This window comes from Gossypium arboreum, chromosome 3 (genome assembly GCF_025698485.1).
Source record: "Gossypium arboreum isolate Shixiya-1 chromosome 3, ASM2569848v2, whole genome shotgun sequence".
In the NCBI taxonomy this organism is placed as follows: domain Eukaryota; kingdom Viridiplantae; phylum Streptophyta; class Magnoliopsida; order Malvales; family Malvaceae; genus Gossypium; species Gossypium arboreum.
The window spans coordinates 79424870-79496958 of record NC_069072.1 but is presented as its reverse complement, the minus strand read 5'-3'; the positions used below and the strand labels follow the sequence as shown (position 1 = coordinate 79496958).

The 72089-nt window shown below is 36.6% G+C and overlaps 1 protein-coding gene and 1 long non-coding RNA gene across 5 annotated transcripts; both read right to left on the bottom strand.

The window, feature by feature from the left end:
* Positions 1 to 35874: 35874 nt before the first annotated feature.
* Positions 35875 to 43522, bottom strand: LOC128290511 (uncharacterized). Its single transcript, XR_008280374.1, has 5 exons — positions 43419 to 43522; positions 42863 to 42953; positions 38503 to 41123; positions 36834 to 36917; positions 35875 to 36130 (listed from the first exon to the last, which is right to left on the bottom strand). It is a non-coding gene; the product is annotated as an uncharacterized LOC128290511 (long non-coding RNA).
* Positions 43523 to 44089: 567 nt separating this feature from the next.
* On the bottom strand, positions 44090 to 49268 carry LOC108454058 (vacuolar-sorting receptor 1-like). Of its 4 annotated transcripts, none has more exons than XM_017752365.2 (12): positions 48384 to 49247; positions 47438 to 48130; positions 46841 to 46929; positions 46662 to 46731; positions 46496 to 46579; positions 46061 to 46137; positions 45900 to 45981; positions 45657 to 45739; positions 45511 to 45577; positions 44704 to 44832; positions 44497 to 44603; positions 44090 to 44394 (listed from the first exon to the last, which is right to left on the bottom strand). In XM_017752365.2, the coding sequence occupies exons 1-12, from the start codon at positions 48676 to 48678 to the stop codon at positions 44305 to 44307; spliced, it is 1866 nt and encodes a 621-aa protein (XP_017607854.1). In that variant the 5' UTR covers positions 48679 to 49247; the 3' UTR covers positions 44090 to 44304. The 4 variants fall into 4 exon arrangements, 2 of the variants coding, with proteins under 2 accessions (XP_017607854.1, XP_017607853.1); XM_017752364.2 differs by having other exon boundaries at positions 44497 to 44609; positions 48384 to 49244; XR_001866666.2 differs by lacking the exon at positions 45511 to 45577 and having other exon boundaries at positions 48384 to 49268.
* Positions 49269 to 72089: the final 22821 nt, after the last annotated feature.

Genomic DNA, 72089 nt, shown 5'->3' with positions numbered 1-72089 from the left:
CAAAATTAAGTCATCATTGCCAATGGAAAAACATCAAAACAATTTGTAAAAATTTTGAATAAAAATTAGATTAAGGAGGAATAAACTCTTGATGATTTCGACAGTTCTTCGAAAAGTGGTCATGGTGGCTTCCTCTGATTCTTATGCTTGCAATATTCTCCTCAAGGTGGCTGGCCAAGAGTGGTTTTCCTCAAGGGAAAATTCTAGCTAAAGGAGACGGGGAAATGGTAAGGTTTATGCATGGAAGAGAGGGAAGAAAAGATTTTGGGAATGTGAATTGAGAGATGAATGAGTGATGATGGTGTAACAACCCATTTCTCTAAAGTGTCAGAACAATGGTTTCGGGGCCACAATCTGACATGTGAGCCCATAAATATTATTATTTAATATGTATGAATATTATATGGTGTAATGATAAATTTTGATTTATTGATTTTTGGTTAAATGGAAGAACAATTAAGTTTGAGTGGTATGACCCTAACATCATGTGGTTTTAGAAAATGAGGTATCAGAACCTCTTTTCTATAAACCGAGTCGTAAATTTTTTATAAATATTCAAAAAATATAATTAAGGTTGTATTAAAGTTTAGTTAAGAAATTTTAATGTTTAGATAGTTAATTAATTGAAAATGACTAAATTGTAAAAGCTACAAAAGTTGAATTTTATTGACAAATTAGTCAAATAGATTTATTGAAGGGATTTAAATGGATATTATTTCATGTTCTATTATGTTGGACGATGAATGCGTATTTTAGTGATTTAAATTAAAAGTTTCTAATTAAATTAATATTAATAATAAATTAAACATAAAATAAGTAAAGAAAAATATATCATTTCTCCTCTCCCACCGAATAAGCCACCATGGATGGAAAACTTGAAAGCTTCAAGTACTTTTGACATTCAGCCTTCTTGCAAGCTTGGAATCCTAAACCCGTTTTTAGTAATTTTTATGCTTTTGAGATCATTGTTGTAACAGCCAGATTTTGGGCCTAGTCAGAACAATGGTTTCGGGAACACAAATCCAACATAGAAAATTTTTTTATTATATTTTCAATGTCTATAGTTTAGCGGAATGATTTCTTGAAAATTTCGTTCGAAAATTTTGATCTTTGACCGCTCAATTTAGCAAAAAGGACTAAATTGTAAAAAGTGTAAAAGTTGAGTTCTACATGCTAGAGGTGTCAAATTGTTATGAAATTTTAAATTGAAGGTCCTTAGATGGTAATTAGACCATTTTACTTTAAGTTGGTCAAAAATAGACATGAGGTAAGAGAATTTTAGTGTTTTTAGAAAAGGGCATTTTGGTCATTTGGTAATTAAATGAATTAAAAACCAAAAATCAAGCCAAAATTTAGTCCATCTTCTTCATGCTTGGCTAAAATTTGCAAGGGAGACATAGCTAGGGTTTTCCACTTTTCAAGCTTGATTGTAAGTCCGTTCTAGCCCTATTTTTAATGATTTTTATATTTTTGAAATCCTTGTAACCTAATCTACCTATGTCTACCATTAATTTGAGAGATGATTGAGGTCTAGGGTTTGACCCATGTTAGATATTTGTGTATTTTGATGTCTAATGGTAGATTATGCAAGTTTAATGTTAGATAAACAACTTTTACTAGGTTATTTTTGATGAAAATGTCAAAAGGACCAATTTGTAAAAAGATTTCAAAATGTGTATAAAAGTGTAATTAAATGGGAAATGTGAGCTGTTATAAGCATAAAAGAGGGTCAGCTAGGCTTGGGTCTGGATGAAATTGAATAGATTTCATTTTACGAGCCTGGAGACTAAATGTAAATATGTCAAAGTTTAGGGGCAAAAATGTAATTTTTCCATAATGTAAATTTTGGACTAAATTGAGTAATGTGATTAATAAATGAGTTAAATTTTCCATTATAGATCAAGAGAAATGAGGTTCGGGTCTAGATCGAGGGAAAAACAAAGTACTTAACGATTAAGTCCATTTCTTACTATGTTTTGTATCGAGGTAAGTTCTTATGTAAATAATGCATTATTTTAATTATGTTTTGTATCCTTTACTATTGTATGAATTATGATTGACCATTGAGCATGTTCGACAAAGTTACGACAATCTTGAAATCCCGATTAAACCTTAGGAATAGATAGGATACAAATGTTATTGCATTAGGGTTACCGAGACTATGTGTAAGACCATATCTGGGATATGGCATCATTACGAGACTTCGTGTAAGACCATATTTGGGATATGGCATGGATATGACGTTTCGTGTAAGACCATAGATGGGCTATCGGCATCGATACGAGATCCCATGTAAGACTATATCTGGGATATGGAATTAGTGTAGTACTATGTGTGAAAGATACCCGAGTATCCTTTTGTAACACCCCAAACCCGTGACCGTCACCGGATTTTGACCACGAGGTGTTACCGGGCTTACTTCCCTTATTTCTCTCTTGGAAATTATGAATTTCTGTTCCAGGCAGGCTAGCTAACTGCGTCACTGTTACCTTAAAAATCATATCTCGAGTTCCCGAACTCGAAAACCAGTTCCGTAAATTTTCCCTGAAACTAGACTCATAATTCCATCCACACATTTTTTTCTATAATTTTTGGTCGGGCCAATTGGTACAGTTTATTAGTTAAAGTCACCCCTGTTTCAGGGTTCGACTACACTGTCCTTTGTGCATTACGACCTGGATATCATCTCGTACAGAGCTCCAATTCTCATATTGTTTGTTTATAATGAAACTAGACTCAAAGGGGAATCTATGCATATAAGGCATGACTTCTAATTGTTTCTGGATAATTTATGGTAAATTTTCAAAGTCGGAGCAGGGGATCCAGAAACCGTTCTGGCCCTGTTTCACGAAAACCTGAATATCTCTTAAAATCTGACTCATATGACCGTTTCGTTTCTTCCATATGAAAGTAGATTCATCAAGGTTCAATTTCATAATTTATTCACTATTTAATTCTACTTCTACTATTTTAGTGATTTTTCAATCTCACCTCACTGCTGCTGGCAGCATCTGTTACTAAAGCAAACAATGACTATTTCATAATTCTTCCATGGCCAACCATAATTCATCATACATAATACAAGCTATGGCCACCTTATCAAAATTAAGGTTTCTAAGACTTGTGACTATAGGTTTTAGAATCACACTCAACCGACCACATAGGCCATTTTCGCATGGCTTAAAGTTTACAATCCAAAATTCAACAAAACAAAATAGCCTATACATGCCAAATGTTCTCCTAGATCGACTAAGGAGACAATACCAAAAGATTGTTCGCGGTGTGATGACTTGACGACAGTCGAAAGTACACAAGAGATGAGTCCAAGAGACCTAAAATGGATGACAAGAAAACACCGAGTGAGTTTATAACTCAGTAAGCCATAAGCATTCCACAACCATCCATTAACAAAATTATTACAACATGAAATAATGAACGAGGCTAAGTACTCCATCCATATCGAACTATATCATAGTTCCTTGGACCTTTCGGTTCAATCTCATACCAAGTCATACATCCACATTTCATATTCTATACAATAAGATATTTGAGGCATTTTTACACACCAACTCATTTTCACCACAATCATACAATTGCAATCATCACATAGATTTAAAGCTTACCAAGCTCAACCCCGAGCATGAACATATTGCCTATTCGTCATGAGCTCAAGGTACTTACCCGATCCGCTGTCCATACTCAACTCGATGGAGACACACCCTCCATATAATTGTTCGATTGGAGATATTTATATATATATATAGAGTACGCACACACAGTGCTTAATACTCAATTTCGCACACTTAGTGCCATGCGATTTAAGCCCGCACACATAGTGCCATACCTTTCGAGCTCGCACACTTAGTGCCATATATTTCCAGCATGCACACTTGTGCCAATCTAAATCACCGTACACACGTATTGCCAAGACACTTAGTGCCGAAAGCAAACTTTCTACACATTTCACTATTTCTTTTACATTCAACAATTGTCATCACTCCATACACATACAATTTCATTTATATATATATAGCATCCCATTAAACACAATTGCATAGATTTTACAATCATTTAAGCAATATCAAACATATGTGCTTAATGACTTACCTTGTGTTGGGCAAATAATTCTAAGTCGGCTACTCGTTGACCTTCGATTTCCCTTGTTGGACGCCTCTCCTTTAGGATCTTGAGCTTAAACAAACAAATTAACTCATTCAATCGCTTTGGTACATATGTTGGTATCCACATTCTAATGATCATATAACATACGGAATGACATGGTAAAATTTTATCTTGCTACCTTATGTTCTTGGCTATTCGCCAATAGCCTTATGCAATTTACTATTCTATCAATAATCCAATCACACATACACATATACATATTCAGTATATTAAATAGCCACCCTCACTAACCACCCATTTTAGTTGATTTTATACAATCAAAGGCAATATCATGATTGGGTATACCTAAATAGCCGAATGTGCTAAAATTGATCTAACATCACCTATACCCTTGATTGAATGGCGAATACTTATACTATCAATTATAGTATCGATTTTATTCTTTCAAACACATAGTCCCCATTCGCCCTAACCATTTACTTAACGTATGTGTACAAATTCCATCTCAAAATTTGGAGTTGCAACTACAACTAGGTTACCACAATGCTCATCAATGACCGAATGCCTAAGCACAACTCTACTAAAATTTATCCAACATCATTAACTTTGCCCTTCACTATTTTTTTTTCTAAACATCATATACAAAGTAACTTACATGTATATATAAAACCAACCTTGCTAGCACAATATCCCTTAACCGAATATCATAAACCCAAGCCACATATATAGTTCATCAAGGCCTTTCATTGGCCACATTCGCACCCTCCCTTATGAACAAACCAATTTCAACTTTCATGAAAAATATATGTACCAAGAGCTTCAACTACTTGGCCAAATACCAAACCTCCAAACAACCAAATTTGATCCATGGAATGAATAGAACTTGAACTAATCACCTCATTTACATCTAAATTTCCAAGGGTTTCAAAGTGCTTACCTCTTCCTAAGCATCAACCAAGCCAAATCATGCACAAAAGAATTCCCTTCTTCTTCCTCCTTCAAGCCACGGCAATGGAGAATAGAATGAGCATTTTCCTTCTTTTTTTTTTTTGTTTTATTCTCTCTAGTTACGGCACAATGGGGGGGGCATCCATGCTCATTTTTTTGTTCATTTCTTTAATGCTAGCTATTATTTTATGGCTTCCTACATACACCACTAGCATAACATGTTGGAAACATGTTCCTTGCCCATAATTTTGTCATGGCGGCCACTAACCTTGTCAAATGGGTTATTTGACATGCAACTCCATTTATTTTACTTCATTCCTTTATTAACCTCTTAAAATTAGCCACATATAATTAAATCCTTTCACATGAGTCCTTTTTCTTTCAATTCACCTTCAAATTAACTAAATCAAAGAATTAAAAAAAATTCACACATGCATTTTCACATATTTAGACAGTAACTATCATACTCAAATAATTTAGTGACTCGGTTTAGCGGTCCCGAAACCGCTTTCCGACTAGGGTCACTTTAGGGATGTCACACCTTTAGTATTCCAAGTGGTTCAACGGGAAATGAAACGAGAATGCCAAAGTTGTGAAAGACTATGGTATGTTATAAATTGGTACAGGTATGTACATGAAACTCATGCTAAATGAGCTTGATATGTGATGAGTCCCTCGGTAAGGTTATAATTGAGTAAGTTGGATTGTGAGATTTATAATGACATTTATGTTAATTTACTTCAAGTTAATTGTATGTTAAATGTTAGTTTATAATGCTTATTATTTGCATGGGCACTTACTAAGCTTTAAAGCTTACTCCTCTTTCTTTTCCCTTGTCTCATAATGTCACCAAGCTAACTCAGGGATTGGAGATTGTCAGAGGTCCAGTCATACTATCAACTTAACATTTTGGGTACCAGTGATTTCAATATTTTGAGTTATGGCATGTATAGGGACTTGGTTATTTTGTTATGTGTCATAATTGATCTGGCCTAATGTGTTGGCCTATATTGGTTGATAATTCATTTTGTAAATAGCCATATGGTATTGGCTAATATTGGTTTAAGTATATATACATATGATGATGTTTCCATGGAGTGGAAGTATGCATGATTGAAGTTGATAAGCATGTGATGTTGTTTGTGTGAAATGGTAACATGTAAATGATGTGTGGATATCTTGATTTTGGCTGAATTGGCTGAATGTAAGTACTTGGAATGGTGATATGTTTTGTTGTGTAGGTTTGTGCATGGAAGGGTGACAATATGGCTTGGAAAATAACCTTAGTTTTGTCCACACGGATAGACACACAGACGTGTGTCTAGGCTGTGTGTGACACACGGCTTGCCCCATGGGCATGTGTTCTGGTCGTGGGTCCTCTAGACCTTAATTGTTGCAAAACATAATGCTCGATATTAAGCACACGAGTAGAGACACGGGTGTGTGTCTCAGCCATGTGGACAGCACGGCCTCAGGCACGGGCGTGTGCCTTGGGCGTGTGAAGTCTGCACCTATTTTATGAAAAATTATGAAAATTAAATGGACCACATGGCCTAAGCACACGGGCGTGTGCCTTGGCCATGTGACTTCAATTTGTTCATGGATGACAAACAGAGGGTTACTCGGGTTAGGGACACGGGCGTGTGTGACAACACGGCCTGCCCACATGGGCATGTCCCAAGCCACACAGGCATGTCCCAAGCCACACGGGAGTGTCCCAAGCCACGCGGGCGTGTGGCTCTTAAAACATGAAAAATTTTCTAAAGTGTTATGAAATTTTCCAAAGTTCTTGGTTTAGTCCCGAACAGCTTCCAATGCATGTTTTGGGCCTCGTAGCCTCGTTTTAGGGGATATTTGAAGGTATATGAAAAGTTTTAAATTTGGATGGAAATTTACGTCTCGATTTTTTATATTTGCTTATGTTTAAGTCCGGTAATGCCTCGTACCCTATTCCTGCGTCGAATACGAGTAAGGGGTGTTACAGTTGCAATTATGTCCAGCTAACCCTACCTTCGTTTTCGAAACTGTTAAAGATTTTGAATTTTACCATTGATGAGTCTTGTGATTTTAGATGTTAAATGATGAATTTGAGGTATTAGTTGTTATTTATAAGTATTTTGTTAAGTGATTTTGATGAATTTATCGATTAGGGACTAAATTGTTGAAATAATAGAAGTATAAGGATTTGATGTGAAATTTATATAAGTATGGGCTATAATAGAAGCTATTCACATTTTACTGGTATGTATTTTTAATAAAATTGGTTTATTTGCATGATTAGGACATAAGGACTAAATTGAATAAAAATAAAAAGTTGAAGGTAATTTTGTAAAAATGTTAAAAATGACTAAATTTTATAAAATGAATTGTTTTTACTATCTAAATTAATGAATTGAATGAAAATGTTAATTTAGATCAAGTACGGGTGAAAAATTGAGGAGAAGAGAAAATAACCAAATAGCCCCTGTACTTAATGATTGTTGCAATTTAGCCGGGTAAGTTCGTAACTTGATTAAATTAATTTGTTGTGGTTTTGATTGTTTAATACCTAATTGCTTATATATGCATTGAGTTTGTTGGCTTGAAGGAAATGATTAAGACCACAGTTGAAAGACACTATGGCACTATACCAAAAATAAATAAGACCACAGTTGAAAGACACTATGGCACTATACCAAAAATAAATAAGACCATAGTTGAAAGACACTATGGCACCATACCAGAAACAAGTAAGACCATGGCTAAAAGATGTTATGGCATCATGATTCTATCGAGTAAGACCATAGCTGAAAGACACTATGGCATCACGAATCAAAGAAATAAGACCATAGTTAAAAGACACTATGGCAACACGACAGAAAATAAATAAGACCATGGTTGAAAGACAGTATGGCGTCAAGATGAGAATAAATAAGACCATGGTTGAAAGACACCATGGCACTCTCCAATCATTTGCTATTCAATTAACACGTTTCAAGTGAGGTATGTATCGTAAGTATGAATACGAGTTGAATATTTGATTAGTATAGTTTGATAATGAATGCTAATGCCTTGGTGTGATTATATATACTTTATAAAAACATTAAATCATGATGTTGTGGTGTGTTTAGAGAATTAAATGGTTACATGAGTATTTTCCTAGTATTCGATGTTATTTCATTTAATTCAACAGGTATAAAAAGGAAGGGATCAGTAAGTATTCAAAAGACTTATGTCATGAATCTATGAAAAGGAATGAAGAGGTAATGATCAATGAAAGTATATTTATGTTCATGAAATTGATGATTTTAAATGATGTTGTTCATGTATATGACTTACTTTATATTGTTTCAAGTGATTTATGAGTTGATGCACTAATATGTGTTGTGGATGATGCTTAGGCTTGTGCTAAGCTTATGATTGGATTACATTATGCTTAAATCTTAATGATATACGTTGAAATGGTAAGTGTCCAAATAGATATATGCTTATGTTCATGAAAATGTGGTATGAATCAAAACATGTATTTTCTTATGAAATGGTTTATCATGTGGTTGACCCCAAAAGAGTTATATACATAAATTCACTAACTTGTGTATTGATGATGTTGATTAGGCTCATGTCAGCCTTGTGCTTATTGTTGGTGTTTATGCTTATGTCTTGTATTATGCAAATGAAATGAGCAAGAAAGGGTAATGAAATGGTAAGTTCATAATTAAGATGTAATATGATGATATAAAAGGATTGATGAGTTAAATGACGTATTTATGTTAAGAAATTCACTTATGCTATGAATTTACCTATGATATGAACAAATACACTAATTTGTGAATTAATAATGCTATTTAATCTTATCCTAAGTAAAAATAATGGAAAGTAAGTAAATGGAGTGGTTCATAGTCTTATGTAAAAGTTAATGATTGTATAATATGTCTTATAATCCTCTTATGTTAAGAATGAAAAGTATAAGTGATGTTGATGGTTATATAGTTTGATAAATGTTGTTGCAATGGTATAGCTTTATATGTGTCATATAAAGTTCATATTTGAAATGGAATATTATGTTTAAAATTTATACGAGCTTACTAAGAATTCGTTGCTTATGTTGTTATCTTTCTCTTACTTTACAGATTATCAAAAGCTCGATCAGTTTGAAAGCTCGTTGGAGATCTATCACACTATCCAACAATCATATTGGTAGTATTGATGTGTTGGTCAAGATTATAATGGCATGTATAGGTGGACTTATGTTTAATGTTTGGTTGAATGCTTAGATATTGATTTTCATATGTATATCTATATGTTGGTTGTTTGGTACCATTTTGGTAATGGCTGAATTATGTCATTTAAGTGTTTGAGACGCATGAGAGCAATGGTTCAAATGGTAAGTTATATTGACATGGTATAAGTCAAGTATGGTATGTTTTGAAATGGTAGACCAAATATGCATATGTGTAGTTAAGCTAAATGCTTGCTTTTGAGGTGCCTCATATGGCATATTGGTCATTTGAATTGGTCTTGTTATGTATGTTTTGGTATGTTTATGATGCTTAGGTCATATTTGCAAAATGTTTTAGGTACAAGCTTGAAAAGGGTGATGGAAATAGCTTGATTTTGGCCAATTTCATATGTCTTGGTCATATTTGCAAAATGTGTCTTAGTCGTGTGTGACACATAGCCATGCGACACGGTTGCGTGTCCCCTGTAGGTTTTAAGGCATTCAAGTTGGGCAGTTATATGGCCTAGTACACGGGCGTGTGGCTTGGCCGTGTGACCCAACTCAGAGAGTTACACGAGAACGGACACAGGCTGGGACACAGCATGTGTCCCTATTTCGATTGTTACACGGCCCAAGAACGGGCGTGCGTCTCAGCCGTGTAAGTTACACAGCCTGGCCACACGGCCGTGTCACCCCAGCAGTTCAAATTTTCTAACTTTTCCTAAATTTTTTGATTGCTTCCAATTTGGTCCCGAATTATTTCTAATGTATTTCTAGGGCCTCGAGGGCTCAGTTAAGGGTGTATATGCATGTAATAAATGAGTTATGTTATGATGATGTTAAAGTATGAGATGTATGTTTTAAAGTTACGTTTTTATGGTAATACTTTGTAACCCTAATCCAATGATGGATACGGGTTAGGAGTGTTACATTTGGTATTTATAGTAGAGGGATGGTATTTATAGTAGAGGGATGGAATAGGAGTTTGCTAAAAATAGCTTAAGGATCCCTTGGTTCTCTCCTTTGCTTTGTCGGCCTTGAACTGTGGAAAGGGAGGTTGATGGTTGTTTGATTCATGCTTGATTTCATGCATGAATCGTGCAAGGGGTTGGACGGTTTCTTGGGTATTAGTTGGGAGCTGATTTCTAAATTTTTCACAAGTACAAGGACCTCCAAGTTAATTTTCCCAAAGCTGATTTGGGCTACTCTTGATAGCTTTACTGAATTTGGGCCATTCTACCCCTTGTTGGATGGTTTTGACAACCCAATTGAGAGTAGGCTTAAGTCTTTTTAGCAATTATCTTTCAAATTGGGTTGAATTGGATTTGTGAGTCCAATTGAATAAACTTGTTGTCCATATGGAGTAAAAATTAACTAGTGTCCATGCGATATTAGCTATAACCTATACTTGTTAATTCAATGGTTCATTTGCTACAATTTGTGCACATATATTAGCATATAGAATAAGATAGTTAAATTATGCAAAATTAATACATAAATTCATAAAATTGCATACTTTACTAAAATTATGTCCATTGTCTCAATATGACAAAAATCACCCAATTAAATATCCAAATACTTAGTATTAATATAAATTCTAAGTAAAAAGGTGACATAAACAGATATAAAAAAATCTATATAATTTAGAGTTTACACATGGAATGTGAACCAATGTGATTTTTGCCAAAAAAGGGTGACGTCACAAACGTCAAGAATTTTGAATTCGCAACGTCACTCACTAACTAAGATGTTGCAATGTGAAAGTCATGATGTCACAACTCACAGATTTTGAAAAGTTTTCAATTAAGTATTAATCAAACTCGAGTTAGAAAAAGATCTTTCGTAAGCTCGTATATGACACGGAAATGAAAAGTTTTTTATACTAATTAGCATGTTGGAATGATTGAATTGTATTGAATTTTTTTATAGTTGCTCTAGCAATGAATGTGGCATCATGAAAGCCAAATCCGGTAGTTGAGTCGAGCAAGGGGTGTTACATATGTAAATAGTGCTCAAATGATTTATAATTAAGTTCTAGCTATTCATATATTAATTATAAACTCATTTAATCACAAATTCATTCCACTATAGTATTGTGACTAAGCTCTCCCTAATTACATACCGTTACGAAAGCTACTTGATCAGTGCTTGTCCAATGACCTTATCATAAGCGTGTTACCCTCATAAGATATCCATAAACTCTTTCGAATAAATCTTTTCTCCCAGTATGATCCTATTTATCTCATGGTAACCATTACGTCTTCCTTCATGAAATGTCAATTACTATGAAATAGTAATCGACTCATTTATCACAAAGATAAATGACCCGTAGCCACGTTTAGTTTTCATCTATTTTGTAATACTAATAAGAGGATATCAATTACTCATGTCTTGGGCCAAGAATTTCACTATTTTGAATTATGCTACATACTGCAAAAGTCGTATACCCAATGCATCAGCTTTCGATTCCTTATCTATTTGAACTCAAGTTTTTACTTGCATTAAAGTATACGAGTCATGCATGCATAGTCCATCATCCACTTAAGATTAAGGTATGTCACACTATGAACATCAAAAGTGAATAAATCCATAAATGGATTCAAGATCTATTCTATTCGAATCCTATTTGATGTACTATCAGTCCAATCAATCACATCATGTCTCTATCTTCTAGGAGTCATTTGCTCTGATCCTCAAGACAAAACATCTCCCTAATTGGACTTGATAGATGACATATTAGTCTTTCAATCAGTTTTCTTAGGACATGTTTAGGTTCATCTACTAATACAAGTTGTCTTATTGTATTATGATTCTATCACATAATATCGTTTAGTATTAGTCAAACATTAGAAAACCAATGAGCTAATATTTTCTTTCATTTTGTTTTGCGTATGCCCTACTGGTAGAGATAACTTCCTAATCAACTTAGCATTTATAAAATTGTGAGTGTTGCATGAATCCACCAAAATGACTACCCATGTAGTCCCAATCTGAGTTGCAATCTTCTTGGTATTATGGCCTTGAAATCCCTATATAGCATGCAAAAACATTATTGGTAGTTTAATTGTATCCTCCTCCTATTCAGTGTTCTCTAACTGCTCCTAGCATTCTTGAAACTCATCCCCTTCACCATCAAAATAGGGATCCAATAAAAGCTGGTGTAGTTCTTATTCCTTGCACTTATGGCTAGGATTGTATTTAGCTACACACTAGAAGCAGAAACCCTTCTCTTTTTTCCTCCATATTAACTTGAGACAGAAACTTGTTAACAACCTTAGCACTACTTACATTAGAGTGAAATCCATTAGAGGGCTGAGTGGAATTTAAAGTAGGAGCAATTTTGGTCATGGTGGAAGCTGTGGGAAACAAGGTAAGAGGTCGTGAATGGACACCAATACCAGCTTGAAAATTTCTTTTTTGAAAGCTGGGTAGAATTCCATCAACTTGTCTACTAACCAGGGAACCTTCTACTGAGGACTTAGGTTTAAATAATTGTAGGTATTGACCAACCTCCAATTTTGGATTGCGCATAGGCATAAGCTTTAGATAGTTGCAGCTGGTTAAGGAGACTTACAAATTCATTATGAAACTGGTTAACTGAATCACACTGCTTCAGGGAAACTAACTTAGCCATAGGATATCGAAATGAGCTAAAGCTAAACTGTTCCTTCAAGCTGTGAGCATAGAAATCCCCAGTTAGCAAATAAATTTCTCCATGTTTTTTAGTGTAAAAAATGGCTTCAATCTAGTGCTCTTCCCTCTAGGTGAAGCGTCGCTATTCTGACCTTGGCATTGTTAGCAACACCATCTGCCTCAAAATATTGTTCTAACTTGGAGCACAATCCTCGAAAGTTAGTCCTATTAAACTTGGGGCATTGAAGTGTACTAGAGTGAGGATTCCCATCCAAACTTCTCAAATGGAAAGGAGGACACATGTGTCCCAAGTCTATCATCGGAGGAGAAACCAAGGGATCTCTAGAAGGAAAACCAGGTGGAGCCCTACCCAAAATTCCCTTCCCTTTGTCATGTGAAATCATGCAGTTGAATGCAAAAGTTGGATTGCATAAATACTACTCGCCTGGAACTTAGACTTCAACTCACCATAAAAATCATCTTTAAGTTCCTTCAAACAAATGTCCAGCTTGGCATCCAATTGAGATAATTAAATTGGAGGTTGGCTACCTCCTATTGAAGGTGGCCAACATCTTTCTAAAGGCGAGTGGTAACCCCATCACTAGCCATGGAGAATTGGTTGCCTCTAATACCTTTTGGTGCGAAGTGTTTCAAAAAAGAGAAAAGAATGGAGAAGAGAGAAGAGAACGAAGTAAAGAAGAGAGCATTTTCAATCAACATTATTGCACAATTCCTTAACTTCCTATCCCATCTTAAATTGCATAATATATTTCTTACGAAACTCAGTCTGAAAGAATTCCCAGGTCACCCGCTCTTTCGGAACCACTGATATTAGGGCATTCCACCAGTGATATGTTGTGTCTCAAAGCAAAGATATGGCACACTTCAAGCATTCATCTGGGGTACAGGACAGCTCATCAAACACACAGATAGTATTATCAAGCCAGAACTCAGCCCGCACAGCATCATCATCATCCGTAGCTTTAAACTCTTCAGCCCCATGTTTTCTGATTTTATCAACAGGTGCCTTATACAATCTCAACGGATCACTTACTTGAGGTACCACAGGCATCGAGGATGGATCAATCGGGAGTGGAAGTTGTTGTGCAGCCGGATTAGTCCGAATATATTGAGTAAACTAGTCATTCATCATTTAATAAAAGGATTGTTTAGCCTCACTTTCTTGATTACTCAGAATCCGTTGAGAATCAACCGGCGCTGTCCCTTGCGCTGGAGCTGGCACTACACTCTCGACATCATCAGCTACAACTCTGTCAGGATCCATTTACTATATGAAAACACATTTTAAAAGTCATAAGTCATCACACTATCATAGTATATAATTACGGCAAGTATAGCTAAACTCACACACGCTACGTTAGTCCTAGAACCGACTAAATCGTAACTCTGATACCAATAAAATGTAACACCCCTAACCCACATCTGTCGTCGGAATAGGGTTATGAGGTATTACCGATCAAAATATAACTCAGATTAAATTCCATTATTAATTATCTAATAAAAATTGGTAAAAACAAAATTTATCATACTTCAATTCAATATTACAAATGATTCCAGAATTTTATATACAACAATGCCAACAAGAACATATGAACATTAGACGTTAAACTTCTAATCAAGTATATATTTCGATTCATTAACTTATCAAAAATGTATATCTTAACTTATATTACTTTTGAACAATGCTAATGTAAAATATTATATATCCATGCAAATGTTATGTGCATACCTTATGCAACCAAATATACGTCATTTCGTTTCATATAATAAAATATTGCATATTAGTATTTGTTCACCAATTTACAATATTTATAATTCATGAGTATATATATTTTTATAAAACCTCTAGCTCAACAATTAATCTACGCAAGTAAAACAACCGAAATGTTAAAATAATGTACCCTTAAAGACCTATACAAAATCATATTCACCTTTCTTCTATTCGGTTAACACAGTTTACCTTTACAACCGTGGGCTTAGATTAAACACAATGTACATATATATATAGCATCCACAAAGCTAACTAGGCTACACACTTTTCATCTCAAAATATAATCATCTTTTATCTTTACCGAATTACAAATTTAAGACCATAATACATATATATATATTTCCTAGGATCACATACATGCATATTTCAAAATCACATTATACTAGAATATTAATAAGGACAAGTCTAAACCACAAGTCAAGTCAATTTATTATGCACTTATATAGCTATTTAAACATATATAGTTGGTCATAACCTTCTCATTTATACTTACTCAAAACATGAATCTTACATACAAAGTAATAACATATCAAAGCATATTTATCTCATATTCGAATATGACTATTTGATCTTTAATGTTAAACTACATAATTATACCTTATTAAAGCACACCAACCAAATGATCATATACTTTAACTTAATAGGAATCATATTCAAAACATTTGAATATACCTAGGTAAATATGTTACAGTCAATATGTTCATACCACATCCAAGTCATTAATCAACTTTAATACACAACCAAGCACATATCACAAATAACATTCATTTATAGGATAAAATACCTTAGCTAAAATAAACTCAAACCATAAGCAAACATAACCGATTCCAAGCAAGATAGTTAAGCCATTTTCGCATGGCTAATATATATATTCATTTCTAAGATAACTAACCCCAAACTAGCCTATACATGCCATAATTTAAGTTTAGCTTAAAGGTACCAAAATAGTAGATAATGTGATGAGTTTGGCTGACAGTCCCCGAGCTTGTAGCTTGACTTCAAAATCTATAAAACAAAGTAACATAATACATAGAGTAAGCTACAACAGCTTAGTAAGTCATAAACAAATAAACAACTCAATATCACAATTGACTCATATTAACTAAATGAAATGCATTAACATTTCCCTGCTTGACCTCAAACTTACAAATTCTATAAATAATACATTTTTCATAGACTATTATCCACCTAAGCTGAATATATATATAATCATTTAACACACTATAAATCAACTTCCAAACCAAATTGTCATAATAAACCACACATCCGTATACTCTTTTATGCAACTTGAGAATCATCAAATGACATCTCATGCATAATAATACCTAAGTGGCCGAATATACAAATATATACACATATTAAGTAACATTTCAATGTTACACAAATTATGCATTCACAAGCCGAATACACATACCAAATACACATGAAATCTTATTTTGCATTGTACATGATTTACAACACATATCCATAGTACTTTCTTACCTTATCTCAAGTAGATATCAAGTTAATTCATACTTGGCCATTTAGCTCGTATTACACAACCGTACACAATTTACCTTTGCCTGATTAACAATTCAAAATTAGATAGGCCACTCGGATCATAACATAAATCGTACAATGCCAATGTCCCAGACGTGGTCTTACATGTAGCCACAAATCGATGCCACTGTCCCAGACAGGGTCTTACTCGTAAACACATATTGGAATCAAAAATCGATGCCATGGTCTTACTCGCACACATATATTGGAATCCTATGTCATGACATATGTATCCCAGCTATTCCTAAGGTTTATACGGGGCTTTCGGACATCGTATCTCAGTCGAATCGTATTCATAAACATAATTCCCAACCATTTTCACATTCTGCTATTATTTATACAAACTCATAAAATTCAAATCAGCATTATACATTCTCATATATTTAAAATTTATGACATTTATTTACTTATAGACTTACCTCAGACGTCGTAAAACGGGACGGGGCTGCTAGTCAACAACTTTCGTTTTTCCCTAGTCCAAATGTGATTTTGTTGGTTCTTGATCTAAACATATCCCAATTAAGCTCATTCAAACATAATTTCATTCAATTTAGTCCACAAACACATAAATGGGAAAATTACCATTTTACGCCTGACATTTACAATTTTTACAATTTAGTCCCTATTGCACAAAACACAAAATACACAAAATTTCAAAGCACTCATATTAGGCCGAATGGTACCCATACCTATACAAGCTCATATATTTTATTAATTTCACATTTTAGTCCCTCAACTTATTATTTTTTCAATTTAGTCCTAATTACTCAAAATCATCAAAAACTCCAATACAAAACATGTTAATCTAAAACATATCTTTCATCTTTCATTATCAAATAAAAAAAATCACAAACTATCAACAATGGCACAATTCAAAATATTCATCAAAATAAAAAATTAAAGCTTGGGTTTTGTAGTACTCGAAGCAACGATCTCAAAAACGTAAAAATTATCAAAAATCGACTAAGAACAAACCTTGAATCAAGACAAGAAAAATAGCCGAACCTAGCTCTTGTTCTTTCTTTTTCTTTTTTGTTTATAATCGGTGCAAGAACAAAGAAAAATAATGTGATTATAGCTTATCTTTTTATGATATATTAACATATATATTAACTTATTACTATTTTACTTAACTACCCCTAATGAAATAAAAATAATATTATATAGCATATGTCCATTACCGTCCAACATCATGTTAATGGAATAATTTCATCACAAAGACTCCAAATTAGAAAACCATTAGTAATTCGGCCCTTATACAAGTTACCGCTTAATTTTTATTTTACGCGATTAAGTCCTTTTATTTAATCGGACACCTAAATGATAAAATTAAATCACGAAAATTTCACAGATATAAATTCACACAAAAAAAAACACAAAAAATAATTTTTAAATATTTTTTTGACTCAAATTCGTGGTCACGAAACTACCGTTCCGATTAGGGTCTAAATCGGGTTGTTACAACTCTCTCCCTTAGGGATTTTCGTCCTCGAAAATCTTACTGGTGAATAGGTTCGAATAGCGTTGTCTCATTGCATCTTCTGTTTCCACGTTGCTTCCTCAACACTGTGCTTATGCCACAATACTTTAACTAACAGAATCTTCTTATTCCGCAACTCTTGAATCTCACGAGCCAAAATGCGAATCGGTTCTTCCTGGTATGTCATATCAGGCTTAATCTTGATCTCAGACGGACTAATCACATGTGAAGGATCGAGTCAATATCTTTGATGCATTGAAACATGGAATACATTGTGGATCTTTTCTAGCTCAGATGGCAACAATAGTCTGTAAGCAACCAGCCCGATACACTCTATAACCTCATACGGCCCAATAAACCTCAGAATCAATTTACCTTTACGACCAAACCTGAGTATTTTCTTCCACGGTGAGACTTTCAAGAAGACCTTATCTCCAATCTGAAACTCTACATCTTTACGTTTCAAGTCAGTATAAGATTTTTGACGATCGACGCTGCTTTCAAACTTTCACAGATTACCTTCACTTTCTGTTTAGTTTCTCTAATCAAGTCAACCCCGTGTATCTTATTTTCACTGAGCTCAGTCTAGTACAATGGCGTACGACATTTGCGACCATACAAAGCCTCATAAGGTGCCATTTTGATACTCGATTGGTAGCTATTATTATATGCAAATTTAATCAGAGATAAGTATCATTCCCGCGTACCTGTAAACTCGAGAATGCAACATATCAACATATCCTAAAGTATCTAAATAATTCACTCAGACTGGCCATCTGTTTGCGGATGGGAAGCAGTACTGAAATGTAAATTTGTACCTATTGTATCTTGCAGTTTCTTTCAAAACTGCGATGTAAACCTCGAATCTCTATCCGAAACAATAGATATAGGCACACCATGTAATCTCACAATCTGAGAAACATACAATTTAGCCAGCTTATCCAGCGAGTAGTCCGTACGTATCGGAACAAAATGATCCAATTTAGTCAATCTATCCACAACAACCCAAATTGCATCCTTCTTGTTCGGTGTCAACGAAAAACCAGATACAAAATCCATCGTGACTCTATCCCATTTCCACTCAGGTATCATGATAGGCTGTAGTAATCCTGAAGGCACCTGATGTTCAGCTTTTACTTGTTGACAGACTAAACATCTTGCAACAAAGTCAAAAATGTCTCGTTTCATACCATGCCACCAATAAAGTTGTTTCAGATCAGTATACATCTTTGTACTACATGGGTGAACCGATAACCGACTGCTATGAGCTTCATTCAAAATCATCTGAATCAACTCTGAATTCCTCGAAACGCATATTCGGTTTCTAAATCTCAAACAGTCATCAGCATCAACTCTGAATTCTGAATCAGCATCTATCTCACATTGAGCTCGTTTTGCTATCAAATCATTATCAACCTTCTGGGCATCACAAATTTGTTGAATAAATAATGGTCTTGCTTTCAATTTAGCTACTATAGAACCATCATCAGACATAGCTATATGTGCATTTATTGTACGTAAAGTAAATAGTGATTTTCGGCTTAAAGCATTAGCAACAACATTAGCCTTTCCCGGGTGATAATCAATCACAAGCTCATAATCTTTTAGCAATTCTAACCATCGACGTTGTCTTAAATTCAGGTCTTCCTGAGTCATCAAGTATTTCAATCTTTTATGATCAGAATAAACATGACATTTCTCACCGAACAAATAATGATGCCAAATTTTTAGTGCGAACACAATGGCTGCCAATTCTAGGTCGTGTGCCAGATAGTTCTTTTCACGTGACTTCAACTGTCTCGAGGCATAAGCTATAACTTTACCTTCCTGCATCAAAACAGAACCCAAACCATTTAAATATGCATCACTATAAATAACAAATTTTTTACCCGATTCTGGCTGAACTAGCACTGGAGCTTCAGCCAAAAGGGCTTTCAACTGATCAAAGCTTTTCTGGCACTTTTCTAACCACTCGAATTTGACATCCTTCTATAATAGCTTTGTTATCAGAACTGCAATCATAGAGAAACCTTTCACGAACTGTCTATAATAACCAGCAAGTCTTAAGAAACTTCGTGTGATAGCCTTAGTTTGACCCTAGTCGGAAGTGGTTTCGGGACCACAAAACCGAGTCACAAAATTATTTAAATGCTCTTTTCTATGTTTATTATATGTGAAGTATCATGTGTGAAAGTATCATGTCTTAATTTTGTCATTTTGATGTGAAATTATTAAAAAGAACTTATGTGTGAAACTTTGAAAATGTGATAGGTTAAATTGTAATGGTTAAATAATGCATGGTTTAAAAAAATGTGGACTTGCATGTCAAATTCCCCACTTTTGAGATAGTGGCCGGCCATGATGATATTTGGTACAAAATATATGTATTTTATATTAGTATTATAATAACTAAATGGTTTTATAATATAAAATAAAGATAAGTAAAATAGCTAAAGGGTGAGAAAAACAAAGTGCTCATCTTTGTTTCTTCTTAGCCGAATTTAAAGAAAGAAAAGGGAGCTAAGCCATTCGGTCACCTTTAAGCTTGAATTAAGGTAAGTAATTCATGTTAGTACTTGAAATTTTAGCATATTTTAAGCTAGTTACTAAGTCCCTTACTTAGCCCATGTCAAAATTTTGAATTTGTGGTGATATGAGCAATCGGCCATGGAAGAATTTGAAGGGAATGGTTTTTTTCTTTATGTTTTAATGAGTAATTGTTGATGGGTGAAGTTTGAGCTAGTTAAATGTTTATATAGGTGGATTAGATGATAAGGGGAAATCGGCTTGTGTGTATGTGTAGTTGCCGAATGTGAATTTAGATAGCATTTGAGTAATGTTTGCGTTTTAAAATGATGGAATGGAGATTTAAGCTAAATAAAATTTTTTTAAGAATGAATGAAAGAAATATGTGTATTCGGCTATGGATGATTGGATAATAAATTGGTGTGGATGCTTTGAATGAGATACACAATTATAAGTTGAATTTAAGGTTTGTTAAATTTGTCCTTATCATTTCCGAATGAGTTTAATGGTTAAAGAAAGTTGTTAAGTGCTTAGTTAATGTGCATTCGTTCATTTAGGATGAGTATACATTTGATAATGTTTTGATGCTTTGAAATGGAATTTAATTATTAAATGAGCTCTAAGCTTGTTGAATTTTGAGATGTGATTGGGAGCAAATTTGACATGAGCATATTTTGCTAATGACATGTTGATAAATGTTGAGTTATAGTACCATGATATTAACTTAGTTATCAAGTTGCCGAATGTGCTTATAAGTAAGTGAAGTTATGTTATAATTGAGCTAAGTGTGGCTAGTAAAGCCTATTTAGTTTTCTTGCTATATTTGACCATAAATATGTTTGAGTGATTTCGATTATAGCTTAACGTTTAGTTAAGCATGATTGATGCTTTTAATTATATAGTTGTATAACTGAATTTGTTTTGGTTGAGTGTTATTTTGTTAAAGGATTGCTATTATTAAGCTTAAAGGCATTCAGTCATGAGATGGATTAAGGTGAATAAATGTTTATTTGTTTGCTTGAATTAAGCTCAAGAGCAAAGGGAACCAAATTTGGATAGGGGGAAAGAAAAAGTAGTTGATTAGTCAACCCGTAATTGTTCAATGACATTCAAGGTAAGTTCTTAAGTGTTTAAGCTTGATTCTTTTTATATGCCTAAGAGTTAAATTAATATGGCAAAGAGAATGTTAATTTTATTTAGTTAATGTGCCAAATATATAATGATTTAAGGATATAAGCCAATAATGGCTATTATGCTTAAGTTGAACTGGATTTGGAAATTTGATGCACTAAATGAGTGTTACAATGAATAAACTATGCCGTATATGTGCTGGAAGAGATATTGCGATTTGTGATTATTGAATATCTAAAGGAAACCATGATGTGTATAAAATTATTATTAGTCATATGTGGTAGCTGAATGTGGCTTGGTACTAAAGTGATTAAATGTGAACTTTGATGAGGTAAATGTTAGTGATCGATGATATAAGTTATACATTATAATATATATTCAGGTTTCAAACCTAGCAGGCCTTGTACCGGTGATGAATTTCGGGCTTTGAGCCTAGCAGGCGTAATGCCGGTGAAATGATATCAGACTTAAAGGTCTAGCAAGCTTTAAGCTGGTGAATATTATGGGGCTCCGAGCCTAGCAGGCGTAATGTCGATGAAATGATATCGGACTTAAAGGTCTAGCAAGCTTTAAGCTAGTGAATATTATCGGGCTCCGAGCCTAGCAGGCGAAATGCCGGTGAAATGATATCGGACTTAAAGGTCTAGTAGGCTTATTGCCAGTGATGAAATCAGGTTATTACCTAGCAGGCAAATTGCCAGTGAACTATTAAAAGTGTGGTGCTATAAGACTATGGGCTAATACGATATGTGGATTCGTTCCGTAAAGTAAATTATTCAGGTACGAACAACCTAATTATGTACATGTGAATTAAATGAATTTGATGATTGATGTGAATCGAACATATGAGAAATGGTTTCATGTTTATGTTCAACTATGAGACCTTGTGTTAGATCGGCAATTGAATTTGTGTAATACATTAAGTTGACCAAGTATATGTTATATACCTATATATGTTAGATTGATCGGAATTGAATCATGGATGTGAAATGAGAAGTATATGTGAAGATGTTATATATATCTGAAATAGAATTTATGGTGACCTTGTAATCATACGTCCATGCTTGTGATGAATAAAAATGTGATGAAATTGAATGGTGATATACATGTTTTGTGACAGCCTTAAAACGACCCTAGTCGAAATGTGGTTTCGGGACCACAAAACCAAGGCATAAAAATAATTTAATATTTATTTTATTGCCTATAATGTGTGTTAACTCATGTGTGATATTTTTTATGCTTTGATTTAGAATTATAGATGTGAATTTCACTAGAAAGGACCTAGTAATAAACTTTGAAAGTATGAAGGGAAATGTGTGATGACTAATTAAAGGATGCATGCAAAACAATGGACTTGCATGTCAAATTCCCCCATAGCTAGTGGCCGCCATGACAAGGATTTATGGGCAAAAATCATGTCATGAAACATGTTTGGTAAATGGGTTATGATGGAAAGAATAAAATAAGGGTATGGAATAAACAATTAATGTTAGTAGATGAGAAACAAAAAAAAAGGTGTCCATCTTCCTCCATAGCTTGGCCGAATGTCCTAAAGGAAGAAAGAAAAAATTTGTTCATCTCTTTTCACTCTCTTGTTGGCGAAAATACTAAGGTTAAGGAAGGAGTTTTGCTTCATACTTGGTTTGGAGGAGGATTAAGAAGAGGTTGGCTAAACTTGCATCAAGATTAAGGTATGTTTGAGGTTCATGCATGTTTTTAGTTGCTAGCTTAATGTTCTTGTTAGCCCATGGTTCAAATCCTTGTTATGTCATGGGAATGAAATTGCCAAAGTGAATGTGGTGTTAATGCCATTGCATGTTAAATAACAAGCTTGAAAGTGATACATGTGATGGAGGATTGAAGATTCTTAGATTTTCTTTTAGCATTTTTTTGAATGAGATACTAAGTTCTTTGTTTCACCATGACCAAATTGAAATGGTGTGGTGTTGTGGTATTCGCCATGATATATCCATAAGTATAATTCATGCATGTTGCATGGTAAGTAAGATTTAAGCTTTGGAAATGTGTATATATTTGGATATAAGCCACTTGAGAATTGGCCCTTGCACCTACATGAATATATGTTTGCACATGATGGATTGGTATGACATATATACTAATTCAAAGTGTATATTTGCTTGTGATGATGTGTTGATTATGAAGTAAATAAGAGATGTGCAATGAATTACGATATGTAATGTGTTAGTAGTAAAATGTATGCTGTTTTTTTTGTGTGGTATTAAGTGTATATTCGGCCACATGAGGGGTAATTAGTGTGCATGCATTCGGTTTGAGGCAAGCATATTGATGCCTATTCTTGGCTTAGAAAATTCGGCTAAGAGGAATATTAACTAATGTGTTGAGTTCGATTTATGATTTCGTACATATGCAACTTTGATGCCTAATGTATATAAGGGCCAAGTACTTTGAACTTCACGTTGATGTTTGAATGTATTGAATTGCTTGTTGTGATGTAAAAATGGGCATGACCATTGTGTATTTGAGCTAAAGGATGGCCATATGACCATTTACACTCCTTGTCATATTCGGCCATAAGCTATCATGATGAGATTTTAATAAGTTAAATTTGTGTGAATTAGCTCAAGAGCAAAGGGGAGCTAAATCCGATAAAGGGAAGGAAAAAGTAGTTGAATAGCCGTCGAAATCGCTCGACAACATCCGAGGTAAGTCTTCGAGTGATGACCCTACTTGAATTATATCAAAATTATGCTCCTTGTTTGTGTGGCCATTGAGCCGAAATAGTAAAGGTTGATAGATATTTTGTGTTAGAGCTTTAGTAACGAAAATGAACTATGGACGTGTCTTGAATATTGATATATATGTAAGTGAACATTGGAAATATATCCGGGCTAAGACCCGAAGGCATTCGTGCGAGTTGATATATCCGGCTAAGACCGAAGGCATTCGTGCGAGTTGATATATCCGGCTAAGACCGAAGGCATTCGTATGCGAGTTGATATATCCGGGCTAAGACCAAGGCATTCGTGCGAGTTGATATATCGGGCTAAGACCGAAGGCCTTTGTGCAAGTCACCAAATCCGGTTATGACCGAAGGCAATCGTGCGAGTCGCTATATCCGGTTAAATCCCGAAAGTATGTGATTCGGAAGTGAGCAATCTTGCTGTGAAAATTTCAGCTTATACACTTGTGAAAATTCCAGCAATGAGGTATGTTTGTATGTGCTTGTACTAATTGAATTCTTACAAGTAAGTATCGCTAAGTTGATAAACGAGCTACCGGCCTTGGGCTAAGTTGTTCTTTTGTGTATGAACATAAGGGTCGGTGATGTGAAATAAGTATGAGTATGGGAATGTGAATTAGTAAAGTGGTTTAATTAGCCATGTGAATAAAATACCTTAGTCAAAGCTGATTTCATTGCTTGAGACTTACTAAGCATTAAAATGCTTACCCGTTGCTTTGGCTCTCTGTTTTATAGGTTTCGCTCGTTAGCTATCGGATTCGGGATCAAAGAAGTCGAAGTCATCCACACTATCGAAGCCCCATTTTGGTACAAATTTTGGTTGAACTTTGAAATGGCATGTATAGGACCATCCTTTGTTGAAGGTCATGTACCTTCCGGTTTGTGTAAACTTGGATAGCCATGCGAAAATGGCTTATATCGTTTTAGCATAGAACTATAATCGTTTGTATGTTGACCCTTATGAGGTATGGAATTATTTTGAAACGATTAGCCATTGGAATGGTTAATCATGATCACGCTTTGTGCTATGTATGTAAAAGGGCCAATTGAATCATGGAAAGTATGAAATAGGTAAAGCCTACTAAAGGCAGATGCTGACAGCAGCAGTGACGTGGATGTGAAAAATCACTAAAAATAGTAGGAATGGTATTAAATAGTAAATAAATTATGTAAGTGTACCTTGATGAATCTACTTTCATATGGAAGAAACGAAATGGTCATATGAGTTATAAGTTAACAGATTTTAAAGTTCTTGTGAAATAGGGCCAGAACGGTTTCTGGATCCCCTGTTCCAACTTTGGAAAATCATTGTAAATTAACCAGAGATAATTAGGAGTCATTCCATATATGTGTAGATTCCTCTCTGAGTCTAGTTTCTATAGAAACAAACGGCATCAGTATTGAAGCCCTGTACAGGAGATATCCAATTCGTAACGCACAAAGGTCAGTGTAGTCGATCCCTACAACAGGCGAGACTTTAACTAATAAACTGTACTAATTGGCTCGACCAAAATTCTAGAAAAAATATGTAGATGGACATATGAGTCTAGTTTCAGGAAAAATTTACGGAACTGATTTTCGAGTTGTAAAACTCAAGTTATGAATTTTGGAGCGACTAGTACTCAGATTGGCAGCTTGTCTGAAAATTGTCAATAAGTGGGTTGAAGTCTCATTAACACCTTGCGTTCGACTCGTGACGGTCTCGGGTTCGGGTGTTACAATTTTATTGGTATCAGAGCTACGGTTTAGTCGATTCTAGGACTACCGTAATGCGTTTGGGTCTAGCTATACATGCCATTTTATGTGATTATATGATAGTGTGGTGATTTCGACGTTTGAACTTGTGTTTATTTATAGTAATGGATCCGATCCCAACCGAGCGATAGCTGATGATGTGGAGAGTGTGGCGCTGCTCCGCACAAGGGACAGCGCCGGCGGACTCTCAACCTGTTGCTAGCAATCCGAATGACGAGGCTAGACAAGCCTTTTATAGCGTGATGAATGATTGGTTCAACCAATACATTCGAACTAATACTACTGTTCCACAACCTCCATTCCCAACAAACACATGCCCAGCACCTACAATGCCTCCGTAATTGACCAAATAAGGTCGAATAAGCCCCAGTTGATAGAATCCAAAACATGGGGCTACTGAATTTAAAGCTACGGATAGTGATGATGCCGAGCAAGCGAATTTTGGTTGGACAACACGATCCGGATTTACTCGATGAGCTATCTTGTACACCGATGAATGCCTAAAGTGTACCATCTCCTTGCTACGTGATTACGCCTACTATTGGTGGAGTACTCGACTTACTGTTGTGCCCATGAACAAGTAACTTGGGAGTTCTTCCAAACCGAGTTTGGAAAAAGTATATCGATCGAGATTTATGGACCAAAAGCGAAAGGAATTTCTCGAACTTAAACAAGGTTCCATGTCGGTTCATCGACTATGAGCGAAATTCGTGAGGCTTAGCCGATCACGCGAGAATGCATTTCTTGAAGCGTGATGTGTACGCTCGAAGATGGATGAATGATGAGATAAAGCTGTATGTTGGCATTTTGGAAATCCGAGAGTTTGTGACTCTCGTCGAGCGAGTGCAAAGCCGAGGAGTTTAGTATGGAGAAAAGGAAAGCGGAAGCGGGAGCAAGGGAGTTTCAGAAGAGGTATTCGGGAAGCCCTTCCAACAGTCATCAAAGAAACTTAGAGATGGCTTAGGCCGATCTAAAGACACTTCGGCTTTTCTAGACGAGATCGCGATCGACCCCTGTGACCACACGAATCACTTCGATCGCCGATGAGTGGGAATGATCGACGAGAGAGGACGGAGTGCCGATATTGTGGCAAATGGCATTTTGGAAGTGTAGATTCCGTGACCGCTCTGTTACAAGTGTGGATCAGTTGACCACTTCATCAAAGATTGCCCGAGGTTGTGCGAGCAGAATGTAGATCGGAGTGGGAAACCGGTACTACCACCGCTCGAGGTAGACCATCCGGAAATACGGGCAAGGCTAGTGGTGGTCGAGAGGATCTAGAGATCTTTGCGACCAGATCCGAGGCTCGCGCTCCAGCTAGGACTTATGCTATACGCAAGCGTGAGGATGCCTCCTCGCCAGATGTTATTACGGTACTTTCACTCTCTTTGATACTAATGTGATTGCTTTGATTGACCACGGTTCTACTCATTCTTATATATGCGAAACCTTAGCATCCAAGAAGACTTTACCTATTGAGTCTCTCGAGTTCGTAATTCGGTGTCAAATCCTTTGGGTCGTTATGTGCTGGTCGACAAAGTGTGTAAGAAATGCCCCTAGTAATTCGAGGTATTGTTTTCGGCGGACTTGATGCTTTTGCCGTTCGATGAATTTGATGTTATTCTTGGGTTGGATTGGTTGACCGTGCATGATGCGGTTGTGAATTGCAAAAGCAAGACTATTGATTTGAGATGCGCAAACAACGAGATGATCCGAGTTGAGTCTCGAACTTGAAGGGTTGCCGGTGTAATATCATCAATGTTGGCCCGAAATATGTAAGAAAAGGGTGTGAAGCATACCTTGCGTATATACTTGATGATAAGGAGTTAGGAATAGAACCCAAATCTGCTGCGGTGGTTTGTGAATACCGGACGTTTTCAGAAGAATTGCGGGTTTGCCACTGTTCGGGAGGTAGAGTTTGGCATTGAGCTTGTACAGGACCACACCGATTTCGATAGCTCCATATCGTATGGCACCAACGGAATTAAAGGAGTTGAAAGCTTCGGTTGCAAGAGTTGATGGATAGAGGTTTTGCTCGCTTGAGTTTTTCACCTTGGGGTGCACCGGTGTTGTTTGTGAAAAGAAGGACGGAACCATGAGGTTGTGCATCGACTATCGTCGACTTAATAAAGTGACAATAAAGAACAAGTATCCGTTACCACGTATCGATGATTTGTTCGATCAACTGAAGGAGCCTCGGTGTTCTCAAAAATAGATTTGAGATCGGGCTATTATCGATTCATGAATCCGAGATTCGGACATACCCAAAACCGCCTTGAGCGAGATATGGTCACTACGAGTTCTTAGTGATGCCGTTTGGGCTCACTAATGCCCTGCGGTATTTATGGATTTGATGAATCGGATCTTGGATCATATTTGGATCGGTTCGTAGTTGTGTTCATCGACGACATCTTGGTCTATTCAAGAGATGAGACCGAACATGCGAGCACCGAGATTAGTGTTGCAAATTTTACGGGATAAGCGGTTATATGCTAAGTTTAGCAAGTGTGAGTTCGGTTAGAGAGGTTAGCTTCTTGGGTCACGTGGTATGCGATCGGTATTCGAGTCGACCCAAGCAAAATTTCAGCCATACTTAGCGGAAACCTCCAAGAAATATTCTCGAGGTTCGGAGCTTTTTGGGACTTGCCGGTTACTACCGACGGTTTGTAAAAGGATTCTCGATGATAGCCACACCCATGACGAAACTGCTTCAGAAAGATGTCAAGTTTGAATGGACGGAAAAGTGTCAGAAAAGTTTTGACCAATTGAAAACTCATTTGACGGAAGCTCCAGTACTAGTACAGGCCGAATCTGGCAAAGAGTTTGTCATCTATAGTGACGCCTCCCTACTTGGGTTAGGTTGCGTATTGATGCAAGAAGGTCGAGTTGTGGCCTATGCGTCGAGACAATTAAAGCCACATGAGAAAAATTATCCGACCCATGATCTCGAATTGGCTGCCATCGTATTCGCCTTAAAGATATGGCGACATTACTTATTTGGTGAGAAGTGCCATGTGTATTCGGATCACAAAAGTCTCAAATATTTGATGACTCAAAGAGACTTAAATCTGCGACAAAGACGTTGGCTCGAGTGTTAAAGGATTATGAGCTGGTCATTGACTATCACCCGGAAAGGCTAATGTGGTTGCGGATGCCTTAAGCCGGAAATCACTTTGTTTGCTTTCTGACGATGAATGTACACTTGTCTATCCTACCCGACAATGTGTTAGTAGCCGAATTAAAGGCCAAACCATTGTTGACTCATCAAATTCGTGAAGCTCAGAAAATTGATGAGGAGTTGCGTGCAAAACGGGCTGAGTGTGTTCTGAACAAGGAATCGGAGTTTCAAATTGATGATGACGATTGTTTGAGGTTCAGAAGTCGTTTGTGTGTTCCAAAGAATTCGGAACTTATTTCGATAATTCGAACGAAGCTCATTGTAGCCGAATGGCAATCCACCGGGAGTACGAAGATGTACAATGAGTTGAAACGTCGGTTTTGGTGGCATGGTATGAAACGAGACATCTCCGACCTTGTTGCAAGATGTTTAATATGTCAACAAGTGAAAGCGGAGCATCAAGTGCCTTGAGGTTACTTGATAGATCACGATACCCGAGTGGAAATGGGATCGAGTCACAATGGACTTTGTGTCCGGACCGCCGTTGTCAACAAGTAAGAAGGATGCAATTTGGGTTATTATTGATAGACCGACTAAGTCGGCTCACTTTATCCCTCGTGCGTATGGATTTTCATTGGATAAACTAGCTGAATTGTACGTTTCTCAGATTGTGAGGTTACACGGGTACCGATTTACATTGTGTCGGATAGAGATCCGAGGTTCACCTCGCGATTTTGGAAGAAATTACAAGAAGCATTGGGCACCAAGTTGCATTTCAGACCGCCTTTCACCCCCAAACCGATGGTCAATCCGGCGTATAATTCGGATACTTGAGGATATGTTGAGATGTTGCATCCTCGAGTTCGGTGGTTCATGGGAGCGGTACCTACCTTTGATTGAATTCGCACAACAATAGTTTTCAATCAAGTATTAAGATGGCGCCTTACGAGGCTTTGTGCGGGCGTAAATGCCGTACACCATTGTTTTGGACCGAGCTCGGTGAGAACAAAATTTTTGGAGTGGATTTGATTAAAGATGCTGAGCAGAAAGTAAAAGTAATCCGTGAAAATCAAGATAGCCTCCGATCGTCGAAATCGTATGCGGATTTGAAACGAAAGGACATTGAGTATCGGTGGGAGATAAAGTGTTTCTTAAAGTTTCGCCGTGGAAAAAGATACTCAGATTCGTAGTAAGGGCAAGTTGAGCCGAGATTCATTGGGCCGCTGAAATCTCCGAACGAGTTGGCCCGGGCCATGTATCGTTTGATCTTGCCCCGAACTTGAAAAGATTCACAACGTCTTCCATGTTTCAATGCTTCGACGCTATAGATCTGATCCGTCGCACGTAATTAGTCCGTCAGAGGTTGAAATTCAAGCCGATATGAGTTATGAAGAAGAACCGATTCGTATCCTAGCTCGTGAAATGAAAGAGTTGCGAAACAAAAGGGTTCCGCTAGTGAAAGTGTTATGGCTCAAACACGGGATAGAAGAAGCTACTTGGGAACCCGAGAACTCTATGAAAGAGCAATATCCAAACCTATTTACGGTAAGATTTTCGGGACGAAAATTTCTAAAGTGGGGGAGAGTTGTGACAGCCTTAAAACGACCCTAGTCGAAATGTGGTTTCGGGACCACAAAACCAAGGCATAAAAATAATTTAATATTTATTTTATTGCCTATAATGTGTGTTAACTCATGTGTGATATTTTTATGCTTTGATTTAGAATTATAGATGTGAATTTCACTAGAAAGGACCTAGTAATAAACTTTGAAAGTATGAAGGAAATGTGTGATGACTAATTAAAGGATGCATGCAAAACAATGGACTTGCATGTCAAATTCCCCCATAGCTAGTGGCCGCCATGACAAGGATTTATGGGCAAAAATCATGTCATGAAACATGTTTGGTAAATGGGTTATGATGGAAAGAATAAAATAAGGGTATGGAATAAACAATTAATGTTAGTAGATGAGAAACAAAAAAAAAAGTGTCCATCTTCCTCCATAGCTTGGCCGAATGTCCTAAAGGAAGAAAGAAAAAAATTTGTTCATCTCTTTTCACTCTCTTGTTGGCCGAAAATACTAAGGTTAAGGAAGGAGTTTTGCTTCATACTTGGTTTGGAGGAGGATTAAGAAGAGGTTGGCTAAACTTGCATCAAGATTAAGGTATGTTTGAGGTTCATGCATGTTTTTAGTTGCTAGCTTAATGTTCTTGTTAGCCCATGGTTCAAATCCTTGTTATGTCATGGGAATGAAATTCGGCCAAAGTGAATGTGGTGTTAATGCCATTGCATGTTAAATAACAAGCTTGAAAGTGATACATGTGATGGAGGATTGAAGATTCTTAGATTTTCTTTTAGCATTTTTTTTGAATGAGATACTAAGTTCTTTGTTTCACCATGACCAAATTGAAATGGTGTGGTGTTGTGGTATTCGCCATGATATATCCATAAGTATAATTCATGCATGTTGCATGGTAAGTAAGATTTAAGCTTTGGAAATGTGTATATATTTGGATATAAGCCACTTGAGAATTCGCCCTTGCACCTACATGAATATATGTTTGCACATGATGGATTGGTATGACATATATACTAATTCAAAGTGTATATTTGCTTGTGATGATGTGTTGATTATGAAGTAAATAAGAGATGTGCAATGAATTACGATATGTAATGTGTTAGTAGTAAAATGTATGCTGTTTTTTTGTGTGGTATTAAGTGTATATTCGGCCACATGAGGGTAATTAGTGTGCATGCATTCGGTTTGAGGCAAGCATATTGATGCCTATTCTTGGCTTAGAAAATTCGCTAAGAGGAATATTAACTAATGTGTTGAGTTCGATTTATGATTTCGTACATATGCAACTTTGATGCCTAATGTATATAAGGGCCAAGTACTTTGAACTTCACGTTGATGTTTGAATGTATTGAATTGCTTGTTGTGATGTAAAATGGGCATGACCATTGTGTATTTGAGCTAAAGGATGGCCATATGACCATTTACACTCCTTGTCATATTCGCCATAAGCTATCATGATGAGATTTTAATAAGTTAAATTTGTGTGAATTAGCTCAAGAGCAAAGGGAGCTAAATCCGATAAAGGGAAGGAAAAAGTAGTTGAATAGCCGTCGAAATCGCCGACAACATCCGAGGTAAGTCTTCGAGTGATGACCCTACTTGAATTATATCAAAATTATGCTCCTTGTTTGTGTGGCCATTGAGCCGAAATAGTAAAGGTTGATAGATATTTTGTGTTAGAGCTTTAGTAACGAAAATGAACTATGGACGTGTCTTGAATATTGATATATATGTAAGTGAACATTGGAAATATATCCGGGCTAAGACCCGAAGGCATTCGTGCGAGTTGATATATCCGGCTAAGACCAAGGCATTCGTGCGAGTTGATATATCCGGGCTAAGACCAAGGCATTCGTGCGAGTTGATATATCCGGCTAAGACCAAGGCATTCGTGCGAGTTGATATATCCGGCTAAGACCAAGGCCTTTGTGCAAGTCACCAAACCGGGTTATGACCAAGGCAATCGTCTTGAGTCGCTATATCCGGTTAAATCCGAAAGTATGTGATTCGAAGTGAGCAATCTTGCTGTGAAAATTTCAGCTTATACACTTGTGAAAATTCCAGCAATGAGGTATGTTTGTATGTGCTTGTACTAATTGAATTCTTACAAGTAAGTATGCGCTAAGTTGATAAACGAGCTACCGGCCTTGGGCTAAGTTGTTCTTTTGTGTATGAACATAAGGGTCGGTGATGTGAAATAAGTATGAGTATGGGAATGTGAATTAGTAAAGTGGTTTAATTAGCCATGTGAATAAAATACCTTAGTCAAAGCTGATTTCATTGCTTGAGACTTACTAAGCATTAAAATGCTTACCCGTTGCTTTGGCTCTCTGTTTTATAGGTTTATTTCGTTAGCTATCGGATTCGGGATCAAAGAAGTCAAGTCATCCACACTATCGAAGCCCCATTTTGGTACAAATTTTGGTTGAACTTTGAAATGGCATGTATAGGACCATCCTTTGTTGAAGGTCATGTACCTTCCGGTTTGTGTAAACTTGGATAGCCATGCGAAAATGGCTTATATACGTTTTAGCATAGAACTATAATCGTTTGTATGTTGACCCTTATGAGGTATGGAATTATTTTGAAACGATTAGCCATTGGAATGGTTAATCATGATCACGCTTTGTGCTATGTATGTAAAAGGGCCAATTGAATCATGGAAAGTATGAAATAGGTAAAGCCTACTAAAGGCAGATGCTGACAGCAGCAGTGACGTGGATGTGAAAAATCACTAAAAATAGTAGGAATGGTATTAAATAGTAAATAAATTATGTAAGTGTACCTTGATGAATCTACTTTCATATGGAAGAAACGAAATGGTCATATGAGTTATAAGTTAACAGATTTTAAAGTTCTTGTGAAATAGGGCCAGAACGGTTTCTGGATCCCTGTTCCAACTTTGGAAAATCATTGTAAATTAACCAGAGATAATTAGGAGTCATTCCATATATGTGTAGATTCCTCTCTGAGTCTAGTTTCTATAGAAACAAACGGCATCAGTATTGAAGCCCTGTACAGGAGATATCCAATTCGTAACGCACAAAGGTCAGTGTAGTCGATCCCTACAACAGGCGAGACTTTAACTAATAAACTGTACTAATTGGCTCGACCAAAATTCTAGAAAAAATATGTAGATGGACATATGAGTCTAGTTTCAGGAAAAATTTACGGAACTGATTTTCGAGTTGTAAAACTCAAGTTATGAATTTTGGAGCGACTAGTACTCAGATTGGCAGCTTGTCTGAAAATTGTCAATAAGTGGGTTGAAGTCTGTTAACACCTTGCGTTCGACTCCGGCGACGGTCTCGGGTTCGGGGTGTTACATGTTTAAATAATATGAATGCAAAGAATGTGTGAAAGAGTAAATTTGTAATGAATCTGCTTGGGACAGCAGCAGTAACGTGTTTTTAAAAATCACCATAAATTGTGGGAGTTGAGTTAGAGGTAGAATAAATTATTTAATTAAATCTTAATGAGTCTAGTTTCTTATAAAAGAAACTGTGTAAGCAAAAGAATTGCTGATAATGACATATTTGAAGTGATGTGGGATAGAGTTAAAATGACTTCTAGATCCCCTGTTCTGTTTTTATAAAATTATTATAAATTGTACAAAAATGGTCTTAAGATAAAATGTATATGCTTAGACTCCTTAATGATTCTAGTTTCAAATGAAATAAACAAGAATATATTTTGAATTCTATAAAATGAGAAATTTGATTCGTAGTTAAGAATGGTCAGAATAGTCAAACAGTGAAACAGGGGAAACTTTAAGAAAATCTGGTATTGATTGGCCAAACCAAAAATTCTGAAAATTTTATGGATGGAAGATATATGAATCTATTTTCAGGGAAAATTAACGGCACTTGATTTGGAGTTTTGTAGCTCCAGTTATAAATAATTAAGTGACTGTTGCTTAGGAAGACAGATTGTAGTGAATTTGTGATTATATTGCAAACATTGATAAAACTTGTTAATGAATTGCTAATTGTTTTCTTATGAACTTACTAAGCTTTGAAGCTTACTCCCCGTACTCTTTCCCATTTCTTATAGGTCTGTACAATAGCTTGAGTTGGAAGGGCCGGAGATAACACCACACTATCAAGTTATCATGTGAGGTGAGAAGGATTGTAAATAATTAAGGTTTAAGGCATGTATAGGGGACTCCATTTTTCTGAGTGTGAGTTATGTATAATGATAATGTGTAATCATATGATATAATTTCATTGTTTATAAAGTTTTGAATGTATGAATAATTGTATGAGTGTTTAGGATTGTTCAGGGTGGCAAATGGCTTGTCATATAGCTTAGAAGTGTCCACATGGATAGACACACGGGCGTGTGTCTAGGCCTTGTGTGATACACGGTCACACCATACGGGTGTGTTCTCAGGACGTGTGTTCCCTGCAACTTAAACCCCTATTCTGTTTTGGTAACACGGCCGTGTCTAATGTCACACGGGCGTGTGACGTAATTAAATGCTAAATTTCTTAAGTGACTGAAGGGTCTCGGTTTCTCTCCGAACCCACTTATATGTGTGATATGGGCCCGAAAATAAGAAAATTGAAATCAGATGTAACACCCCGTACCCGAGTCCGTTACCGGAGTCGAACACAAGGTGCACACAGACTTAACTTAATTGTTTTCACAGTCCTAAAAAAAAATTTTTCTAGACTAGCTGGTTACTGCGTCACTATCGCCTTAAAAATCATATCTTGAGTTTTAAAGCTCAAAAACCAGTTTCGTAAATTTTAATTGAAACTAGACTCATAAGTCCATCAACATATTTTTTTCTAAAATTTTTTGTCTGGCCAATTAGTACAGTTTATTAGTTAAAGTCTCCCCTAATCCAGGTTTCAACTACACTGACCCTCATGCATTACGAATTGGATATCTCCCTGTAAAGGGCTTCAATACTGATGCCGTTTGTTTCTATAGAAACTAGACTCAGAGAGGAATCTATACATATATGGCATGACTCCTAATTATCTCTGGTTAATTTACAATGAATTTCCAAAGTTGGAACAGGGGATCTAGAAACCGTTCTGGCCCTGTTTCACGAGAACTTTAATATCTCTTAACATATAACTCATATGACCTTTTCGTTTCTTCCATATGAAAGTAGATTCATCAAGGTTCATTTACATAATTTATTCGCTATTTAATACCATTCCTACTATTTTTAGTGATTTTTCACATCCACATCACTGCTGCTGTCAGCATCTACCTTTAAGGTAGGCTTTACCTATTTCATGATTTCCATGATTCAATTGGCCCTTTTTGCATACATAGCACAAAGTGTGATCATGATTAACCATTCCAATGGCTAATTGTTTCAAAACAATTCCATACCTCATAATGATCAACATACAAACGATTATAGTACTATGCTAAAAATGTATATAAGCCATTTTCGCATGGCTATCCAAGTTTACACAAAACTGAAAGGTACACGACCTACAACAAAAGGGTAGTCCTATACATGCCATTTCAAAGTTCAACCAAAATTGTACCAAAATGGGGGCTTTGATAGTGTGGATGACTTCGACTTCGATGATCCCGAATCCGATAGCTAACGAGCAAAATCTATAAAACAGAGAGCCAAAGCAACGGGGTAAGCATTTTAATGCTTAGTAAGTCTCAAATAATGAAATCAGCTTTGACTAAAGTATTACATTTACATAACTAAATGAATCACTTTATTAATACACATTCTCATAATCATACTTACTTCACATTACCAACCCTTATGTTTATACACAAAAGAACAACTTAGCTAAAGGCCGGTAGCTCGCTTATCAACCGAGCGAGTACTTACTTGTAAGGGCTCAACTAATTCAAGCACATACTGAACATACCTCATTGCTGGAATTTTCACAAGTGTATAAACTGAAATTTTTACAGCAAGATTGCTCATTTCCGAGTCACGTACCTTCGGGATTCAACCGGATATAACCACAAGCACAATTGCCTTCGGGTCTTAACCCGGATTTGGTAACTTGCACAATTGCCTTCGGGTCCTAACCCGGATATAACAACTCGCACAAATGCCTTCGGGTCTTAGCCCGGATATAATCACTAGCATAAATGCCTTCGAGACTTAGCCCGGGTATCATTCAAATGCTCATGTACACATATATCAATAATCACGACACATTCATATTTCATTTTCGTTACTAAGGTTCAAACACAAAATATTTATCAAACCTTTACAATTTCGGCTCAATAGCCGCACACAAGGAGCATGATTTCAATATAATTCAAGTAGGGTCATTACTCGAAGACTTACCTTGGATGTTGTCGAGCGATTTCGACGGCTATTCGATCACTTTTTCCTTTCCCTTATCCAACTGTGGTCCTCTAAGCTCTTGAGCTAATTCACACAAATTTAACTTATTAAAATCTCATTATGATAGCTTATGGCCGAATATGACAAGGAGTTTAAATGGTCATATGGCCATCCTTTAGCTCAAATACACAATGGTCATGCACAATTTTTTAATCACAACAAACAATTCAATACAATTCATTCAAATATCAAAGTGAAGCTCAAGGTACTTAGCCCTTATATACATTAGACATTAGAGTCACATGTGTACGAAATCACGAATCGAATTCAACACATTAGTTAGTACTCTCCTTAGCGAATTTTCCAAGCCAAGAATAGGCATCAATATGCTTGCCTCTAACCGAATGCATGCACACCAACCCCCTTCATGTGGCGAATATGCATGTCCATGTTGAGGCCAATTATACACTTAATACCACACAAAAACAGCATACATTTTACTAACTAACGCATTACATATTGTAGCTCAATACACATCTCTCATGTACTTCATAACCAAACATCATCACAAGCAAATATATACCTTGAAATAGTATATATGTCATGCCAATACATCATGTGCAAACATATATACATATAGGTGCAAGGGCGAATCATAAGGATGACTATGACTACCTCATATATTTTCATTATGGCCAAATGCTCCTTCTACCCCATTTACCTTCACAAAGCATGAACTTCATCATCCAACTTACAAGCTTACAATGTCATGAAGTTTAACCTCATGGTATCTATCAAACTCTCACTCAAAAGTGCTAAAAGAATATTCAATAATCATCAATCCACCATCACATGCACCATTACAAAGCTTCACTTTTAGCATGCAAATGATATCAACACAACCTCACCTTAGCCGAATATCATCTCCATGACATAGTAAGGATTTGAACCATGGCTAGTTAGAACTCAAGCTAACTACTAAAATATACATGAATCTCATGGCAAAACATCAAACTTACCTTAATCTAGGTACAAGTATGGCCAAACCTCCTCCTAAACCTCTTCCAAACCAACATGAAACAAGAATTCCTTCCTTCTTCCTTAGAATTTTCAGCCCAAAGGAAATGAAAAATGATGAACAAAATTTCTTCTTTCTTTTTCCACAACTCACGGAAATGGGCATGCATGAGACCATTTTTTTCTCTCTTTTTTTTCATTCTTTATTACCCATACTCATTAATCTATATTTTTTTTTCACCCATGATGCAACAACAAACAATGTCTATGACATGTTTTGCCCATCCTCCTTTGTCATGGCCGGCCATTAGCTAATAAAAGGGGAAATTGACATGCAAACCCCTCATTTTTGCATGCATGATCAACTAGTCATCACACATTTCCCCCCTCATTCTTTTAAAGTTTACTACTAGGTCCTTTCTAGTGAAATTCACATTTATAACTCTAAATTAAAGCATCAAAAATGTCACACATGAGTTAACACATATTATAGGCATCAAAATAAATATCAAATTATTTTTATGCCTCGGTTTTGTGATCCCGAAACCACATTCCGACTAGGGTCGTTTTAAGGCTGTCACATCAGATGCATTCCGTGAAGGTAATTTTTGAATGCCACAGCCTAAAATAGTGTAAAAGTGTTCGGTAGCACCTTGAACCCTGTTCTGACGTCGGGGCCGGGTGAGGGGTGTTACACTTCGGACTTCAGAAACTTTCCTTGGAGGTTTCCAATCAAGTATAGCTGAAATTTTGCTCGGATCAACTCGAATGCCCTATGTTGATACCAAATGACCCAAAAAACTGACTTCATTTAACCAAAACTCACATTTACTAAATTTCACATACAACTGCTTATCTCACAAAGTCTGTAATACAAGTCTCAAATGTTTAGCATGTTCAGCTTCATCATGAGAGTAGATCAAAATATCATCTATAAACACAACCACGAACCGATCCAGATACAGTCTGAAGATCCAATTCATCAAAATCCATGAAAACAGCAGGTGCATTAGTGAGTCCAAATGGCATAACCAGAAACTCATAGTGTCCATATCTCGTTCTGAAAGCAGCCTTTGGTACATTTAATTCTTTAACTCGCAACTGATAGTAGCCCGATCTCAAATCTATCTTTGAAAATATTGTAGCTCTTTCCAGCTGGTCAAACAGATCACCAATCCGTGGCAACAGATACTTATTCTTTATAGTCACCTTATTGAGCTGTTTATAATCGATGCACATTCTCATAGTTCCGTCTTTCTTTTCCACAAACAACACAGGTGCACCCCATAGAGAGAAACTCGGTCGTGCGAAACCTCGATCTGTCAATTCCTACAACTGATCTTTCAGTTCTTTTAATTCTCTTGGTGCCATTCTGTACGAAGCTATGGATATCGTAGTCATTCCAGGCATTAACTCAATACCAAAATCTACCTCCCGTATTGGTGGCAAAGCCAGTAATTCTTCAAGAAACACATCTAGATACTCAAATACAACAGGTATTGATTCAATGTTCCTTTCGGCCACTTTACTGTCAAGCACATATGTAAAGTAAGCCTTGCAGCCTTTTCTCACATATTTCTGAGCTAATATCAAAGAAATCACTGCTGGTAACACCTTAAAATCACTAGATTCAATCCGAACAATCTCATCATTCTGACTTCATAGATCAATTGTCTTTCTCTTACAGTTCACAACAGCTTCATGTAATGTCAACCAGTCCATACCCAGAATTATGCCGAACTCATCAAATGGCAGTAACATCAAATTAGCCAGAAAGCAGACATCTCGGACTATCAAGGGACAATTCTTACACAATTTGTCAACCATAACACACCGACCCAAGGGGTTTGACACTCTAGTCACAAACTCAGTAGACTTAACAGGTAGAGTCTTCCTGAATACTAATGTCTCACACACATAAGAATGAGTAGAACCAGGATCAATCAATGCAATTACATTAGTATCATAAAGAGTGAATGTACCAGTAATAATATCTAGGGGTGAAGCCTTCTCTCGCACACGAATGGCATAGGCTCTAGCAGATGCACGAGCCTTACATCTAACTGTTGTGTTTTTATTTCCACTCTGACTGCCACTCGCATTACCCATATTTCTCGGTGGTCTACCCCGAGCCGCAGTATTACCCGATCTCATGTTCTGCACTGGGTTTTCTTCAGCTAACCTTGGGCAATCTCGAATATAATGATCTGTTGATCCATATTTAAAACAGGCCCGATCATGTAATCTGCAACTGTCGGGATGTCGTTTACCACAGTGTTTACATTTGGGCTGATTTAATCTGACATTACCCACACTGACTACTAAGGTAGCTCTCGAACTCACTGGTGGTCTGTTCTGGTCTCATCGAGAATAACCCGAAGTGGCTCTTGAACAACTAAAATCATCTCGAAACTTCCTTGGTGCCGACTGGACTGACCTATTGAATGATCTCTTACGCAAGTCTCTTGCTTCAAAATCAGCTTTCTTTTTCTCTTTCCCGAGCTTCTCAGCTTTGCAGGTTCACTCAACAAGTACCACAAACTCTTTTATCTCAAGTATCCCAACTAACAATTTAATGTCTTCATTCAGTCCAGCTTCAAACCTTTTACACATTATGGCTTCGGTAGAAACACACTCTCGGGCATATCGACTGAGTCTCACGAATTTCTGCTCATACTCTGTTACGGTCATCCTACCCTGTTTCAGCTCCAGAAATTCTTTACGCTTCTGATCAATAAATCTTTGGCTAATATATTTCTTACGAAACTCAGTCTGAAAGAATTCCCAGGTCACCCGCTCTATCAGAACCACTGATACTAGGGTATTCCACAAGTGATATGCTGTGTCTCGAAGCAAAGATATGGCATACTTCAAACATTCATCTGGGGTACAGAACAACTCATCAAGCACACAGATAGTATTATCAAGCCAAAACTCAGCGCACTCAGCATCATCATTATCTGTAGCTTTACACTCTTCAACCCCATGTTTTCTGATTTTATCAACAAGTGCCTTATACAATCTTAACGGATCACTTACTTGAGGTACTGCAGGCATCGAATATGGATCAATCGGGGGTGGAGGTTGTTGTGTATCTGGATTAGTCCAAATATATTGAGTAAACCAGTCATTCATCATTTGATAGAAGGCTTGTTTAGCCTCACTTTCTTGATTACTCGAAATTGGTCTAGAATCAACCGGTGCTGTCCCTTGTGCGGGAGCAGGTGCTACACTCTCGACATCATCAGCTACAGCTCTGTCGGGATCCATTTACTATATGAAGACACATTTCAAATGTCAAAAGTCATCACACATCACAGTATATAATTATGGCATGTATAGCTAAACTCACACATGCTACGTTAGTCCTAAAACCGACTAAATCGTAACTCTGATACCAATAAAATGTAACACCCCTAACCCACATCCATCGTCGAAATAGGGTTACGAGGTATTACCTATCAAAATATAACTCAGATCAAATTCCATTATTAGTTATCTAATAAAAATTGGTAAAAATAAAATTTATCATACTTCAATTCAATATTACAAATGATTCCAAAATTTTATATACAATAATGCCAACAAGAACATATGAACATTAGACGTTAAACTTCTAATCAAGTATATATTTCGATTCATTAACTTATCAAAAATGTATATCTTAACTTATATGACTTTTGAACAATGCTAATGTAAAATATTATATATCCATGCAAATGTTATGCGCATACCTTATGCAACCAAATATACGCCATTTCTTTTCATACAATAAAATATTGCATATTAGTATTTGTTCACCAATTTACAATATTTATAATTCATGAGTATATATATATATTTATAAAACCTCTAGCTCAACACGCAAGTAAGTCAACCGAAATGTTAAAATAATGTACCCTTAAAGACCTATACAAAATCATATTCACCTTTCCTCTATTCGGTTAACACAGTTTACCTTTACAACCGTGGGCTTAGATTAAACACAATGTACATATATATATAGCATCCACAAAGCTAACTAGGCTACACACTTTACAGCTCAAAATATAATCATTTTTTATCTTTACCGAATTACAAATTTAAGACCATAATGCGTATATATATATATTTCCTAGGATCACATACATGCATATTTCAAAATCACATTATACTAGAATATTAATAAGGACAAGCGCTAAACCACAAGTCAAGTCAATTTATTATGCATTTATATAGCTATATAAACATATACAGTTGGTCATAACCATCTCATTTATACCTACTCAAAACATGAATCTTACATACAAAGTAATAAGATATCAAAGCATATTTATCTCATATTTGAATATGACTATTTGATCTTTAATGTTAAACTACATAATTATACCTTATTAAAGCACACCAACCGAATGATCATATACTTTAACTTAACAGATATCATATTCAAAACCTTTGAATATACCTAGGTATATATTTTACGGTCAATATGTTAATACCACATCCAAGTCATTAATCAACTTTAATACACAACCAAGCACATATTACAAATAACATTCATTTATAGCATAAAATACCTTAGCTAAAATAAACTCAAACCATAATCAAACATAACCGATTCCAAGCAAGATATTTGAGCCATTTTCGCATGGCTAATATATACATTCATTTCCAAGATAACTAACCCCAAAACCAGCCTATACATGCCATAATTTAAGTTATTTGTAATATGTCTAGGACGTTGGCATTGTATGATTCCGATAATTTAAGTTATTTGTGATTCACAAATCGATGTCATGGTCTTACTCGCACACATATATCGGAATCCTATGTCATGACATATATATCCTAGCTATTCCTAAGGTTCATACGGGGATTTCGGACATCGTATCTCGTTCGAATCGTATTCGTAAACATAATTCCCAATCATTTTCACATTCGGCTATTATTTATACAAACTCATAAAATTCAAATCAGCATTAAACATTCTCATATATTTAAAATTTACGACATTTATTTGCTTATAAACTTACCTCGGACGTCGTAAAACGGGACAGGGCTGCTAGTAGACAACTTTCATTTTTCCCCGGTCCAAATCTGATTTCTTTGGTTCTTGATCTAAACCTATTCAAATTAAGCTTATTCAAACATGTTTTCATTCAATTTAGTCTAGAAACACATAAATGGAAAAATTACCACTTTACCCCTGACATTTACAATTTTTACAATTTAGTCCCTATTGCACAAAACACAAAATACACAAAATTTCAAAGCAATCATATTATGCCGAATGGTACCCATACTTATACAAGCCCATATATTTTATTAATTTCACATTTTAGTCCCTCAACTTATTATTTTTGTAATTTAGTTCTAATTACTCAAAATCATCAAAAACTCCAATACAAAACATGTTAATCTAAAACATATCTTTCATTTTTCATTATCAAACAACAAAAATCACAAACTATCAACAATGGCACAATTCAAAATATTCATCAAAATCAAAAATTAAAACTTGGGTTTTGTAGTACTCAAAGCAACGATCTCAAAAACGTAAAAATTATCAAAAACCGACTAAGAACAAACCTTGAATCAAGATGAGAAAGATGGCCGAACCTAGCTCTTGTTCTTTCTTTTTCTTTTGTTTATAATCGGTGCAAGAAAAAAGAAAAATAATGTGATTATAGCTTATCTTTTTATGATATATTAACATATATATTAACTTATTACTATTTTACTTAACTACCCTTAATGAAATAATAATAATATTATATAGCATATGTACATTACCGTCCAACATCATGTTAATGGAATAATTCCATCATAAAGACTCCAAATTAGAAAATTATTAATAATTCGGCCCTTATACAAGTTACCACTTAATTTTTATTTTATGCGATTAAGTCTTTTTATTTTATGCGATTAAGTCTTTTTATTTAATCGGACACCTAAATGATAAAATTAAATTACGAAAATTTCGCAGATATAAATTTAAACAAAATAAACACAAAAAGTAATTTTTAAATATTTTTCTAACTTTGATTCATAGTCACGAAACCACCGTTCTGATTAAGGTCTATATTGAGCTATTATATTATTCAATTTTTAAACTATAAAAAAGAAATACCAACCAATTGAATCGGATTTTTTAAAATACTTTTATTTTTATGATTTTTTTATTTTTTTCTGGCGGTTGAATCGAGCGGATCAATTCAACAAGTTGGACTCTGAAAAAAGTGCTCTAAAGCCATGCGAAGTTAAAATTTTAACTCTGATTCTGGAATTATGTCATGTTTGCATCCCTTAACAACTTAGATTTACAGTGTGAAAGAGAAACCAACTTGTTCACCAACCGGATTTTAAATAGAGCAAATGACTGAATAAATATTACGAGTAATAATAACCCAATAAAATGATGGAAGGGCAGGCTTTCTAAAATATCCGTGAGTGCATCATCTTTCCTGCAACAGTTTTAGATATCGGGATGGTGAATGTTACTAGGTTGATTATCCAATGGCATGTATTGTGCCATTATAGCCCGAATCTCCGAATCCATGTATCTCTGCATCAACAACAATTAATCAACTTCAGTTTCACCATTTTTTATTATATTCTCCCCATAGACTAGAATACATAGGAAAATCAGATGCAAAAACTCTCTTACCCGGATTCTGTATTTGTAAATGGCATATCCTACAGCTCCAGCAACAACCAATCCAAGAATTATTGCCCAAATGAAGCCCGAGCTTACCTCTGTTTTACCATTCTTACCTGCATCTTTTGAAATAGAACACGTCAATTGAAACATTCCCAAACATTCTGACGGCATAAAATCCCATCTATTTATCACAGAAGCACCGAAGATACTCACTGATGCACATGTCATGCTCTCGCATGTACAATGACCCATCACTACAGCTGCACTCATAGCTCCCCCAGGTATTTTTGCATTTGCACCCAGGACATTGGCAGGCCAGCTTATCCTTGCACTCATCGACATCTGGGAGACAGTCAAATGTAAGAATCGGTTTACCAACTAAACTTAGTGGAAAGGAAAATATCATAACGATGGTTTGTAGAGCACTCATATTTTATTCACATATCAACAACACCTCCACTCATTATTTTCCTAATATATAAAGCGCTAAGATCTCGGCTTCTACCAGAAGTTCCCTAAGTCAGAAACCTCTAGAAGTTATTTAAGATCTTACCAAATTCATATCAAAGTACTTTAGATGCTTAGAACTCAATTTAAAACTATCATACTGACACTCAATAGGGCCTTAGAAGGCTAGCAACCCAACATTTCTGCCACTAGAAATGTACTCCACAGAAAAATAATTCCTCACAGGCTAAAAAACCATGTGGAACTGAAAGGAACAAACATGTTAGTTGACACAAGTCAACAGTAGAAATAGCAGCTAAGCATCTTACAATTCCATGTTTTCGACAGATTTTCAGGAAAACATTTCTGCTACGAGAAATCTTCCACTGATGAAATTATTATTCAAAGGTCATTAAGACCATGTGAAACCAAAGGGACACATCGACACACTAGTATTAGTAGACACGAATCTAACAGTATATGTAGCAGTTAAAGATAAAAAAAATTCACATGTATTCTACAGATTTACAGGGTTGTCTATTGGTAGTGTTGAACATGAGAAAATCCTAGTACCTTCACAGCTGTTGACTCCATCACCCTTGAATCCAGGTGGGCACTCGCAGCCATGCGAATGATCATCCTGAACAATCCATTACAGGACCAAACAACTAAGAGACAGGAAAGAGAGAAGGAGAGGAGACAGACAAAGAGGAACTCACAAGACAAGCAGAGTACGTCTTTCCTTCTTGAGTTTCCCTCCAACATCCCCCGTTATTGATTTCACATTGTAAAGCCCCAGAAGCTGTTAATTAGAAAAGCAGATAGTGTAGTATAAGAACTAAGCACATATGAGTTGCAAAATGTTAATTTATATTTTACTGTTGATATAGGACTTAAGCATAACCAAAAATAATTTCCATCAACAAATTAACATTGTCTTCCTTTTTAGGAAAATTATTGACCTTCACAATGTGTATAACCATCTCCAGAAAACTTCACACCATTAACTATTGGGCACTCACACACTCTTCCTCGGAAGGTATCCTACAAATAAAAAGGGACATCAGAAAAAGTTGAATTGAACATATACTTAATCTACAAAAATTCAAGGCAAGTGACATACCCTGCATGCAGTAATGTTAGCAGTCTTGTCCTCCCAACACCCACTATTGTTTTCCAAGCACTCATTAGTTTCAATATCTGCTCAAGACAATTTGTAATAAGAAATGAATATCACCTCTATTGTAGCCTGTACCTAGAAATACAAGTTTATCATTGTTTAACTATAAGAGCATTGAAAAATCTATGTAAAGAGACAACTATTACTTTACCGAAGCTCATCAGGTGACAAGAAGTATGCAGCCTATAAAGGAAAGTTTCTGGAACTATTTTAATACCCAACAATGCTGACTTAACTCTTTCATTTCGTTCATTGGTAAATAAAGGAGCGCATAGCATGTACACTACGCAATAAAATGGTGAAAACCAGATAATTTAAATGTTTCGAAGGAGGACCACTAGAAGAAAATGGTTGTAAATTGAGTGCAATAATAATAACCTTTACTTAGACATATCGTTGGTTCTGTGGTCTCTTGAAAGCCAGCACAAATTGCCTTGAGAACAGCTCCTTTGTCCAACTTCCCTAAACGCATCAAAAAAAGCTTTGCGTCACAGAATGTAATTCATGCTGAGTGCTGGTAGTGACAGTAAGCTCAGATTCAAACCTCTATACTGTCTATTATTTATTACAAGAGTTGGCAGTATAGTTACATCTCCACGAGAGCCCTTGCCAATCTGAAACCAGAATTACAGCATAAAATGAAAACCTCAATGATAAAATATGACAAAGAGAGGCCCTGAATTTTTTTTCTAACTTTTTTATAAAAGTTTAGAATAGCTTAACCTGTGCATCTTGTTCAGCTTTAAGAACTGGGTTCTCCTCATCAGCCTCAGTGTCCCCAATGCATTTGTCTATTTTAGTGAGATCAACACCTATAAAGCCGAGAATAGAGGACAAACATACTAAGCATAAGTACATTGGCGATATATAAAGATATAACCTTGCTTTATCCATGCTTGACAGATTACTAAATAATCAACACTTCCAGCAGCAAATATCAGTGTTCTGGCTTTCCTAGATCCCAATAAAATCACAAATTATACAATATATGTAATAAATAAACATAAGGTAGATGCAAATGTAAATGCATATAAATTCAGTAGTGTTAAAGCAATGACCTAATTTCATTAACTTTGGCATACTAGATAAAAAGATGAGTAAAAAGGAAACATTTTATTATGTACATGCTATGAGACAGGAAGAAGAAATTACTTGTTTATCCGAAACAAAAGGAAACCATTTCAGTATTCTTATGCTCCATAAAATCAATCAAAACATAACACTAGCACCTTGTTAACACATTTAAGAAGCATCAATATTGTGTAGCCCATTCTTTGAATCATAGAAAATAAAAAAACATTGTGTAAAGCATTAACCTACCAAGAGACTGGATAACTTTATCTGCACAGTCTTTGGTATACTTCTTCTCTTTCATTGGGCAGCGGAGAGCAAAGTCCGTCACATAATCCCACCAAAGCCATGGCTTTCGACTTTCATTAGCAACTTTGAAAAAGCAAGCTTGGCGAAGATTTTGAAGCACGACATCTTTACCATCATATCCTTTAGAGAAGTCTTGCTCAGGATCTGGGGCACAGTACCTCCCATGATTGATACACTGTGACTTGCACTGTTTGCTGAGAAGAAAAGCTTCAGGGCAATACCAAGTTATATAGTGTGGGATGAACTGTGTGTACCCTTTCTGCTCGAGTACTTGAGCAGCTCCTTTGAAGTTCTTGACAAATTCCATCTGGCTGTCACACTTTGGTCCACACTCATCATTGCTATTTGTCCAAAACTCATACTCAACTCGCTCGTCAGGATGCGGAAGAGATTCGGTCCAGTCCAGACTGATTTTAACCATTTCCCCAAAGGTTATGGCGTTCTTCAAACTGTCTCCCAGAGATTTGCTAATGAGGGCAGATGGAATGGTGATGTTCTGCAGGTACTCAGCACTAGCATTCTTTTCTTCAGGGGTATCCATGGTAATCAAGGACTCATCCTGGTTGTCAGCAACAAGAATTGCAGCAGCTCCAGCTTTCTGAGCATTCCATGCCTTCAAGGTGAAGAAACAATCTGGCAGAAGAGAAAAAGCTAATTGAGAAGATAAAAACCGAAACCAAGGGAAAATAAGGCCAACAAGTTTAAATCAACACGGTAGGCAATTCTAAATATAACAAGTGCCAACTATCAACTACTAACATATTTAAGTATGCAAAACTCAGATTATCACGTGTCACATTTACAAAGATAGAACGTAATGATAACCCATCATAATTTCCAAAATTGGATCATCAATGATAAAATTTACAAGGAAAAACTGGCAGACCTCCACGATTAACAAGGAGAAAAGTAGGGAGTCCACCAGGCTTTGATTTGAAGGAGATGTCAAACTCATCAAAGATCTTGCATGCCCCTTGGTTTGCCTTAGGATAAACAACCGTACCAACTAAGGTTCCACCATATTGAGGGACCCCAAAATTCCCAATCGCGCATTCGTAAACTCCTTTGATTGACCCAGGTGATGTCACTTTCAAGCTGTTCTCCTCCACTACGAACCTCCCCAAACAATTCCCCAATAACATAATCCATACGCAGATTAAAACCCCAAACTTTTCTCTCATCTTTCCTCCACGCAAAAATAAGAAACTTTTGTGATAGTAACCCAAGATGAAGAACCTTTGAATCTATTACTTAGCATAAAAGTTACCCTTTTTTTAGCTGAATTTTTCTTTTCTATTTCTCCTTTTGCATTTGTATACCAAACAAAAATACAAAACAAAGAGTCCGTAAGAACAAGTTTGTAAGATTTATCGAAGTTTAGAATCTGATGCGATAAATCCAAGGTTTGAGAAATAGATTGGGCTTTTGGCTATATTATATCAATTTATCTTAGTTTACCAACATAAATAATTTACGATTTGAATTGCGTGATGATCTGATAAAAATAAAAAAGATTTGAATATTTGATGAAGGGCTTGGATTTTTAAGATGAGCCTAATAATAGATCTTATTTACTTATTTTTCGATATTTGAAACTGCAATCCACCACAGAGCACAATCTCCATTTTTACACTATTCATTCCCTTTCTTGAAATTTGAAAATTGGCTTACTCCAGGGCTAAACTGATAGATTTCATCTATCCCCACCCCACCAAATAAACAATTATCAAGGTTTTCTTTAACCATCATTTTGTTCAATAAGAATATGACCAGGTGCAAATTCAGAAAAAAATTTTGAGGGCAGAAGAAAATTATAGTTTATATATTTATAATTTTTAAAGGATTAAATTAAATTTTTATAATTTTAGAAATTAAAATAAAATTTTACTTTTATTAATTTAAAATTTTAAAAAATTTAAAGGACCTAAATAAAAATTTCCCATTTTAGGGGGGCCGGGTCATGCCTCCCCCTGATTTCGCCCCTGAATATGACTTGTCACTGTGGATTTCCTCGATTTTAATAAACCAAAATCTTTAACTGCAAAATAGAATATAATTCATAAATATGTTTTTGCACGTGTGTTGCCTTCTATTTTCCTCCTTAAATTGCTTCATTTTGTAAATCCCGCTGACTGAGATGAGTTTCGCTCGATAGGGATGCAAGCCCACATAAATTCAATTAAATATATTATATTTCTTTCATAAAATTGTATATTTAATTATATATTTTAAATTTATATTTAATTTAGTTATATATTTGATGTGAACTCAATTACGAATTAATTCAGGATTTATATACCCGATTGTCTACATAAGTATTTGCACTAAATTTGAATGAAATTGAAAGAAAAAGTAAAGTAATGATAATTTTTTATGTAACTCTCAAATATAAATGAACCAGAAATGAACCAATATTATATATCAATACGACTCGAATTTTATAAAATTATTTAAAATCGAAAAATTTAGGAATGGATGGAACCTTGACCCCCTATGTACATTGAGATAAGAACCAAAAGTATAAGGATAATCGTTATACTTTGGGATAGTTAACAAAGTGATAAGATCGGTTTGAAAGTGCCACAAGAACGAGTTCTTGATAAGTTCAAAAAATTCTTAAAGAACAAAGAGATTAACTCAAACATGTTTATATAAATACAAAGTCTTGACCTACAACAATGACTTAAACAAAATATATTGGACACTTAGTAGATGAATGGCCATGTTCAGCCATAAATGAAGTACATGAACAATTAAAATGGATTAATATCTTTTCTTCAACAACCAATATTAGCTTCATAAATTCGTCCATGTGTGCTTAAGGATTAAGTAAGCTCAAATAGTCACAATCAGCCATTATGATGGACAGTGACCTTTAATAGAGCATGAAAATGTCCAATAGTCAGCTTCTAGAAGGTTTCTCCATGGCTTCATTCAATTCCCATCTTAAATAGTGCAATAAATCACTTTGTGTTGACCCAAAGGTCACTTTCAATGCCCATACGATCAACCATTTAAGTGTGAACAAAATGGATGCTTTTGTAAATCCGAACAACCCCATAGAAAAAATATGCAGCTCCTCTAAAATTTAATTAATCCAGCCATTAGTCTTCTACTAGGACATATTAAACAAACATTAGACACTCTAAATGCAATAATAAAGCTATAATAAACTTGGAAAGAATTTAACACACTTTAAGACATATTAAACATGCTTAAGACACATTTAAAAGGTGTAATAACAAAGACAATTTAAACACTCATGAAACATGTAATAATGAAGACATATTAAAAACGTTGTAATAATAAAACATAAATAAATAAAAAGCTATAGAAATAAATAAATTATTTAAGATGTCCAGATTTGGGCCTTATAGGCGTCTTAAGTTTAATCACTTTTTAAAACTCAATTGGCGGCTTCGGTTCGAGCCCAATTAAGGGACCCGAGATCACATCACTCCCTTCCTCTTCAAAGCAATTTGTCCTCAAATCGATACCTATATCATAATGGAACGAGTAATCAAAGTTCAAGTGCTCAAAATAATTATCAAATGTATTTTCAGAAACCAAAGCTTTTTTTTCGAAGTTTGGAAGCTCAAAGTCTTTCAAAGTTATACAAGCATCTCGGTCCAATTCAAAGTTGATAATAGATAGCGGCTTAGTTTTCCTCAAGGCCCAATTACGAGATCCAAATCTTTCTTCCTTGAGTTAAACAACTTGAATTCGATCCACTTCCGCCTTCAATCCCTATCATTTGGTATCAGAGTCAGCCATTTTATTTGTGATAAAAGTCAAAATACAAACGACCCAATGGTGAGTGAACCCTCTAATTGATACGGCTCAGGCCGCATCATGTTTCGATACAACTCAATGACATCGGGATTAGCCCAAACACGAGGGGCCCAAGTGCAAAATGAAGCTTAATTTCAGCTCAACGAGCTCAATCTTAGTTTTCCCCAGCTTATCTAGCTCGCTCCTAGCTCATTGTGTAACACCCCTAACCCGTATCCGTCGCCGGACTGGGGTTACGAGGCATTACCAAAAAAGATAAAACTCTCACACATTCAGATAGTCTATCAAACCATATTCAAAAATATACCTTTGTAACTTCAGTTTATCAAATATTGAATCATTAATACACAAAGCACAAAACAATTTATTAGATTCACATATAACCATTTGGTTATCTTATAGCAAGAACTCTTTTTCATATAGTCAATTTCCAATGTAATAACCGAAAGATAAAACATGCTAAATACAAATGCTTTATTCAATGTCTACTTTCATTTTACCTATTAGTTTACATGCATGAAACATTTCATATAACCAAACCAATAAGTTACTCACAAAACCAATTACACATGATCATATCATTTCGACCAAACCGAACATATATGCATCGTATAAAATTGGTATTACCTTTTTGTTTTACCAATACAAAATTCTCTATTCATTTGGTCATTTATTTTAATGCATTACCGACTATAAACATACCTAATAATCATGCTATGTTCAAAGTTACATTTTCTTCATTTTACCCTATCATTCAATATGTGTATAACCTTCTATAAAAATGAATTAATATACATATATACCAACCATAATTTACACATCAAATCAAATACATTACAAATATATCTTATCATATACATAAATATCACATCAAAACATTATATACTTTTACATATACAAATGCCGAATCACAATTAGTTCATAACAATCATTTATTTATTTTATCACCTAACCAAATACAAATATATTTATCCAAACACAAAACTTACATACCATGTAATAAATATATCAAAATAAATTCTTACCATGTTCTGTCATAACCAAATATCCATTTATGCTAAATCACATATAGCACCTTAACCAAACATATCAACCAAGTTCACATGTATATTTTATATTAGCATGAATCATAGTCGAATCAACCAAACATACTTATGAATATATACTATAGCCGATTCATCAACCACATATACATCCAAAATTATCAACCATTTCCAAAGCATATAACACATATAAGCAATAACCAAACACCCAAATCAAACATGACCATCACCTAAACGAAACATTAAATCCAAACTTATCAAAGTAATAAGCCATTTTCGCATGGCTCATATTTACATAAACCAAAATTCAACATTTCAAAATATAATCCATCCTGTACATGCCATAAGTTCGAAAATTCAGCTTATAAAATACCAGAGATAGTTGATAGTGTGATAAACTTTGCGGATGATCCCCGAGCTCGTAACTAGATCTCGAAATCTATAAAACAGAGGCAAACATAACACACAGTAAGCTATTTAAGCTTAGTAAGTCATAAGCAAATAATTAACTCAAAGACATAATCAAATCATTAAAATTGAATCAAATTATACTATCATAATCACATTAAATCTCAAGCTTACAACTTCATGTATTATAAATATACTTTCACATATAATTTATTCATGACCGATTAAACATATATATACATTAACAAAGTATCATTCAATTTCCAAGCCAAAATATCATTATCATACAAAGTACATATACACTTATATACATATATTCATAAATCAAGTATAACAACCATACATATATTTATATTTTATGGTCAAATATACCATTCAAATGCATATATGTTTACATTAGTAACTTGTATAATTTGCATCACATATTAAATTGCCAACTTACCTTATTTTCAATTAGGTAATTTAACTAACTCATACCTGATCGTTTTAGCTCGTTTTACACCTTCGCTCACAACTTATCATTGCCCGTTGAACCATTCAGAATTGAATAGGACACTCGGATAATCACATATATTATACAATGGCAACGTCCCAGACGTGGTCTTACATGCTATCTCATATAGATGCCACTGTCCCAGACAGGGTCTTACACGAATCAAATACGATGCTGATGTCCCAGACATGGTCTTACACGTAACCACATATATTGATGATAACATCCCAAATGTGATTTTACACGAAAACACATATATCGATGCCAACGTCCCAGATGTGGTCTTACACAAAAACACATATCAAAATCCTATGGTTCATACGGCGCTTCTGGACATCATAATTCAGTTGAAACAATTTCGTTGACATAGCTCCCAAGCTTATTTACATTCGGCAAACATATATATATATTTCAAAATAATTCATTTCAGCATATAAAAATCATATTTATTTAAAGTTTACAATATCTATTTGCTTATAAACTTACCTCAGACGATGAAAATCGGAACGGAACGGCTAGTTGACAACTTTAGTTTTCCCCCAATCCAAATCTGATTTCTTTGGTTCTTGATCTAAACATATTCAAATTAAACTCATTCAAACATAGTTTCACTCATTTTAGTCCAAGAACACATAAATGGGCAAATTACAATTTTACTCCTAACATTTTACACTTTTTACAATTTAGTCCAATTTGCAGAAAACACAAAACATACAAAATTTGCATATACCATGCTTAAGCCGAATCTTCCTTATGTTCATACACGTCCACACATTCCATTTATTTCACATTTTAGTCCCTCAATTTATTATTTTTTCAATTTAGTCCTAATTACTCAAAATTATAAAAAATTTCAATACAAAACATGTTAATCCAAAACATATCTTTCATATTTCATCAACTAACATCACATAGCTCAAATATTCATCAATGGCATAACTCAAAATATTCATCAAAATAAAAAATTCAAGTATGGGCTTTGTAGATAACATAGCAACGATCTCAAAAACGTAAAAATTATCAAAAACCGAGCTAGTTACATACCTTGATTGAGCTTGCTAATGGCCGAACCTTTAAACCCTTTGTTTTCTTTTCTTATTTTGTTATTTCGGTAAGAAAAAAACATATGAAAGCTTATTTTAATTTTTTATGTTTTATTATTATATATATTATTACATGTTTTACTAAATTAACCTTTCTAAATATATATATAACTATTATAATTCATGGTCTTAACCGTCCACTCAAATTTTCAATGGCTTAATTTGCATTATAAGTGCTTTACATTACAAAAAAAACAACAATTAAGCACTTTCACATTTAACCTTCAAATTTTCATTTTACGCGATTAAGCTCTTTTATTTAATCGGATACTCAAATGACAAAATTAAATCACGAAAATTTCACACATATAAATTCATACATAATAAACATAGAAAATAATTTTAAAATATTTTTCTGACTCATATTCGTGGTCCCGAAACTATTGTTCCGAATAGGGTCTAAATCGAGCTGTTACACATTGAGCTCAATTCTATCTCATTTTAATTTATGCATTTTAGTTGCTGGAATAAAACATTAATTATGATTTAGTTATTTTTAGTTAATTATAGTTGAGTCTTAAATATGTCTTAAGTCTATTAATACCTGTTATAATAAGTACAGCTTTTTAATGTGTCTTAGATTAAGATATCGTAACTGTGTCTAATGAACCTCATATGGCCCAATGAACCTCGGGCTCAACTTGCCCTTACGGCCGAATCTGAGTATATTTTTCCAAGGCGATACCTTGAGAAACACTTTATCACCCACCTGATATTCGATATCCTTACGCTTCAGATCCGCGTACGACTTCTGACGATCGGAGGCTATCTTCAGACTTTCACGGATTACTTTCACTTTCTGCTCAAAGATCTCTAATCAAATCCACCCCGAAAATCTTGCTTTCACCGAGCTCAGTCCAAAACAATGGTGTACGGCATTTACGACCTTACAAAGCCTCGTAGGGTGCCATCTTAATACTTGATTGAAAGCTATTGTTGTAAGCGAATTCAATCAACGGCAAATACCGTTCCCATGAACCACTAAACTCGAGGACGCAACATCTCAACATATCCTCAAGTATCTGAATTATTCACTCGGATTGACCATCGGTTTGGGGGTGAAAGGCGGTGCTGAAATGCAACTTGGTACCCAAAGCTTCTTGCAACTTTTTCCAGAATCGCGAGGTAAATCTCGGATCTCTATCCGACACGATAGAATTAGGCACCCGTGTAATCTCACAACTCGAGAAACGTACAATTCGCTAATTTTTCCATTGAAAATCCAGACGACGGGACAAAGTGAGCCGACTTAGTCGTCTATCTACCACGACCCAAATCGCATCCTTCTTACTTGTCGACAATGGTAGTCCCGATACAAAGTCCATTGTGACTCGATCCCATTTCCACTCGGGTATCGTGATTGGTCAAGTAATCTCAAGGCACTTGATGTTCCGCTTTCACTTGTTGACATATTAAACATCTCAAACAAAGTCGGAGATGTCTCGCTTCATACCATGCCACCAAAACCGACGTTTCAAATCGTTGTACATCTTCGTACTCCCGGGTGGATTGCCATTCGCTACAATGGGCTTCATTCAGAATTATCGAAATGAGTTCAATTCTTTGGAACACATGACGACTTTTGAACCTCAAACAATCGTCATCATCGATTTGAAACTCCGAGTCCTTGTTCGAACACACTCGGCCGCTTTGCAGCCAACTCGTCGTCGACTTTTCGAGCTTCTCGAATTTGATGTGTCAATAATGGTTTGGCTTTCAATTCAGCCACTAACACACCGTCGGATCGAATGCAGACAAGTGCACATTCATCGTCGTAGAGTGAATAATGATTTACGACTCAAGGCATCCGCAACCACATTCGCCTTTCCGGGTGATAGTCAATGACCAGCTCATAATCCTTTAATGATCGAGCCAACGTCTTTGTCGCAGATTTAAGTCTCTTTGGGTCATCAAATATTTGAGACTTTTGTGATCCGAGTACACATGGCACTTCTCACCAAATAAGTAATGTCGCCAAATCTTTAAGGCGAATACGATGGCACTAATTCGAGATCATGGGTCGGATAATTTTTCTCGTGTGGCTTTAATTGCCTCGACGATAGGCCACAACTCGACCTTCTTGCATCAATACACAACCTAACCCAAGGAGGAGGCGTCACTACAGATGACAAACTCTTTGCCGATTCGGTTGCACTAGAATTGGGGCTTCACCAAATAAGTTTTCATTGATCGAAACTTTTCGACATTTCTCCGTCCATTCGAACTTAACATCCTTTTGGAGTAAGCCGTCATCGGCGTGGCTATCGTTGAGAAACCTTTACAAATCGTCGGTAATAACCTAAGAAGCCCCAAAAGCTCCGAACCTCAATAATATTTCTGAGGCTTCCAATTAAGTATGGCTGAAATTTTATTCGGTCGACTCGAATACCCGATCAGATACCACATGACCCAAGAAGCTAACCTCTCTTAACCGTAACTCACACTTTGAACTTAGCATATAATTGCTTATCCCGTAAAATTTGCAAGACTAACCTCGTGTGTTCAAGATGTTCGGTCTCATTTCTTGAATAGACCAAGATGTCATCAATGAACACGACTACGAATCGATCCAAATATGGTCTCAAGATCCGATTCATTAAATCCATAAATACCGCAGGGCATTAGTAAGCCCAAACGGCATCACTAGGAACTCATAGTGACCATATCTCGCTCAAGGCGGTCTTGGGTACGTCCAATCTCGGATTCGCAATTGATAATAGCCCGATCTCAAATCTATTTTCGAGAACACCGAGGCTCCTTCAGTTGATCGAACAAGTCATCGATACGTGGTAACGGGTATTTGTTCTTTATCGTCGCTTATTGTCGACGATAGTCGATGCATGACCTCATGGTTCCATCCTTCTTTTCACAAACAACACCGGCGCACCCCAAGACGAACAACTCAAGCGAGCAAAACCTCTATCCACCAATTCTTGCAATCGAGCTTTCAACTCCTTTAATTCCGTTGGTGCCATACGATACGGAGCTATTGAAATTGAGTGGTACCAAGTACCAATTCGATGCCAAATTCTATTTCTGAACAGTGGTAAACCCGCAATTCTTCAGGAAAACATCCGGTATTCACAAACCACGCACAGATTCGGGTTTCTTTTTCGATTCCTTGTCATCGAGCACATACGCAAGGTATGCTTCGCACCCTTTTCTTACATATTTCCGCCAACATTGCGATATTACAGGTGGCAACCCCTTTAAGTCCGTAGACTCAACCCGAATTATCTCGTTATTCGCAAGACCTCAAATCGATAGTCTTGCTTTTGCAATTTACAACCGCATCGTGCATGGTCAACCAATCCAAACCAAGAATAATGTCGAATTCATCGAACGGCAAAAGCATCAAGTCCGCCGGAAAACAAGAACCTCTAACACTAGGGGACTTTTCTTGCACACTTTGTTGACAAGCACGTAATGACCCAAGGGTTTGACACCGAATTACAAACTCGAGAGACTCAATAGGCAAAGTCTTACTAGATGCTAAGGTTTCACATATATAAGAATGAGTAGAACCAGGTCAATCAAAGCAATCACATTAGTATTAAAAGAGTGAAAGTACCAGTAATGACATCCGGAGAGGCAGATCCTCGCGTGCGGCAGATGGCATAAGTCCTAGCAGAGCCCGAGCCTCGGATCCGATGGTAGCATCTCTAGATCCTCTCTGACCGCCACTAACATTGCCCACATTTCTAGGTGGCCTACCTCGAGCAGTGGTAGCACCCGGGTTTCCACTTTGACTTACATTTTGTTCAAGCATCCTCGGGCAATCCTTCATAAAGTGGTCGGCCGATCCGCACTTATAGCAGAGCGATCACCGAACCAACAGCTCCTCGAATGCCATTTGCCACAATGCGACACTCGCCTCTCTCGCGATCATTTCCACCACTGGCGATCGAAGTGACTCGTGTGGTCACAGGGGGTCGATCGCGTCCTCGTCTAGAAAAGCCCGTAGCGCCTCTAGACCGGCTCACATCATCTCGAAATCTCTTCGATGCTTGTTGAAGAGACTTTCCCGAGGACCTCTTTCGGAATTCTCCAGTTCCCACATCAGCTTTTTGTTTCTCTTTTCTAAGCTCTTCGGCTTTACAAGCTCGATCAACAAGTACTACGAACTCTCGTATCTCGAGAATGCCAACGAACATCCTTATATCATCATTCAGCCCATCCTCGAAGCGTTTACACATAATAGCTTCGGACGAAATGCATTCTCGCAGCGTCTGGCTAAGCCTCACAAATTTTCGTTCGTAGTCAGAATCGACATAGAACCTTGCTTAAGATCAAGAAATTCCTTCGCTTTTGGTCGATGAATCTCGATCGATATACTTTTTTGAACTCGGTTTGAAAGAATTCCCAAGTCACTTGCTCTCTAGGCACCACGAAGTCGAGTACTCCACCAATAGTAGGCGGAATCGCGTAGCAAGGAGATGGTACACTTTAGGCACTCATCGGTGTACAAGATAGCTCATCGAGCACCGGATAGTGTTGTCCAACCAAAATTCAGCTCGCTCAAAGATCATCATCATCCGTAGCTTTAAATTCAGTGGCCCCATGTTTTCGAATCCTATCGATCGGGGCTTACTTGACCTTATTTGGTCAGCCATCGGAGGTATTGTAGGTGCGGGGTTGCATTTTTCGGGAATGGAGGTTGTGGAACAATAGTGTTAGTTCGAATGTATTGGTTAAACCATTCATTTATCACACTATAAAAGGCTTGCCTAGCCTCATCATTCGGATTGTTGGCCATAGGTTGAGAGTCCACGGCTGTCCCTTGCGCGGAGCAGCGCCACACTCTCCACATCATTAGCTATCGCTCGGTTGGGATCGGATCCATTACTATAAACAAACACAAAGTCAAATTGTCGTAAATCACCACACTATCGATTCATCATTTAATGGCATGTATAGCTAGACCCCAAACACATCACGGTAGTCCTAGAATCGACTAAACCGTGGCTCGATACTAATAAAATTGTAACACCCGAACCCGAGACCATCGCCGTGTCGGACACGAGGGTTAACAAGCCAAGTCCACATATTTTGCCCACCAATTTGACATTTCCAGTCAGGCTGGAAAACTGCATCACCGTCGCCTCAAAAATCATATCTCGAGTTTCAAAACTCGGAAAATGGTTTCGTAAATTTTCCTTGAATTTAGACTCATATATCCATCCATGGACTTATTTCTAGAATTTTGGTCGGGCCAATTGGTACAGTTTATTAGTTAAAGTCACCCATGTTACAGGGATCGACTGCTCTGACCTTCGTGCGTTACAACTTGAATATCTCTCTGTACAGGGATTGAATACTGGTTCCGTTTGTTTCTAATGAAACTAGACTCAAAATGGAATCTATACATATAATGCATGACTCCTAATTCTTTCTGGATAATTTATAGTAAATTTTTAAAGTTGCGACAGGGGACCCAGAAACCGTTCTGGCCCTGTCTCACAATAGCTTTAATATCTGTTAACATGTAACTCCTATGCCCGTTTCGTTTCTTCCATATGAAAATAGACTCATCAAGGTTCATTTACATAGCTTATTAACTATTTAATACCATTTCTACAAATTTTGGTGATTTTTCACATTCACGTCACTGCAGCTGGCAGCATCTGTTTTTAAGGTAGGTCTTACCTAGTTTGTAGTCTCCATGAACCAACTAGTCTTGCCATACATAGGTTCACATATGATCATTTTAACCATACCAATGGCTGATCATGTGACCAACATTCCCATTTCCAATACATAATCACATCATGACACCATATATATATATATACAAACCGCAAATAGTCTAAGTTCAGATTTCACTTTTACGAGCCATTTTCGCATGGCCGCATACATATACATCACAACATATTTAAACCAGCAAGGGGTAGTCCTATACATGCCCTTTCAAAGTTCAACCAAAAATTTATACCAAAATGGAGGCTTTGATAGTGTGGATGACTTCGACTTTAATGATCCCGAATCCGATTGCTATCGAGCACAATCTATAAAATAGAGAGCCAAAGCAACGGGTAAGCATTTTTATGCTTAGTAAGTCTCAAGGAATAAAATCAGCTTTAATTAAAGCAATACATTCACATGGCCAAGTGCATCATTTCATTAATACACATTCACATAATCATTCTTACTTCACACTTCATCATTATATACTTTCACAAGGTATCAACCAATTCAATAGCTGAAATTCGTTAGTCGATCGAGCGAATGTTGCTCAAACATGTCGACTTTCCAATGCACATATAAACATACCTTATTCTTTGGGCTTTTCGAGCGTACCAATTGAATTCATTACAGCAACCAACACTCACCTCCAGCCCAAGCTTCTTCGGAATACAACCGGATATAACCACGCGCACGAATGCCTTCGGTCTTAGCTCGATAGAACGACTCGCACGAATGCCTTCGGTCTTAGCCGGATGTAGCCGCTAGCACAATTGCCTTCGGTCTTAACCCGGATATAATTTCCAGCAATAACGTCTTCGGACTTAGCCGGATATCATTCAATTGCTCATGCACACATACATCAATAATCATTAGACATTCATATTTCATTTTCGTTACTAAGGCTCAAACACAAATATAATCACTAGCATAATCGCCTTCGGACTTAGCCCGTATCATTCAAATACTCATACACACATAAATCAATAATCAATACACATCCATATTTCATTTCACATAATTCAAGTAGGGTCACTTCTTGAGGACTTACCTCGGATGTTGTCGAACGGCTTTTACGGCTATTCGATCACTTTTTCCTTCCCCTTGTCCAATTGTGGCCCTCTAAGCTCTTGAGCTAATTCAAACAAATTTAATTTATTAACACCTCATTATGCTAGCTTATGGCCGAATATGACAAGGAGTTTAAATGGTCATATGGCCACCCTTTAGCTTGAGTACACAATGGTCATGCACATTTTATACTACATCAAGCAATTCAATACAATTCATTCAAGCATCAAGGAAAAGCTAAGGCCATCAATCGGCTACCTAAGGCCGAACATACATGTCCAATTTGAGGCCAATTATACACTTAACACCACACAAAAACAGCATGCATTTTACTAGTTAATGCTTTACATATTGTGGCTCAATACTTATAATACATCATCAAGCACTCATATGGCCGATTATACTTAGTCATACTTGCACCAAATCAACAATAAATTCCAAGATTTCCACATCATAGGTATTCTAGGCCGAATGTACTTGCAATTTCACAAACATTCTTCAACATTTTCTTCTTTAAACAAACATATTCATCACTTACTTCATAACCAAAACATCATGTGCAAACATATATATACATATATGTGCATGGTCAATTTCAAGGTGTCCATAGCCATCCAAAACACAAATTTTAACTAACATGCAAGAAGCATGAACCATGCTCATGAATGCATCATGGCCGAATACACCACAATCATGCCCTTTCAACTTCAATCATGGTTAAACAAAAGAAAACTCAAAGTCTTACTCAAGATGGCTACAAAGAAATTTCAAGAGTAGACAATCCATCTTTGCATGCATCATCATCAAGCTTCACACTTAGCATGCAATGGCTTTATCACCATATTCACTTTGGCCGAATTTCATTCCCATGACATAACAAAGATTTGAACCATGGGCTAACAAGAACATCAATCTAGCAACCAAAAACATGCATGAATCTCATGGCACAACCTCAAACATACCTTACTCTTGATGCAAGTATAGCCAACCTCTTCCTAATCCTCTTCCAAACCAAGTATGAAGCAAAACTCCTTCCTTATTCTTAGTATTTTCGCCAAAAGGAGAGTGAAAGTAGATGAACAAAAGAATTTTTTTTCTTTGTTTTTGTTTCTCTCATGTACGGCACAAGGGGGGGGGGGAAAGCATCCACACTCATTTTTTTTTTCATTTCTTTACCCATGCTCTTATTTTATTATTTCTAACATCCACCACTAGCAAAACATGTTTAAGACATGTTTTCTTTTGCCCATCTTCATCACCATGGACGGCCACTTCCTTCTCTTTGGGTAAATTGACATGCAAAACCATTCTTTTGCATGCATATACTATTAGACCATTGAAGATTGGCCTATCACCTTTCAACAATGTTTCATATAAGTCCATCTTAATAAATTCACATAGAAATGATCAAATTAATGCATGCAACTTTCACACATGCATTTGCTAACATCATAAACATAGAATGTAACTTTTAATTACTTATAAGACTGGGTTTAATGGTCCCGACACCACTTCCCGACTAGGGTCAAATTAGGGATGTCACAACTCTCCCCCACTTAAGAAATTTTCGTCCCCGAAAATCTTACCGGTAAATAGGTTTGGATATCGCTCTTTCATAGAGTTCTCAGTCTCCCAAGTAGCTTCTTCTATCCCGTGCTTGAGCCATAACACTTTCACTAGCGGAACCCGCTTGTTTCGCAACTCTTTCACTTCCCGTGATAGGATACGAATCGGTTCTTCCTCATAACTCATATTAGCTTGAATTTCAATTTCTGATGGACTAATCACGTGCGATGGATCGGATCTATAGCGTCGAAGCATCGAAACATGAAAGACATCGTGAACCTTTTCGAGTTCAGGGGGCAAAATCAAACGATATGCCACTGGACCGACTCGCTCGGATATCTCATATGGCCCAATGAACCTCGGGCTCAACTTGCCCTTACAGCCGAATCTGAGTATATTTTTCCAAGGCGATACCTTGAGAAACACTTTATCACCCACCTGATACTCGATATCCTTACGCTTCAGATCCGCGTACGACTTTTGACGATCGGAGGCTATCTTCAGACTTTCACGGATTACTTTCACTTTCTGTTCAGCATCTCTAATCAAATCCACCCCGAAAATCTTGCTTTCACCGAGCTCAGTCCAAAACAATGGTGTACGGCATTTACGACCTTACAAAGCCTCGTAGGGTGCCATCTTAATACTTGATTGAAAGCTGTTGTTGTAAGCGAATTCAATCAACGGCAAATACCGCTCCCATGAACCACTAAACTCGAGGACGCAACATCTCAACATATCCTCAAGTATCCGAATTATTCGCCGGATTGACCATCGGTTTGGGGTGAAAGGCGGTCTGAAATGCAACTTGGTACCCAAAGCTTCTTGCAACTTTTTCCGAATCGCGAGGTAAATCTCGGATCTCTATCCGACACGATAGAATTAGGCACCCGTGTAATCTCACAATGAGAACGTACAATTCGGCTAATTTGTCCATTGAAAATCCGACGACGGGACAAAGTGAGCCGACTTAGTCGATCTATCTACCACGACCCAAATCGCATCCTTCTTACTTGCTGACAATGGTAGTCCTGATACAAAGTCCATTGTGACTCGATCCCATTTCCACTCGGGTATCGTGATTGGCTGAAGTAATCCTGAAGGCACTTGATGTTCCGCTTTCACTTGTTGACATATTAAACATCTCGAAACAAAGTCGGAGATGTCTCATTTCATACCATGCCACTAAAACCAACGTTTCAAATCGTTGTACATCTTCGTACTCCACGGGTGGATTGCCATTCGGCTACAATGGGCTTCATTCAGAATTATCGAAATGAGTTTCGAATTCTTTGGAACACACAGACGACTTTTGAACCTCAAACAATCGTCATCATCGATTTGAAACTCCGAGTCCTTGTTCGAACACACTCAGCCCATTTTGCGCCAACTCGTCGTCGACTTTTCGAGCTTCTCGAATTTGATGTGTCAATAATGGTTTGGCTTTCAATTCAGCCACTAACACACCGTCGGATCGAATGCATAAGTGCACATTCATCGTCGTAGAGTGAATAATGATTTACGACTCAAGGCATCCGCAACCACATTCGCCTTTCCGGGTGATAGTCAATGACCAGCTCATAATCCTTTATGATTCGAGCCAACGTCTTTGTCGCAGATTTAAGTCTCTTTGGGTCATCAAATATTTGAGACTTTTGTGATCCGAGTACACATGGCACTTCTCACCAAATAAGTAATGTCGCCAAATCTTTAAGGCGAATACGATGGCGACTAATTCGAGATCATGGGTCGGATAATTTTTCTCGTGTGGCTTTAATTGCCTCGACGATAGGCCACAACTCGACCTTCTTGCATCAATACACAACCTAACCCAAGGAGGGAGGCGCCACTACAGATGACAAACTCTTTGCCGATTCGGGTTGCACTAGAATTGGGGCTTCATCAAATAAGTTTTCAGTTGATCGAAACTTTTCGACATTTCTCCGTCCATTCGAACTTAACATCCTTTTGGAGTAGCCGTCATCGGCGTGGCTATCGTTGAGAAACCTTTACAAATCGTCGGTAATAACCTAAGAAGCCCCAAAAGCTCGAACCTCAGAATATTTCTGAGGCTTCCAATTAAGTATGGCTGAAATTTTATTCGGTCGACTCGAATACCCGATGCAGATACCACATGACCCAAGAAGCTAACCCTCTTAACCAAAACTCACACTTGCTTGAACTTAGCATATAATTGCTTATCCCGTAAAATTTGCAAGACTAACCTCGTGTGTTCAAGATGTTCGGTCTCATTTCTTGAATAGACCAAGATGTCATCAATGAACACGACTACGAATCGATCCAAATATGGTCTCAAGATCCGATTCATTAAATCCATAAATACCGCAGGGCATTAGTAAGCCCAAACGGCATCACTAGGAACTCATAGTGACCATATCTCGCTCAAGGCGTCTTGGGTACGTCCAATCTCGGATTCGCAATTGATAATAGCCCGATCTCAAATCTATTTTCGAGAACACCGAGGCTCTTCAGTTGATCGAACAAGTCATCGATACGTGGTAACGGTATTTGTTCTTTATCGTCGCTTTATTGTCGACGATAGTCGATGCACGACCTCATGGTTCCATCCTTCTTTTCACAAACAACACCGGCGCACCCAAGGCGAACAACTCAAGCGAGCAAAACCTCTATCCACCAATTCTTGCAATCGAGCTTTCAACTCCTTTAATTCCGTTGGTGCCATACGATACGGAGCTATTGAAATTGAGTGGTACCGGTACCAATTCGATGCCAAATTCTATTTCGAACAGTGGTAAACCCGACAATTCTTCGAGGAAAACATCCGGTATTCACAAACCACGGCACAGATTCGGTTTTTTTTCGATTCCTTGTCATCGAGCACATACGCAAGGTATGCTTCGCACCCTTTTCTTACATATTTCGGGCCAACATTGCCGATATTACGGTGGCAACCCCTTTAAGTCCGTAGACTCAACCCGAATTATCTCGTTATTCGCGACCTCAAATCGATAGTCTTGCTTTTGCAATTTACAACCGCATCGTGCATGGTCAACCAATCCAAACCAAGAATAACGTCAATTCATCGAACGGCAAAAGCATCAAGTCCGCCGGAAAACAAGAACCTCGGAACACTAGGGGACTTTTCTTGCACACTTTGTTGACAAGCACGTAATGACCCAAGGGTTTGACACCGAATTACAAACTCAGTAGACTCAATAGGCAAAGTCTTACTAGATGCTAAGGTTTCACATATATAAGAATGAGTAGAACCGGGGTCAATCAAAGCAATCACATTAGTATTGAAAAGAGTGAAAGTACCAGTAATGACATCCGAGAGGCAGATCCTCGGCGTGCGCAGATGGCATAAGTCCTAGCAGAGCCCGAGCCTCGGATCGATGGTAGCATCTCTAGATCCTCTCTGACCGCCACTAACATTGCCCACATTTCTAGGTGGCCTACCTCGAGCAGTGGTAGCACCCGGGTTTCCACTTTGACTTACATTTTGTTCAAGCATCCTCGGGCAATCCTTCGTAAAGTGGTCGGCTGATCCGCACTTATAGCAGGAGCGATCATCGAACCAACAGCTCCTGAATGCCATTTGCCACAATGCAGACACTCCGCCTCTCTCGCGATCATTTCCACCATCGGCGATCAAGTGACTCGTGTGGTCATAGGGGTCGATCGCGTCCTCGTCTAGAAAAGCCCGTAGCGCCTCTAGACCGGCTCACATCATCTCGAAATCTCTTCGATGCTTGTTGAAGAGACTTTCCGAGGACCTCTTCGAATTCTCCGGTTCCCACATCAGCTTTTTGTTTCTCCTTTCTAAGCTCTTCGCTTTACAAGCTCGATCAACAAGTACTACGAACTCTCGTATCTCGAGAATGCCAACGAACATCCTTATATCATCATTCAGCCCATCCTCAAGCGTTTATACATAATAGCTTCGGACGAAATGCATTCTCGCGCATCGGCTAAGCCTCACAAATTTTCGTTCGTAGTCGAGAATCGACATAGAACCTTGCTTAAGATCAAGAAATTCCTTCGCTTTTGGTCGATGAATCTCGATCGATATACTTTTTTTGAACTCGGTTTGAAAGAATTCCCAAGTCACTTGCTCTCTAGGCACCACGAAGTCGAGTACTCCACCAATAGTAGGCGGAATCGCGTAGCAAGGAGATGGTACACTTTAGGCACTCATCGGTGTACAAGATAGCTCATCGAGCACCGGATAGTGTTGTCCAACCAAAATTCAGCTCGCTCAGCATCATCATCATCCGTAGCTTTAAATTCAGTGGCCCCATGTTTTCGAATCCTATCGACTGGGGGCTTACTTGACCTTATTTGGTCAGTTACCGGAGGTATTGTAGGTGCGGGGGTTGCATTTTTCGGGAATGGAGGTTGTGGAACAGCCGTGTTAGTTCGAATGTATTGGTTAAACCATTCATTTATCACACTATAAAAGGCTTGCCTAGCCTCATCATTCGGATTGCTGGCCATAGGTTGAGAGTCCGCCGGCGCTGTCCCTTGCGCGGGAGCAGGCGCCACACTCTCCACATCATTAGCTATCGCTCGGTTGGGATCGGGATCCATTACTATAAACAAACACAAAGTCAAATTGTCAGAAATCACCACACTATCGATTCATCATTTAATGGCATGTATAGCTAGACCCCAAACACATCACGGTAGTCCTAGAATCGACTAAACCGTGGCTCTGATACCAATAAAATTGTAACACCCCGAACCCGAGACCATCGCCGGTGTCGGACACGAGGGGTTAACAAGCCAAGTCCACATATTTTGCCCACCAATTTGACATTTCCAGTCAGGCTGGAAAACTGCATCACCGTCGCCTCAAAAATCATATCTCGAGTTTCAAAACTCGGAAAATGGTTTCGTAAATTTTCCTTGAATTTAGACTCATATATCCATCCATGGACTTATTTCTAGAATTTTTGGTCGGGCCAATTGGTACAGTTTATTAGTTAAAGTCACCCATGTTACAGGGATCGACTGCTCTGACCTTCGTGCGTTACAACTTGAATATCTCTCTGTACAGGGATTGAATACTGGTTCCGTTTGTTTCTAATGAAACTAGACTCAAAATGGAATCTATACATATAATGCATGACTCCTAATTCTTTCTGGATAATTTATAGTAAATTTTTAAAGTTGCGACAGGGGACCCAGAAACCGTTCTGGCCCTGTCTCACAATAGCTTTAATATCTGTTAACATGTAACTCCTATGCCCGTTTCGTTTCTTCCATATGAAAATAGACTCATCAAGGTTCATTTACATAGCTTATTAACTATTTAATACCATTTCTACAAATTTTGGTGATTTTTCACATTCACGTCACTGCAGCTGGCAGCATCTGTTTTTAAGGTAGGTCTTACCTAGTTTGTAGTCTCCATGAACCAACTAGTCTTGCCATACATAGGTTCACATATGATCATTTTAACCATACCAATGGCTGATCATGTGACCAACATTCCCATTTCCAATACATAATCACATCATGACACCATATATATATATATACAAACCGCAAATAGTCTAAGTTCAGATTTCACTTTTACGAGCCATTTTCGCATGGCCGCATACATATACATCACAACATATTTAAACCAGCAAGGGTAGTCCTATACATGCCCTTTCAAAGTTCAACCAAAATTTATACCAAAATGGAGGCTTTGATAGTGTGGATGACTTCGACTTTAATGATCCCGAATCCGATTGCTATCGAGCACAATCTATAAAATAGAGAGCCAAAGCAACGGGTAAGCATTTTTATGCTTAGTAAGTCTCAAGGAATAAAATCAGCTTTAATTAAAGCAATACATTCACATGGCCAAGTGCATCATTTCATTAATACACATTCACATAATCATTCTTACTTCACACTTCATCATTATATACTTTCACAAGGTATCAACCAATTCAATAGCTGAAATTCGTTAGTCGATCGAGCGAATGTTGCTCAAACATGTCGACTTTCCAATGCACATATAAACATACCTTATTCTTTGGGCTTTTCGAGCGCACCAATTGAATTCATTACAGCAACCAACACTCACCTCCAGCCCAAGCTTCTTCGAATACAACCGGATATAACCACGCGCACGAATGCCTTCGGTCTTAGCTCGATAGAACGACTCGCACGAATGCCTTCGGGTCTTAGCCCGGATGTAGCCGCTAGCACAATTGCCTTCGGGTCTTAACCCGGATATAATTTCCAGCAATAACGTCTTCGGGACTTAGCCCGGATATCATTCAATTGCTCATGCACACATACATCAATAATCATTAGACATTCATATTTCATTTTCGTTACTAAGGCTCAAACACAAATATAATCACTAGCATAATCGCCTTCGGGACTTAGCCCGGGTATCATTCAAATACTCATACACACATAAATCAATAATCAATACACATCCATATTTCATTTCACATAATTCAAGTAGGGTCACTTCTTGAGGACTTACCTCGGATGTTGTCGAACGGCTTTTACGGCTATTCGATCACTTTTTCCTTCCCCTTGTCCAATTGTGGCCCTCTAAGCTCTTGAGCTAATTCAAACAAATTTAATTTATTAACACCTCATTATGCTAGCTTATGGCCGAATATGACAAGGAGTTTAAATGGTCATATGGCCACCCTTTAGCTTGAGTACACAATGGTCATGCACATTTTATACTACATCAAGCAATTCAATACAATTCATTCAAGCATCAAGGAAAAGCTAAGGCCATCAATCGGCTACCTAAGGCCGAACATACATGTCCAATTTGAGGCCAATTATACACTTAACACCACACAAAAACAGCATGCATTTTACTAGTTAATGCTTTACATATTGTGGCTCAATACTTATAATACATCATCAAGCACTCATATGGCCGATTATACTTAGTCATACTTGCACCAAATCAACAATAAATTCCAAGATTTCCACATCATAGGTATTCTAGGCCGAATGTACTTGCAATTTCACAAACATTCTTCAACATTTTCTTCTTTAAACAAACATATTCATCACTTACTTCATAACCAAAACATCATGTGCAAACATATATATACATATATGTGCATGGTCAATTTCAAGGTGTCCATAGCCATCCAAAACACAAATTTTAACTAACATGCAAGAAGCATGAACCATGCTCATGAATGCATCATGGCCGAATACACCACAATCATGCCCTTTCAACTTCAATCATGGTTAAACAAAAGAAAACTCAAAGTCTTACACAAGATGGCTACAAAGAAATTTCAAGAGTAGACAATCCATCTTTGCATGCATCATCATCAAGCTTCACACTTAGCATGCAATGGCTTTATCACCATATTCACTTTGGCGAATTTCATTCCCATGACATAACAAAGATTTGAACCATGGGCTAACAAGAACATCAATCTAGCAACCAAAAACATGCATGAATCTCATGGCACAACCTCAAACATACCTTACTCTTGATGCAAGTATAGCCAACCTCTTCCTAATCCTCTTCCAAACCAAGTATGAAGCAAAACTCCTTCCTTATTCTTAGTATTTTCGGCCAAAAGGAGAGTGAAAGTAGATGAACAAAAAATTTTTTTCTTTGTTTTTGTTTCTCTCATGTACGGCACAAGGGGGGAAAGCATCCACACTCATTTTTTTTTCATTTCTTTACCCATGCTCTTATTTTATTATTTCTAACATCCACCACTAGCAAAACATGTTTAAGACATGTTTTCTTTTGCCCATCTTCATCACCATGGCCGCCACTTCCTTCTCTTTGGGTAAATTGACATGCAAAACCATTCTTTTGCATGCATATACTATTAGACCATTGAAGATTGGCCTATCACCTTTCAACAATGTTTCATATAAGTCCATCTTAATAAATTCACATAGAAATGATCAAATTAATGCATGCAACTTTCACACATGCATTTGCTAACATCATAAACATAGAATGTAACTTTTAATTACTTATAAGACTGGGTTTAATGGTCCCGACACCACTTCCCGACTAGGGTCAAATTAGGGATGTCACAAATTATATATAACGATCTCCTAAGGTCACAACGCCAAAATATCCACAATTAAACAATTCTAATTACTGATTTAATACATATCATCTCTGTTCATATTCATCAATTCGCATCACAAACTTATACACAATGCCTGCTTATTAAATTAACATTTAACACAATAATGCTCAATGAACCATCACGTATCCAACCACATATGAGTGCATTAAATTTAGTTTATCACATATATAACTTGTTACATTAGCATTACATTCCATAGTTCAACACATACGTACTTACTGATTTTTGCACACTTTCACTGCACATTTATATTGCTAACACAACATCATCACTATTATTTGACATATTTAATATGCTCACAACACAATATAATTCACAATAGTCATCACACATGTCTCATATCACAATATCGCATCATAATAATCAATCCATAAATATTCTCATAATCACATTATTTACCAAAAATAAAATAAGGGAAATAGAAAGCTTACACTCGGAACTTAGGATAGGGGTTTAGGATATTCCTAAGCTCCCAATTAACACTAAGAGTCGTGTCTACTAGCAGCAATTCCAAACACTCATCGATTACGCTTTCGCCGAAAAGTCGAAATCTCAAACTAGTTTTTCCTTACTTTTGTCTCTACTTGTAGAAGGTCCTATCGATTCCAACACTTCAAAAAATTAAATCACACAAAAACACAATCAACATTCAGCCAAAGACTCATATCAAACAATCCAAAAACACAAGCCTAAGCTAGGTTCTATTCTGACAGAAACCTTTAACATAACAAACTTTAAATCTGAATAACTCGGTCTATATTTGGTCTTTTCACCTAAAACCAATTCTTTTCATCTTATAATTCACCTACAACTAATTCTCAACCTTTAAACTACACAAAACTACTAATTTATGGTATCAAAATTTTTGACATGTTTATGGCTATTTTAACGAAAATTCATTAAAACATTGGAAATCCTTAACAAAAATTCAAAAGAAGTTTAGAAACCTTCTAATCATGTTAAAACAAGTTGAAAAGAACTTTGAAACTACTTTTTTACTTAAAATCCTGAAATTCTCCATTAACGACCCAATTTTTTACTTTTATTAAAATCATGCGTTTTAATGGCTAAAAAATCCGTTTAAAAGACCAGATAACATTAAAAACTAATAGAAAGATGAATGGTTACCTTAGTCGAAAGAAAAATGGACTTTTGTTGAAAATTCGAAAAACTCACATGCGAAGAAGATGATGAAATCTATGGAATTTTTGTTGAAAAATATGGACATGACATATATAATAAGGGTAATTACATGTTATTATTTACTATCATGATAGGTTAGCCCAAATTAAAAGTGATCTAATTTGGTTAAGGTTTATTGGGCTTTAATTATTAAATAAAGAATGGGTC

Coding starts and splice junctions, on each gene's coding strand:
- LOC108454058 (XM_017752364.2), bottom strand. CDS start 48,678: ATGAGAGAAAAGTTTGGGGTTTTAATCTGCGTATGGATTATGTTATTG. Junction 46,732..46,840: donor AAGCTGAACAAGATGCACAG/GTTAAGCTATTC, acceptor TTCTGGTTTCAG/ATTGGCAAGGGCTCTCGTGG. Junction 44,833..45,510: donor TGGAGTCAACAGCTGTGAAG/GTACTAGGATTT, acceptor ACTGTCTCCCAG/ATGTCGATGAGTGCAAGGAT.